Here is a 72,089-nt window from a genome sequence, read left to right on the forward strand (position 1 = left end):
TGTGAATTCTGTGGTTGACAGGCTGGAGCAGATTTGGGCTCATGTGGTGGACAATTTGGTGTTGTCTCAGGAGGAGGCTCAGCGTTTTGCTAACCGTCGTCGGTGTGTTGGTTCCCGGCTTCGGGTTGGGGATTTGGTCTGGTTGTCTTCCCATCATGTTCCTATGAAGGTTTCTTCCCCTAAGTTCAAGCCTCGGTTTATTGGTCCTTATAGGATTTCTGAGATTATCAAACCAGCCTTTTCGTTTGGCCCTTCCGGCCTCTTTTTCCATCCATAATGTGTTCCATAGATCTTTGTTGCGGAAGTATGTGGTGCCCGTTGTTCCCTCTGTTGATCCTCCGGCCCCGGTGTTGATTGATGGGGAGTTGGAGTATGTGATTGAGAAGATTTTGGATTCTCGTTTTTCGAGGCGGAAGCTTCAGTATCTGGTCAAATGGAAGGGTTATGGCCAGGAGGATAATTCTTGGGTTGTTGCCTCCGATGTTCATGCTGACGATTTGGTTTGTGCCTTTCATTTGGCTCATCCTGATCAGCCTGGGGGCTCTGGTGAGGGTTCAGTGACCCCTCCTCAACGGGGGGGGTACTGTTGTGAATTCTGCTCTTGGGCTCCCTCCGCTGGTTATGAGTGGTAGTGCTGCTGTCTTTGGATCGCAGCATTTATCAGGTGAATCCACTTTTTGCAATTTGGGCTGGGCTATTTAGTCCTGCTTTATCCTTTAGTCAGTGCCAGTTGTCCATTGTTTTTGGAGGATTCACATCCATACCTGGTCTCTCCTGTTTTGCTGTTCATTTCAACAAAGATAAGTTCTGGCTTTGTTTTTGCTGTCCACCTGCTGTGGACCTTATAGTTCTGTGCATTTTCATGTTTTGTCTTGTCCAGCTTTGTCTGTGAAGGATTTTTTGCAGCCAAGCTGTGTCTCTGGAGATGCAGATATACCCTCCATGTCTTTAGTCAGATGTGGAGATTTGTATTTTCTGTGGTGGATATTTTTTAGTGTTTTAATACTGACCGCATAGTACTCTGTCCTATTCTTTCTTTTTAGCTACAATGGCATCCTATGCTAAATCCTGATTTCAAGTCTGCATATGTTATTTCCCTCTCCTCTCACAGTCAATATTTGTGGGGGGCTGTCTATCCTTTGGGGATTTTCTCTGAGGCAAGATAGTTTTCCCGTTTCTGTCTTTAGGGGAAGTTAGTTCTTAGGCTGTGTCGAGGGGTCTAGGGAGTGTTAGGTACTCCCCACGGCTACTTCTAGTTGCGGTGCTAAGTTCAGGGCTTGCGGTCAGTACAGGTACCACCTTCTCCAGAGTACGTCTCATGCTGCTCCTAGGCCACCAGATCATATCAGCCCTGTCAAGTTTAATAAGTGGGATTTCTTGCCTTATAATTGGGGTTGGGATTATTAGTTGTGTTGTGCAGAAGTCTGGTGGATACACAGCTGATAGTCCTACTGAATAGACTGTTAGAATTTGTATCATGGCAAGAAAAAAGCAGCTAAGAAAAGCGAGTGGCCATCATTACTTTAAGAAATGAAGGTCAGTCAGTCCAAAAAATGGGGAATGTGTCCCCAAGTGCAGTGGCAAAAACCATCAAGCGCTACAAAGAAACTGGCTCACATGAGGACTGCCCCAGGAAAGGAAGACCAAAAGTCACCTCTGCTTCTGAGGATAAGTTTATCTGAGTCACCAGCCTCCGAAATCGCAGGTTAACTGCAGCTCTGATTAGAGACTAGGTCAATGCCTCACAGAGTTCTAGCAGCAGACACATCTCTACAACAGCTGTTAAGAGGAGACTTTGTGTGGTAGGCCTTCATGGTAAAATAGCTGCTACCAAACCACTGCTAAGGACAGGCAACAAGCGGAAGAGACTTGTTTTGGCTAAAGAACATAAGGAATGGATATTAGACCAGTGGAAATATGTGCTTTGGTCTGATGAGTCCAAATTTGAGATCTTTGGTTCCAACCACCGTGTCTTTGTGCGACACAGAAAAGGTGAACAGATGGACTCTACATGCCTGGTTCCCACCGTGAAGCATGGAGGAGGAGGTGTGATGGTGTGGGGGTGCTTTGCTGGTGACACTGTTGGGGATTTATTCAAAATTGAAGGCATACTGAACCAGCATGGCTACCACAGCATCTTGCAGCAGCATGCTATTCTATCCGGTTTGCGTTTAGTTGGACCATCATTTATTTTTCAACAGGACAATGACCCCAAACACACCTCCAGGCTGTGTAACGGCTATTTGACCAAGAAGGAGAGTGATGGGATGCTACGCCAGATGACCTGGCCTCTATAGTCACCAGACCTGAATGGTTTGGGGTGAGCTAGACCGCAGAGTGAAGGCAAAAGGGCCAACAAGTGCTAAGCATCTCTGGGAACTCCCTCAAGATTGTTGGAAGACCATTCCCAGTGACTACCTCTTGAAGCTCATCAAGGGAATGCCAAGAGTGTGCAAAGCAGTCATCAAAGCAAAAGGTGACTACTTTGAAGAATCTAGAATATAATACATAATTTCAGTTGTTTCACACTTTTTTGTTAAAGGGACACTGTTACCTGAATTTGGAGGGAACAATCTTCAGCCATGGAGGCGGGGTTTTCGGGTGTTTGATTCACCCTTTCCTTACCCCCTGGCTGCATGCTGGCTGCAATATTGGATTGAAGTTCATTCTCTGTCCTCCATAGTACACGCCTGTGCAAGGCAAGATTACCTTGTGCAGGCATGTACTACGGAGGACAGAGAATGAACTTCAATCCAATATTGCAGCCAGTATGCAGCCAGCGGGTAAGGAAAGGGTGAATCAAAAACCCCAAAACCCCGCCTCCATGGCTGAAGATTGTTCCCTCCAAATTCAGGTGACAGTGTCCCTTTAAGTACCGTATATAATTCCACATGTGTTAATTCATAGTTTTGATGCCTTCAGTGTGAATGTCCAATTTTCATAGTCATGAAAATACAGAAAAATCTTTAAATGAGAAGGTGTGTCCAAACTTTAGGTCTGTACTGTATATTAAAAAAAAAAACTAAAATATTTTAAAAAATCAAACGTTATTGTATCCATAACTAAATATTTGTATGAAAAAATATATGAAAACAATAAAAGTACACATATTTGGTATCGCCAAGTCCGCAACGACCCGACTTATAAGACTGTCTCACTAGTTAACCACTTTAGTGAATACAATAAAAATAAATAGAAAACAAGGCAAAGCACAATGCTTTATCATCATACAGCCAAACAAAGTAGAATAAAACATGATCAAAAAGATGAATATAGGTAGACATCAAACTGCTGAAAATGTCATCTTGTCCTGCAAAAAACAAGCTGCCATACAGCTCCATCAGCGGAAAAATAAAAAATTTATAGCTCTCAGATTAAAGCGATGCAAAAATAATCTTTTCTATAAAATAGCTTTTATTGCTTACAAGCGCCAAAACATTAAAAAATGATATAAATGAGGTATCGCTGTAATTGTCCTGACCCCCAAAATAAGACTGCCTTATCAATTTTACCACACACAGAATGGCATAACCCCCCCCCAAAAAAAAAAAATCCTGAATTGCTGCTTATTGTTTATTCTGCCTCCCAAAAATCAAAATAGAAAGCAATCAAAAAATGTCATGTGCCCGAAAATGGTACCAATGAAAACATCAACTCGTCCCACAAAAAACAAGCGCCACATGACTCTGTAGGCCAAAAATAGGAAAAAATTATAGCTCTCAAAATATGGTGATGCAAAAACTATTTTTTGTTTTGGTGTGAGTGCGGTGTGGCGGCCATTGTTAGGGCCACTACGAGGTTTGCCGTGATGTGGCAGAGGGCTTCATACAGTCTGATCAGAATGTTAACCCCTTAATCCCACTTGACGTACTATCCCGTCAAGGTGACCTGGGACTTAATTCCCAGGGATAGGATAGTACGTCATAGCGATCGGCCGCGCTCACGGGGGGAGCACGGTCGATCGCAGCCGGGTGTCAGCTATCGCAGCCGACATCTGGCACCATGTACCAGGAGCGGTCACGTACCTCCCCCGGCACATTAACCCCCAGCACACTGCGATCAAACATGATCGCAGCGTCCTGGGGGCATAGGGAAGCATCGCACAGGGAGGGGCTCCCTGCGACCCTCGGTACAAGGCAATGTGTTCACCTTGTACCGAGCTTCTCTTCCCTGCAGGCCCAAGATCCAAAATGGCCGTGGGGCTGCATCCAGGTCCTGCAGGGAGGTGGCTTACCAAGCGCTTGCTCAGAGCAGGCGCTGGAAAGCCTGCAGCCCTGCATGTCAGATCAGCGATCAGCTCTGCGAAGTGCCAGTTCAGCGATCTGACCTTATAACATGATGCCTCCTCCCCCTGGGCAATGTTATAGAGTAAAAAAATATATATATTTAGTTGTGTAAAAAAAAAAAAATTCCTAAATAAAAAAAAAAAATATTGTTCCCATAAATGCATTTCTTTATCTAAATGAAAAAAGTACACATATTTAGTATCATCACATCCGTAACGACCCGACCAATAAAACTGTCCCACTCGTTAACCCCTTCAGTGAACACTGTAAAAAAAAAAAAAAAAAAAAAAAAACACGAGGCAAAAAACGCTTTATTATCATACCGCCAAACATAAAGTGGAATAACGCGCGATCAAAAAGGATATAAATAACCATGGTACTGCTGAAAACGTCATCTTGTCCCATAAAAAACGAGCTGCCTTACAGCGTCATCAGTGGAAAAAAAAAGTTATAGTCCTCAGAATAAAGCGATGCAAAAATTATTTTTTATTTAAAATAGTTTTTATCGTATAGAAGCGCCAAAACATAAAAAAATGATATAAATGAGGTATCGCTGTAATCGTACTGACCCGAAGAAAAAAACTGCTCTATCCATTTTACCCAATGCGGAACAGTATAAATGCTCACTTATGGGGGTTTCAATGTTTAAAGGGAAGGTGCCATAAAAAAAAAAATTTTTTCAGAAATTGTAAAAATGTAAAGAATTAATGATTACATTTTCTTAAAAAATATTATCATTTGTTTATAATTTAGTAAAATATGAAAAATAATTTGAAAAGTTTTGGAATTTCCACTTTTCAACACTAGGGGGAGCAGCTGCTGAAATTTCAGAAAAACCTAGTGTACAAATAGCTCACATTACTGCACTGCAGTAATTCTGGGCGGAGTCTGCTGACGTGTGTGATGTCTCCTCTCCTCCCCTTCTGGGTGTTTGCTAAGGGATTAGAGAGGATGATATTCAGGAACCCAGTGAGCAGCCATTTTGTTGGTGACTGCAGAGTATGGCTGCCGTCACACTATCAGTATTTGGTCAGTATTTTACCTCAGTATTTGTAAGCCAAAACCAGGAGTGGAACAAATAGAGGAAAAGTATAATAGAAACATATGCACCACTTCTGCATTTATCACCCACTCCTGGATTTGGCTTACAAATACTGAGGTAAAATACTGACCAAATACTGAGCGTGGACGGCAGCCTTAGGCTACTTTCACACTAGCGATTTTGGCTGTACGGTGCAATGCGTCATTCAGGAGAAAAAACGCATCCTGCAAAGTTGTCTGCAGGATGCGTTTTTCCCCATAGACGAACATTACCGACGCATGTAACGTTTGTGCGTCGAGTCCACCATTTTCGACCGCGCATGCACGGCCGAAACTCCGCCCCCTCATGCCCAGACCTTACAATGGGGCAACGGAAGCGTCGCAAGACTGCTTCAGCTGCCCACGTCGGGCATTTCTTTCACAGCATGCGTCAGTACGACGCACTGTGAAAGGCCCGTACCGACGCTAGTGTGAAAGCAGCCTTATACTGACAAGTAGACAGTCACCATGGCAGGCAGCAAGGATTCTGGGAGATATGTGGTGGAGGGAGCAGGGTGACAGCAGCACAGAGTATTTCAGGAGAGCAGTGTGCTGGTCTATAGGGGCCCCCTGTTTGGTGCGCGGAGCAGCCAGGGATTATACATAGAGCGCTGTCTTATACACACCTGGATGGACCGTCTGCTCCACAGAAATCCAGGAAACATTTCTGAGGATTGATGGCCTGTTCTGATCCAGACTTTGCATGCAGACCCCATTCCCCTCCTCAGATCCTGTCCTGGCGATGTGTGAAAGCGAGGCGACAGGCACAGTCGGGGTGACGCTGGGAAGGAAATGTAGCCATATAGTAACAATAAAAATGAGACCCCTCTCTTCAGCTGCCTCACCAGCCTTCCCCTGACTACACCTAACTGGAGGTCATGCTGCCCCCTCTATTACCCCAGACCCGCGTGCAGGTGCTCAGCCAGAACCACCCTAGAATGGGTCCGCTTTCTGAATATAATACTGACATACAGACCACACATAATACCGCCATGTAGATCACACATAAAACCACCATATAATTCTCACATAATACTGCCAGATAGATAGATCACACATAATCCCACAATACAGTTCTCATATAATCCCGTCATATAGTTCTTATATTATTGCACCATACTGATCAAACATAATACAACCATACATATTACATATAATACTGTCATATAGATCACACATAATGCCATCATACAGGTCACACATAATAATTAGCGGCATCAAGTGTGGTCTATATGGCAGCATTATGTAAAAAATATACATTATATGGTGGCATCATGTTTGATCTATATGGCAGCAGTATGCAAAAAATATATATATGGCAACATTACGTTCCGTCCATATTACAGTATTATGTAATAGATATATCTGGCGGCATTATGTATGACCTATATGGCAGTATTATGTAATAAATATATATGGCGGTATATTTATTATGTAAAGGCAGGAAAGTTGTGAGCTATGCCCTTCTGTGACCCCCACAATTTTTTTTTTTTTTTTTTTTTGGGGGGGGCAATTAGACCTTATGCTATGTCGCCCTATGATTTGTATGTACGCCCCTGGTGACGATCCTCACAGCTTGTCCTGAAAGACAGCAGGCTTGGGGTGTCGGTGAGATTGAGGTGGGTTTCAGGGAGCAGGGGATGGGTGTCAGGGGGCATGGGGTGGGTCAGTGAGCTTAGGGTGGGTGTCAGGGCTCAGTCTCAGTCTTTCCTCTTCTGCTCCCTGGATCACTAGTCTCAGACCACCTGCCCTCTGCTCTGCACTGTATAGTAGGACGATCAGGCAGGAGACCTGAGGAGCTGCAGGACTACAACACTTAGGAGCTCAGTCCTGGCATGCTGGGACTTGTAGTGACACAGCAGCTAGAGCTTGCTGAGTGTCATCACCCCCTGGGTCTGCTTCCTTGTGCCAACCATAGCCCAAATGTTAGAACACTATTACTGTGCCAACCATAGCCCGCCTCTTTACACTGTGCAGACCTCCCACCTGATCCATAGGTGAAGCCCCCAGGCTGCTGCCTGCCTGCACACTGATCCCCCTGCACCATGCACAGCTGCAGGCAGGGAAGGGTTAACCATTACAGGCCAGCCTCGTGCCGCCCCTTGTAACCAGGAGGGATCCCCTGCTGCAGAGAATCATGGGGCTTCAGACTCCAGGCTGCAATCTACAGGGACAGTCACTGTGTGGGGTGATGAAGTGTTGCCACAGATCAGTGCTGCACACATAACGCTCCATGTACAGGGAGACACACTGCTGCTGCTGGATTTCCTGCCCCTGGACTGAGGGAGGAAGCTTTCAGCAACACAGGGCAGGTCGGCAGTGTAATAAGTACAGGCTGTGATCACTGCTAATGCTGCAGATACTTACCCCAAACCCTCGCTCCCAGCAGCTTCTCCTCAACATCTTCTGTCCTCGCAGCCCACAGCAAACAAAATGGCCACGATCTCCTCTCACAGCTGTGACGTAGCAGCCCAGTGGGCGTGTCCAGGTCACAGCTGAGAGGCAGGAGGAGCGGCCTCAATGTAAGAGATGCGGTCGGGGTCCGACTGTTGGCTCCTATGTCCATGTGTGCCGTACGTGAGGAGTGCAAGTGTCCTTCCCAGACACACACACCCCCACTAGTCAAAATGGCAGCCCCCAGTGGCACACACAAATGTCAATAAATAAAAAACTATTAAAGTAGTTAATTTAATTTTGTATTAAAAATAATTGATTGTATAATCAATAATTATTAATACAAAAATTAAAATCACGGCACCTTCCCTTTAAGCACATTAGTGGCTCTCCAAACGCAACAAGGCGTCCCATTTCTCCTGTTACCCTTGGTAAAATCAAACAAATTGGAGCTGAAGTAATTTTTTTGTGAAAAAAAATTAAATGTTCATTTTTTTTTAAACATTCCAAAAATTCATGTGAAGCACCAGAAGGGTTAATAAACTTCTTGTATGTGGTTTTGAGCACCTTGAGGGGTGCAGTTTTTAGAATGGTGTCACACTTAGTTATTTTCCATCATATAGACCCCTCAAAATGATTTCAAATGTGATGTGGTCCCTAAAAAAAAATGGTGTTGTAAAAATGAGAAATTGCTGGTCAACTTTTAACCCTTATAACTCCGTAAAAAAAAAAAAAATTGAATTCCAAAATTGTGCTGATGTAAAGTAGACATGTGGGAAGTGTTACTTATTAAGTATTTTGTGTGATATATCTCTGATTTAAGGGCATAAAAATTTAAAGTTGGAAAATTGTGAAATTTTTGCCAAATTTCCGTTTTTTTCACAAAAACGCAGTTAATATCAAATAAATTTTACCACTATCATGAAGTACAATATGTCTCGAGAATACAATGTCAGAATCACCGGGATTCGTTGAAGCGTTCCAGAGTTATAACCTCATAAAGGGACAGTGGTCAGAATTGTAAAAATTGGCCCAGTCATTAACATGCAAACCACCCTAGGGCTTAAGGGGGTTAAACTAAGAACCTCATGTTCAGTTATATATATTTTTGCCGAGAGTCATTAGATCATTGTATGATTTTTGGAGGTGCTGTCCTTTCTCTATTTTTGATCAAAAAACTATTTTTTGCAATAAAAAGTATCTTTTAGCGTGTGACAGCAGCCAAGCATAAAAACCAAACCCAATATAAATCTTATATCGCTGTAATCGCAACGACTCAAAGAAAAAAGTTGCCTAGTTGTAATTGGACCTGCTGTAATTAAAACACCTGTGGCTAGAAGGCGGAGTGCACGATCAGAAGGCTAGAGAATACATTTCAAAAACCTGACCTGCACATCCAAACATAGACTAAAGGCCCCTTCACATTTAGCGACGCTGCAGCGATACCGACAACGATCCGGATCGCTGCAGCGTCGCTGTTTGGTCGCTGGAGAGCTGTCACACAGACCGCTCTCCAGCGACCAACGATGCCGGTAACCAGGGTAAACATCGGGTAACTAAGCGCAGGGCCGCGCTTAGTTACCCGATGTTTACCCTGGTTACCATCCTAAAAGTAAAAAAAAACAAACACTAGATACTTACCTACCGCTGTCTGTCCTCCAGCGCTGCGATCTGCTTCTCTGCTCTCCTCCTGTACTGTCTGGGAGCCGGAAAGCAGAGCGGTGACGTCACCGCTCTGCTTTCCGGCTCACAGCCAGTACAGGAGGAGTGCAGAGCACAGCGCTGGAGGACAGACGGCTGTAGGTAAGTATCTAGTGTTTGTTTTTTTTTTACTTTTAGCATGGTAACCAGGGTAAACATCGGGTTACTAAGCGCGGCCCTGCGCTTAGTTACCCGATGTTTACCCTGGTTACCAGTGAAGACATCGCTGGATCGGTGTCACACACGCCGATCCAGCGATGTCTCCAGGGAGTCCAGCGACGAAATAAAGTTCTGGACTTTATTCAGCGACCAACGATCTCCCAGCAGGGGCCTGATCGTTGGTCGCTGTCACACATAACGATTTCATTAACGATATCGTTGCTACGTCACAAATAGCAACGATATCGTTAACAATATCGTTATGTGTGAAGGTACCTTAAGTGTGAACAGGTGCTGAACCTAGAGTCGCCAACTCGTATATAGTTAAATAGGCTACCAGGTACACATAAAATTGGCCATTTTTATGCGCTAAACGCTCTCATTTTTCATATTTCTAGTGCAGTAATGCAGTTCAAATTTCGTATTTCAAGTTTGTATGTTCTAGCGCTGCAGTGTGCTGCCTTATTTATTTAACTATATACGAGTTGGCGACTCTAGGTTCAGCACCTGTTCACACTTAGTCTATGTTTGGATGTGCAGGTCAGGTTTTTGAAATGTATTCTCTAGCCTTCTGATCGTGCACTCCGCCTTCTAGCCACAGGTGTTTTAATTACAGCAGGTCCAATACCCCTCCATAGAGAGAGAGAATTTTAGTCTAGGAAGAGGTTTCACATGTACCCATTCAGATGGAGACGTTTATTCTCAGCGAGGTAAGGCAAGCGTAGGACCTGGTATAAGAGAGATGCCGTAAAGTGGCTACCAGGTACACATAAAATTGGCCATTTTTATGCGCTAAATGCTCTCATTTTTCATATTTCTAGTGCAGTAATGCAGTTCAAATTTCGTATTTCAAGTTTGTATGTTCTAGCGCTGCAGTGTGCTGCCTTATTTATTTAACTGGTAGAACAAAGGCTCTGGAAAAGCAAAATGGCTTTTCACCCAATGTTAGGTGTCGAATTCCCGCCTCTGCACAGGGGGAATCTCGAACCATCTCCGCTGCGGTCTCCCATTCTTCTCCAGCTGCAGTGGAGTCTGCTCAGCGGAGACATCGGTCCCAGCATCCTGCTCAGTCTCACTCTGTGCATAGGGTTACTGCTGCTTTTCCAGCTTCTGCCGTTGAAGCCAGTGCTGGGCAGCGGCGAGCAGACGCTTTTGGGACAAAGTCCTGCTTTTCCCCTTCTGAGCATGCCCAGGGCAAGATCTCCCGTTGGAGATCGAGGGTCACATGCTCAGATACTGCAGCAGATCCCATTGGTCCTCCAGGAAGGTCCTGACGGTGCTCAACTTCTGTGGCAACCTCCCATGGCAACCTCCCATTGGTCCTTCTGGGAAGGTCCTGAACATGCAGCTATCAAAGGTTCGCATGACCGCATGGCCATGCGATAGTGTAAACTTGTAAACATGTGTGAAAGTCGTTCATTAATTATCCCCTCCCTTGTGTACGACTGCTCGCGTAAGGTGGATTGCTATCTAGCGCCCGACTTAGCCATCAGCACGTAACACACAAAACAGCGTCTAATTGCTGTAACCGCCAGTGCGGCGCCGTGTGCTTTCACAGCGCTTTCCTGACCCAAGCCTGGGTAGTTAGTAGCATCCGCCAGTGTGGCACCGCACGCACTCTCGTGCATCTTATTATTTCTGTCACTCTGACACCCCAGTTGAGGTGTTGAGCGCAAGAGGTCTATATGAACTCAAATCCTGTGTCTTGGGATTGAGTTCTAAGACTCCTTGCTTGCGCTCTTGGTGCGGTACCACGGCCCTGTGATGCAACAGGGTTCGCTTCCTTCACACAGGGTGACGTTAACCCGTGTGTGTATCCACATTGTACTGCCATATAGTCCGTAATTACTTGGCAGCAGGTTCCATCTCTGCACGGTGGACTATGGGCTGCGAACGCACCTTACTCTATCTTTATTATTTGGTGCGTTCTGCTAGCCCTAACATTACACTAGCGCCAGGGTCTGGCTAGTAATGACACTTATGGGGGAGCTCCAATGTTTAGGCACACAGGGCCTCTCCAAACGCGACATGGTGTCCGCTAACGATTGGAGCTAATTTTTCATTCAAGTCAAATGGCGCACCTTCCCTTCCAAGCCCTGCCGTGTGCCCAAACAGTGGTTTACCCCCACATGTGAGGTATCGTTGTACTCAGGAGAAATTGCCCAATACATTTTAGGATCCATTTTATCCTGTTCCCATGTGGAAATGAACAAATTGAGGCTAAAAGAAATTTTTAGTGAAAAAAAAAAAGGACTTTTTCATTTTTACGGATCAATTTGTGAAGCACCTGGGGGTTCAAAGTGCTCACTATGCATCTAGATAAGCTCCTTGGGGGGTCTAGTTTCCAAAATGGGGTCACTTGTGGGGGAGCTCCAATGTTTAGGCACACAGGGGCTCTCCAAACACGACATGACGTCCGCTAAAGATTGGAGCCAATTTTTAATTGAAAAAGTCAAATGGCGCTCCTTTCCTTCCGAGCTCTGTCGTGCGCTCAAACAGTGGTACCCCCCCCCCCACATATGGGGTATCGGCGTACTCAGGACAAATTTTACAATAACTTTTGGGGTCCAGTTTTTTTTTTACCTTTGGGAAAATAAAAAAAATTGTTGCTAAAAGATCATTTTTGTGACTAAAAAGTAAAATGTTAATTTTTTCCTTCCACGTTGCTTCTGCTGCTGTGAAGCACCTGAAGGGTTAATACATTTTTTGAATGTGGTTTTGAGCACCTGGAGGAGTACAGTTTTCAGAATGGTGTCACTTTTGGGTTTTTTTCAGCCATATAGACCCCTCAAACTGACTTCAAATGTGAGGTGCTCCCTAAAAAAAATGGTTTTGTAAATTTCGTTGTAAAAATGAGAAATCGCTTGTCAAATTTTAACCCTTATAACTTCCTAGCAAAAAAAAATTTTCTTTCTTTCCAAAATTGTGCTGATGTAAAGTAGACATGTGAGTAATGTTATTTATTAATTATTTTGTGTCACATAACTCTCTCGTTTTACAGAATAAAAATTCAAAATTTGAAAATTGCAAAATTTTAGCCAAATTTCCATTTTTTTCACAAGTAAACGCAAAAACTATCGACCTAAATTTACCACTAACATGAAGCCCAATATGTCACGAAAAAACAATCTCAGAACCGCTAGGATCCGTTGAAGCGTTCCTGAGTTATTACCTCATAAAGGGACACTGGTCTGAATTGCAAAAAACGGCCAGGTCATTAAGGTCAAAATAGGCTGGGTCATGAAGGGATTAATAGCCTGGGATGTTACATGTTTTAATCCCCTTCCCAAACTATAAACATCAGCCCCTAGCTGTCTGTTTTCCTTTAGCTGGTTAAGGAAAATTAGGGGGACCCCACATAATTTTTGCTTTTATTAGCTAATACATGTACAGTAAGCTACACACTCATTGCACTGATTCGATAACTCAGTTACATCTATCCATCCCATATCTAAGATTGTTTTATTAGTGAGTAATCTAGCCTGAAATGACAATTACTGTATGTAAAGGCTGGATGTTAAAAAACACATTGCATACGCATGTCATATGGATGCTAGGTGAGAAAATTGCATTGTACTAGCATGACACTCATTCTACTTTTCAGGACCAACATCGGACCGATTTTATTTATGCAGATGAGCGCGAGCCCCAATGGTGCAAATCTTAAAGGAATTTTCTTTTTCCAAGTCACTTTTAATCCTTTCAGTAACCTATAGAAAATGTATCTATGGTATTTTTTATTCCACTTGCTTTTATAGGTCACCACAGAAGAATACAACAGATATAAAAAGAAAGAATGACCGAAGAGTAAAGGCCCCTTCACATTAAGCGACGCTGCAGCGATACCGACAACGATCCGGATCGCTGCAGCGTCGCTGTTTGGTCGCTGGAGAGCTGTCACACAGACCGCTCTCCAGCGACCAACGATGCCGGTAACCAGGGTAAACATCGGGTAACTAAGCGCAGGGCCGCGCTTAGTAACCCAATGTTTACCCTGGTTACCATGCTAAAAGTAAAAAAAAACAAACACTAGATACTTACCTACCGCTGTCTGTCCTCCAGCGCTGCGCTCTGCTTCTCTGCTCTCCTCCTGTACTGTCTGTGAGCCGGAAAGCAGAGCGGTGACGTCACCGCTCTGCTTTCCGGCTCACAGACAGTACAGGAGGAGTGCAGAGCACAGCGCTGGAGGACAGACAGCGGTAGGTAAGTATCTAGTGTTTGTTTTTTTTTACTTTTAGCATGGTAACCAGGGTAAACATCGGGTTACTAAGCGCGGCCCTGCGCTTAGTTACCCGATGTTTACCCTGGTTACCAGTGAAGACATCGCTGGATCGGTGTCACACACGCCGATCCAGCGATGTCAGCAGGAGTCCAGCGACGAAATAAAGTTCTGGACTTTATTCAGCGACCAACGATCTCCCAGCAGGGGCCTGATCGTTGGTCGCTGTCACACATAACGATTTCATTAACGATATCGTTGCTACGTCACAAATAGCAATGATATCGTTAACAATATCGTTATGTGTGAAGGTACCTTAAGGTTGTAACACACCCAGTCTTCAGGAGAAAAGCCTTGGACTATTACGAAGTGATTAGCGAGAATACTCGGTACTCCAGTTTTCCAAGCATGCTCGGGTGTTCGAGTATCTTGGGCATGCTCGTAAATTATGTTTGTTGACCCCACAGCTGCATGATTTGCTGAATTACATGTGGGGATTCCCTAACAAAACAGGCAATCCCTGCATGTGTTCAGGTCGTCTAACAGCCACAAATCATGCAGCTGCAGGGACACAAGCTACGAGCACGCCCAAGATACTCGGAAATCTCGAGTAACGAGCACATTCGCTCATCACTAAATATGAACACTTGAACAACCAGAGTGCAGGTGTACAGCAAAGGGTCAAGAGAAATAGTTGTCAGATGAACAAGTGTTTGGCAGAGAACTGGCTGATGTGTATGGTCAGCATTATGGTGTTTCCTCTTGCAAACTATGGAAACCACAAAGTCAATTTTTTTTACGGATTTCCAATGTATTTTATTAACAGAATAAATACCCATCCCTTCCAGGCTTGAAAGGTTTTAAATTACCAGCTTAATTAATTTGTAACTTGCAAGTGAAAAAAAAAATTCCTCAAATGTACAAAACTCCAATAAAATACATGAGATTTAAAGAAAAAAAAATAGATTCTTGTCTCTATGAAAAATCATTTTGTTGTACAAACAAGTACGAGTCCTCATCTTAGACTTTGTCCATCTGCACAGACTGTCAATCCTGTCGTTTGGTTTATATCTTTCTAATGCACTTTTTTTTCCTGATGAACATCAGGGCTGCTCCAACATATGTTCACATGTTCTACAAAGATCAGCCAGCTTCACCCGAGCATAGTCAATTCTATTGAGAGCCATGGTCCCATCCTTGCGTGCACTGTAACTGGAGCCTTCATGGGGCTGTCCTGTCGCTACCTGAGATAGAATATCAAAGAGTCAGAATCACAGAATTCAAGACATAAATTACTTGTTGGTGTTTATAACACTTAATAAAGGATCTCAATTGATGAAGCAATAAGGAATTTTAAATAAGCCCTACATGTTAGAAAGACAATATATGTGCCACTGGCATAGGATAGAAGTTGGTAAAGTGCAGTCCATGGGCACATCCAGCCCTTTGGATTCCCTGTCCAACGACTGGAGAGGGAAATCAAATGCTGCAGTGCTGGTGTATAGGGCTGGGCTTCTGTGACAGGGTACACCTGACCAGTCCGATTGAGGATCAGGTGCACACAGCGCATCACGGCTGCTGAGACGCTCCTCGGTGTGTGCACGCTGTTGCTGGTTAAATGTAACCTACCTGAAACCCATATCGCCACTGCAGCACAGAGGTTTCACCGCTGCAAATAGTGAAGTCCCTGCTGTGCTATCTGAGGTCCATGGTAAGACTACAGTTAAACATACTCAGTGTTCCAATTATCTTTTCTTGGCGACCAAAGTGTAATTCTTAAACTGAATGAGGCTTCCTCTGTTCCAGAGTAAAGGTACCTTCCCACTGAACAACTTAACGATAACGATCCGTGACGTTGCAGCATCCTGGATAGCGATATCGTTGTGTTTGACACGCAGCAGCGATCAGGATCCTGCTGTGACATCGCTGATCGGAGCTAGAAGGCCAGCACCTTATTTCGTCGCTGGATCACCCGTTGACATCGCTGAATCGGCGTGTGTGACGCCGATCCAGCGATGTCTTCACTTGTAACCAGGGTAAACATCGGGTTGCTGAGCGCAGGGCCGCGCTTAGTAACCCGATGTTTACCATGGTTACCATTGTAAATGTAAAAAAAAAAACAAAAAAAAACACATACTCACATTCCGGTGCCTGTCACATCCCCGGCGTCCGCTTCCCTGCACTCCTCCTGCATCCTGTGTCAGCGCCGGCCGGTGTAAAGCAGAGCACAGTGGTGACGTCACCGCTCTGCTTTACGGCCGGCGCTTACACAGAATGCAAATTAATTATGTAAAAGTCATACAATGCTATTTCCAAAATAAACAGTATATCAAATATGTATTTTTATCACTGTAGCCACTGTAGCCTCCACAGTGTAAGCCCCCACAGAGCACACTACAGGGTGGGCCATGTATATGGATACACCAAAATAAAATGGGAATGGTTGATGATATCAACTTCCCGTTTGTGGCACATTAGTATATGGGAGAGGGAAAACTTTTCAAGATGGGTGGTGACCATGGCGGCGATTTGGAAGTCGGCCATTTTGGATCCAACTTTATTTTTTCCAATGGGAAGGTGGTCATGAGACACATCAAACTTACTGAGAATTTCACAAGAAAAACAATGGTGTGCTTGGTTTTAACGCAACTTCATTCTTTCATGAGTTATTTACAAGTTTCTCTTTGTTTACAGTCATTGACATGTCACAGAGGTTAAGACGTGAGGAGCAGATAGAAATTGTGTTGATGTCTGGTGAACACAGTACCCGGGTCATTGCAGCAGATTTCAATCCAAGACACCCTACCCAAGAAAACTGTCACCATTCCCATTGGATTTAGGTGTACCCCTATAAATGTCCCACCCAAAAAAAGTTTGCCTCATCACTGAACATAATGTTCTGTGTAAACTGAGGGTCATGTTCCAATTTTTGCCCATTCTGCAAATTCAGCGCGCTGATCTGGGTCCTCCTCGTTGAGATGCTGCAGCAGCTGGATTTTGTAAGGGTGCCAGTTGTGAGTAGCTAATATCCACCAAAGTGATGTTCGACTGATGCCAGATCGGAGATAGCGGAGAGCTGCTACTGGGCAGGAAGCGCCATCTTGGAGGAGGAATTTTTTTCTTCTCCAGTTAGATGGCGCTGTCGGCGCATGCACAGTAGCAGCTATTGGATCACAGCAGCAGACACCGATAGCAGCTACTGCGCAGCTGCAGGGGGCGCCATTTTCAAATAGATTTTTTTTTCCTCTAGATGAATAACCTGGGAAAAAAAATTATTATTGACACACAAAACATGAGATTTTGCTGCAGAGCCACAGCTGGCACCTGCCTGCAGAAGGTTTTTTTTAATTATATACCTATATTCACTATGCAGACAGAGAATTGTGTTCACATGATGGGGGCAGCCTGAGAAGCTGATGTGATCCAATCTACCTTCTTCCTTCCCTCAGGGAGCAGAAAGCAACTACCAGTTAGATAATTTCTGTAAGTTTTCTCCTGTTTATTTTGACATTGTTTGCATAAGTTGTATGTCTTTTTATTATCGTATTTTTATACCTTTTTATTATTGTAAGCATTGAACTTTTTGCTATTAAAGTATAAAACTTTAACAAGTTGAATCTTGAATGTTCTAAAGAATCCATAGCCAAAAGGTGTGTGAGCCTAATGAGCGATAGACATATTTTTATTAGTAAAGTTCTGGCCTTCTAGCTCCGACCAACGACGGCACAGCAGGATCCTGATCGCTGCTGCGTGTCAAACACAACGATATCGCTATCCAGGACGCTGCAACGTCACGGATCGCTATCGTTATCGTTGTTAAGTTGTTCAGTGTGAAGGTACCTTAACCTTATTCCATGGCTAGAGAAAAAGTAGGTTTCTTCCCACCACAGAGTGAGATTATCTACTGTGAGACTATGGGTTCTTAACTGTAAGAGCCCTGGACACAGTTTCATTTATCTTAGGAGCCGTAACTAGTGTAAGAGCCGCGAGCATGGGATCCTCTGCCACATGACAGTGCTGCTGCTTCACCACAAGGTACAAAGGCAGTGATGATGTCCCTGGTAAACGAAACGCAACAGACTTATGGGACAAGAATCTGCCTATTGGATGTTGATCAAGGCAACTAGTCTGATTGCCGAACGTGGAGTTGGGAAGGATCAATAATAGCAATAATCTTTATTTATATAGCGCCAATATATTTTGCAGCGCTTTACAGTTATACAATTTCAAACACAACAGTCATAAGTAACAGCATTAACAATAATGATTAAAGCAAAATAACACAACCCTGCTTGTGAGAGCTTACAATCTACAATGAGCTGGGGGAGATACAAGGTAGAGGTGTGTATTTACAATGATGGTCCAGCCATCTTCAGGGGGTGGGGGATAGGTGGAGACAGTGAATGAGCTACACACACAAAATGATTAGTTAACGTGATAGGCTGCTCTGAACAAATGTATTTTGGGGGAGCGCCTAAAACTATGCAAATTGTGGCTGGTCCTAATATCTTGGGGCAGAGCATTCCGAGGCGGAAGGATTCCTTCCTTCCACCTCGTGGGATTTTCCGCTCCTAGGACAGTAGTATGTCCTTTTATAGGATGTACCAAAACGACATATGTCATCTTTTAAAGCTAAGTATGAAACAGACTTGCCTTTAGCACTCAAGATAGCAACACACTTGAGAGATCTGTTCCAAACAGAAGAAATGCTAATTTACTAAGCTAAATCAAGCATAGCTATTTGCTTGGCTAAGCCCTGTTGTAAAGAATGAAGTAACAGAAGCTGGATCTGGGTCCAAAAACACAAGGACTCTATATCCAGAGTTGAGGCCCAAGACAAAAATGTGAAGTGGTAGGCCGACGATAGAATGTGCTGCCACACAACAAAGCACCAGTCAGAGGGTCTAACCCAATGGCCCACAGCCAGAAACGAAAAAGGCACCAAGCCGGACACTAATGACACCCCCTGAGGCACAGGGCACTGAAGCAATATGATGCATAAAGGCACTATTAGGCCTGTTTCACACGTCAGTGTTTCCAGTACGTAAGGTGACAGTTTCCTCATGTACCGGAGACACTGACACATGTAGACACATAAAAATCAATGCATCTGTGCAGATGTAATTGATTTTTTGCGGACCGTGTCTCTGTGTGCCAAACACGGAGACATGTCAGTGTTCGTGGGAGCGCACGTATTACACGGACCCATTAAAGTCAATGGGTCCGTGTAAAACACGTACCGCACACGGACGTTGTCCGTGTGCCGTGCAGGAGACAGCGCTACATTAAGCGCTGTCCCCCCCACTGGTGCTGAAGCCGCGATTCATATCTTCCCTGCAACAGCGTTTGCTGCAGAGAAGATATGAATAATAGTGTTTAAAATAAAGATCTATGTGCCCCCCGCCCTCCCACCTCCTGTGCGCCCCCCCCCCGCTGTTCTGAAAATACTCACCCAGCTCCCTCGTTGGCTGTCGCTGCTTCCTGTTCTGGCCGCATCTTCTGTATGCGGTCACGTGGGGCCGCTCAATTACAGTAATGAATATGCGGCTCCACCTCCCATAGGGGTGGAGCCACATATTCATTACTGTAATCGGCGGCCCCACGTGACCGCATACAGGAGATGCGGCCAGAACAGGAAGCAGCGACAGCCAACGAGGGAGCTGGGTGAGTATTTTCAGAACAGTGGGGGGACGCACAGGGGGTGGGAGGGCGGGGGGCACATAGATCTTTATTTTAAACACTATTATTCATATCTTCTCTGCAGCAAACGCTGCTGCAGGGAAGATATGAATCGCGGCTTCAGCACCAGATGCTGGTACGTGTGGTACCCAGCACGGTGCGTGTGGTACCCAGTGGGCACACGTGTGCCACACTGATGGGCCACAGAAACGTAGGGGCACACGGACACGGATAATTCCGGTACCGATTTTTTCCAGTACTGGAATTATCTGGACGTGTGAAACCGGCCTTAAGCAATATGATACAATACCATGCAATATGATGCACAAAGTCACTATGAAGCCTTGCGGCCTCGACCAATCAGAGAGCCGGGATTTCCAGGACAGACAGACGGAAAAACCCTTAGACAATTATATATATAGATGAAGAAATATGATGCACAAAGGCAATATGAAGCACTATGATGCATATAGGAACAATGAAGCAATATGATGTATATAGGAATAATGAAGCAATATGATGCATGAAGTAACTATGAAGCGCTATGATGCATACAGGTCCTTTTCAAAAAAATTAGCATATAGTGTTAAATTTCATTATTTACCATAATGTAATGATTACAATTAAACTTTCATATATTATAGATTCATTATCCACCAACTGAAATTTGTCAGGTCTTTTATTGTTTTAATACTGATGATTTTGGCATACAACTCCTGATAACCCAAAAAACCTGTCTCAATAAATTAGCATATTTCACCCATCCAATCAAATAAAAGTGTTTTTTAATAACAAACAAAAAAACCAACAAATAATAATGTTCAGTTATGCACTCAATACTTGGTCGGGAATCCTTTGGCAGAAATGACTGCTTCAATGCGGCGTGGCATGGAGGCAATCAGCCTGTGACACTGCTGAGATGTTATGGAGGCCCAGGATGCTTCAATAGCGGCCTTAAGCTCATCCAGAGTGTTGGGTCTTGCGTCTCTCAACTTTCTCTTCACAATATCCCACAGATTCTCTATGGGGTTCAGGTCAGGAGAGTTGGCAGGCCAATTGAGCACAGTAATACCATGGTCAGTAAACCATTTACCAGTGGTTTTGGCACTGTGAGCAGGTGCCAGGTCGTGCTGAAAAATGAAATCTTCATCTCCATAAAGCATTTCAGCCGATGGAAGCATGAAGTGCTCCAAAATCTCCTGATAGCTAGCTGCATTGACCCTGCCCTTGATGAAACACAGTGGACCAACACCAGCAGCTGACATGGCACCCCACACCATCACTGACTGTGGGTACTTGACACTGGACTTCAGGCATTTTGGCATTTCCTTCTCCCCAGTCTTCCTCCAGACTCTGGCACCTTGATTTCCGAATGACATGCAAAATTTGCTTTCATCAGAAAAAAGTACTTGGGACCACTTAGCAACAGTCCAGTGCTGCTTCTCTGTAGCCCAGGTCAGGCGCCTCTGCCGCTGTTTATGGTTCAAAAGTGGCTTTACCTGGGGAATGCGGCACCTGTAGCCCATTTCCTGCACACGCCTGTGCACGGTGGCTCTGGATGTTTCCACACCAGACTCAGTCCACTGCTTCCTCAGGTTCACCAAGGTCTGGAATCGGTCCTTCTCCACAATCTTCCTCAGGGTCCGGTCTCCTCTTCTTGTTGTACAGCGTTTTCTGCCACATTGTTTCCTTCCAACAGACTTACCATTGAGGTGCCTTGATACAGCACTCTGGGAACAGCCTATTTGTTGAGAAATTTCTTTCTGGGTCTTACCCTCTTGCTTGAGGGTGTCAATGATGGCCTTCTTGACATCTGTCAGGTCGCTAGTCTTACCCATGATGGGGGTTTTGAGTAATGAACCAGGCAGGGAGTTTATAAAAGCCTCAGGTATCTTTTGCATGTGTTTAGAGTTAATTAGTCGATTCAGAAGATTAGGGTAATAGGTCGTTTAGAGAACCTTTTCTTGATATGCTAATTTATTGAGACAGGTTTTTTGGGTTATCAGGAGTTGTATGCCAAAATCATCAGTATTAAAACAATAAAAGACCTGACAAATTTCAGTTGGTGGATAATGAATCTATAATATATGAAAGTTTAATTGTAATCATTACATTATGGTAAACAATGAAATTTAACACTATATGCTAATTTTTGGAGAAGGACCTGTATAAGAACAATGAAGCAATATGATGCATATAGGAATAATGATGCAATATGATGCATAGAGGCACTATGATGCAGTATGATGCACAGAGGCACTCAATATGATGCATAGAAGCACTGATGCAAAGAGATGCACAGAGTGACTAGGCCATGCTTGAAGGTGCCAAACAAGAGAACAGACTTTCACTTTCAAGAAAAAGAGCAATCTATCAGAGTTCCAGAGAAATCTCCACTCTGAACAGTACATCTCATTTGTCAGACTGACTCCACCCGAAGGAGCTAATTAATGATTCAATTAATGAGTCCCAGCTGGAGGGCAGTCTTCATGGAGACAATGTGCTGAATTAACACCTTGTGTCCTCCTATGGATGGAGTAGTTAAGTTGCAAAGAAAAGTGAAACACTTGTTTATTGGACCAAAAAAATGGAAAACATGCTTCCAAAAAGTCACTCTGAAGCCCAACCATAAGGCTCTGTGCAGACAAGACATGCAACTAACTGATGTCCAGTCATGAGATGTAGCCTGGACATATGGCCCTACCATAGCCTAAAGGTCCAAGGCCTAGCTGCATATATGTGGAAACATACCCTGCACATGGGTTCCAGGTACAGCTTTGGCTCAAAGGCCTGAGACTAGAGTCAGCCCAGAGGCCCAGGCCATCAATGCAACATTCCACCATGCACTCACCTGTGCTAGCTCCATACCTGCTAGAAGACAGGGGGAGCTGGTAACAGAGAGCCTACCGTGGAAGGAAGCGGCATCCCGTCAGGAATGCTGCATTACTGCCAATGATTTCCTCTCCTGTTCCCCCTTCCACGTTCCACCGTGGAATGCACGCCAACCTTATGTCCCAGCGCCCCGCCGTCACCGGAAGCTCAACGGCCTTCTCCACCACATGACCTCCGGAAGTAGAAGTGTTTTGCCGGCCTGCGTCCGTGCCGAGAGCCCCCCACCAGGAGGAAGCGGTTTTACCCAGGAGCCCGTCCACTTGACTGGTCTTTGGGGTTGAGGGACTCCCCACCTAGGAGTTTCCACCCTGGGCTGCTTGACAGGGGAAAGGATTGGACATGCCGCACGAGCCCCCTGAGCCCATTGCACAGGCTGGCTGAGGAACCTCTCAAAGAGGAGTCGGCCATGGTCTGTCTGACTGGGGGAAGGGAAGGTGGAGACCTCTGAACCTTGAGTCCATCTGGTACAGCACTGATAGCTGAGGGACCTCTACCCAGTGAGGTGTCGGCCACGGACCGCTTGACAGGGGGAAGAGAAGGCTGTAGACATCCACAGGCTATCTTCGCTCTAGGAGCAACCTCTCATACAACCGTCCCTGTAGGGACAGGAAAAACACTGGAGGGTGGAGGGTCCTTTTAACCTCTCTATGATCCTGTCCCGCTATAGGTCAAGGAAGGACTTCCTCCATGGTGCTGTCCAAAGTGACGTAATGGAAAATATAAACGCTTAAGTCACCCCCCTTTCGCTCCATTCAAAAATAAATAAATAATCAAACCTACACATATTTGGCATCGCCGCGTTCAGAATCGCTTAATGCATCAAAAAAAAAAAGGATTAACCCGACTGCTAAATGGCGTAGCCATTTAAACGCCAGAATTACTGTTCTTGGTCGTCACGACGGGCGATCAAAAGATCGTATCTGCACCAAAATGGTATCATTAAAAACGTCAGCTCGGCACGCAAAAAATAATCTCTCACCCAACACCAGATCACGAAAAATGGAGACACTACGGGTATCAGAAAATTGCGCGATTTATTTCTTTTAAGCCAAGTTTGGAATTTTTTTTACCATTTAGATAAAAACATAGACATGTTTGGTGTCTATGATCTCGTAATGACCTAGAGAATCATAATATCAAGTCAGTTTTAATATTTAGGCTATGTGCACACGTCTGGAATTGCCGTGGAAATTTCAGTGGCAATTACGGAACTCCCTGCCGCGGGAATATCGCATGCGGAATTGGCAGGCGGTTTCCCGCTTAACACTTAATTAGCTTGCAGAATGATGGCGTTTTCCAAGAGATCTGTAGCATCGCTTGAAAAACTGATTGACAGGTTAGTCACACTTGTCAAACATAGTGTTTGACAAGTGTGACCAACTTTTTACTATTGATGCTGCCTATGCAGCATCAATAATAAAAAGACAATGTTAAAAATAATACAAAATTGTGATATTCTCACCTACCGGCATCCCCCGCAGTGCGAGACCACTAGGTCATCACAAGTAATTGCCGCAAGGCATTATTGGGAACGGGAGCATCGCGAGGAACGGTAGGACTGCTGGGGCCGCCTCTCCTCCACCCTGGGTACCAACCGCATATGATCTGCTTACTTCCCGCATGGTGGGCATAGCCACATGCAGAAAGTAAGCAGATCACTGCATTCCTATGTGTGCGGAATCGCAGTGATTCCGCACAAAGAATGAACATGCTGCATTTTTTTCCGGAATGCGATTCCGCCGCGGAAAAAAATTGCAACATGTGCAAAAAAATTGCGGATTGCATTCTAATAATAGGATGCTTAATGTATGCGGGTTTTTTTCGCGGTTTTATTGCGTTTTTATAGCGAAAAATCCTGAACGTGTGCATACAGCCTTAGTGAACATAGCAAAAAAAGCCAAACAAAAAACAAGTGTGGGATTGCACTTTTTTTTTTGCAATTTCACCGCACTTGGAATTTTTTTTCCCATTTTCCAGTACACAACATGCTAAAATCAATGATGTTGTTCAAAAGTACAAATCGCCCCGCAAAAAATAAGCCCTCACTTGGCCATATTGATGGAAAAATAAAAAAGTTATGGCTCTGGGAAGGAGGGGAGCAAAAAACGAAAACACAAAACCGAAAAAAGCTAGGGTCATGAAGGGGTTAACATCTAAAGCATCTAGGAGAATGTAATTATGGATAGCTTACCAAGCTCTAGTTCAGGTCTGTGGCGCACATGTCATGGACATCTTAAAATTGCTTTGTTCTAACATACAGTACCTGTGTGAGATAACGGATTTGTCCTGAGAGCTCAGATTCAACCTTTTGCATGGAGGTGGTGAATTGGGAGGCATGTCTGTCTAAGAGGCGTTCATTTGGTTTCTCTTTGGACAGCTCCAGTATAACATTCCCTGAAACAAATTAGAGAACAGTATTATCTGAATTCACAAAGCTAAAATGCCTTTAGATGTATGTGTCTCCAGACTTTTCTACCAAATATCAATTTCTCCTCTCAAACACGCTTTCATGAAAATACAAAGACGACGACACTCTGAACAAAACAATGGTGTGTTGATACTGGTATGTCCCGGCATGAAATCACAGAGACGGGGTAGATTTATATCCTGAAAAAGAGTTCCTGAGGAACAGCCTGGAGGCAATTCATCCCACAGAGGTTTGGGCCAAGCAAGAGACATTCAACACAGCAATCATCAACAAAATGAAATTGTAAAGACGAAAGCATGCTCTTGAATTTAAAGGGAGTCTGTCATTAGGATCAACCCTCCGAAGCAATCTATATGGGAATGTAGGTCACAGGAAACCTTGATATTTGAAATGGGATTAAGGATTCCTAAGGGTACCGTCACACTATACGATTTACCTACGATCACGACCTGCGATATGACCTGGCCGTGATCGTAGGTAAATCGTAGTGTGGTCGCTGGGGAGCTGTCACACAGACAGCTCTCCAGCGACCAACGATGCCGAGGTCCCTGGGTAACCAGGGTAAACATCGGGTAACTAAGCGCAGGACCGCGCTTAGTAACCCGATGTTTACCCTGGTTACAAGCGTAAAACTAAAAAAAAACAGCACATACTTACATTCTGGTGTCCGTCAGGTCCCTTGCAGTCTCTGCTTCCCGCACTGTGACTGCCGGCCGTAAAGTGAAAGTGAAAGCACAGCCGCTGTGCTCTGCTTTCACTTTACGGCCGGCAGTCACAGTGCTGGAAGCAGACGGCAAGGGACCTGACGGACACCAGAATGTAAGTATGTGCTGTTTGTTTTTTTTTAGTTTTACGCTTGTAACCAGGGTAAACATCGGGTTACTAAGCGCGGTCCTGCGCTTAGTTACCCGATGTTTACCCTGGTTACAAGCGAACGCATCGCTGGATCGCATCGCTAGATCGCTAGATCGGTGTCACACACACCGATCTAGCGATGACAGCGGGAGATCCAGCGATGAAAGAAAGTTCTAAACGATCTGCTACGACGTACGATTCTCAGCAGGATCCCTGATCGCTGCTGCGTGTCAGACACAGCGATATCGTAACGATATCGCTGGAACATCACGAATCGTACCGTCGTAGCGATCGAAATGGTATAGTGTGACGGTACCCTAAGAAATGTTTTTCTTACATGCAAACGAGACGAATAGATTCCGGTTTCAGAGAAGGATCTTCACTAGAGTCAATAGCCACGCCCTGTATGCAAATTGCTCCCCTCTCCGTATGTGACTAGAATCTATGGGAGCCTGGGGGGGTAGATACTAGAACGTATGGGTTGTCCCTGTGTATTGAAAAGGAATATTGCACATGGAGCTCATACTAAGCATAGATCAGAATTGAGAACCGACACATGTTCGGTAGACCATGGACTAGCCTTGCCCCTGAAAGGGAAGTCATTGATGACGCTTTGTTCCAAGGTGGGGAGAGCAGCTGCAGCACTGATCGCAGCGCCGTCTCCCTGAAGACATCCCATTGTGCATCCCTAGATTCACTGAGAATTCTCAAAGGAAACATTAAAAAAAAACATTAATATGTAAATAAAGCAATTACCATATATAAGCCGACCCGAGTATAAGCCGAAGCACCTAATTTTGCCTTGAAAAACTTTGAAAACTTATTGACTCGAGTATAAGTCGGGTATGCATTGTCCCCTAATCCTTATACAGTGGGGCAAAAAAGTATTTAGTCAGTCAGCAATAGTGCAAGTTCCACCATTTAAAAAGATGAGAGGCGTCTGTAATTTACATCATAGGTAGACCTCAACTATGGGAGACAAACTGAGAAAAAAAATCCAGAAAATCACATTGTCTGTTTTTTTAACAATTTATTTGCATATTATGGTGGAAAATAAGTATTTGGTCAGAAACAAAATTTCATCTCAATACTTTGTAATATATCCTTTGTTGGCAATGACAGAGGTCAAACGTTTTCTGTAAGTCTTCACAAGGTTGCCACACACTGTTGTTGGCCCATTCCTCCATGCAGATCTCCTCTAGAGCAGTGATGTTTTTGGCTTTTCGCTTGGCAACACAGACTTTCAACTCCCTCCAAAGGTTTTCTATAGGGTTGAGATCTGGAGACTGGCTAGGCCACTCCAGGACCTTGAAATGCTTCTTACGAAGCCACTCCTTCGTTGCCCTGGCGGTGTGCTTTGGATCATTGTCATGTTGAAAGACCCAGCCACGTTCCATCTTCAATGCCCTTGCTGATGGAAGGAAGTTTGCACTCAAAATCTCACGATACATGGCCCCATTCATTCTTTCATGTACCCGGATCAGTCGTCCTGGCCCCTTTGCAGAGAAACAGCCCCAAAGCATGATGTTTCCACCATCATGCTTTACAGTAGGTATGGTGTTTGATGGATGCAACTCAGTATTCTTTTTCCTCCAAACACGTCAAGTTGTGTTTCTACCAAACAGTTCCAGTTTGGTTTCATCAGACCATAGGACATTCTCCCAAAACTCCTCTGGATCATCCAAATGCTCTCTAGCAAACTTCAGACGGGCCCGGACATGTACTGGCTTAAGCAGTGGGACACGTCTGGCACTGCAGGATCTGAGTCCATGGTGGCGTAGTGTGTTACTTATGGTAGGCCTTGTTACATTGGTCCCAGCTCTCTGCAGTTCATTCACTAGGTCCCCCCGCGTGGTTCTGGGATTTTTGCTCACCGTTCTTGTGATCATTCTGACCCCACGGGGTGGGATTTTGCGTGGAGCCCCAGATCGAGGGAGATTATCAGTGGTCTTGTATGTCTTCCATTTTCTAATTATTGCTCCCACTGTTGATTTCTTCACTCCAAGCTGGTTGGCTATTGCAGATTCAGTCTTCCCAGGCTGGTGCAGGGCTACAATTTTGTTTCTGGTGTCCTTTGACAGCTCTTTGGTCTTTACCATAGTGGAGTTTGGAGTCAGACTGTTTGAGGGTGTGCACAGGTGTCTTTTTATACTGATAACAAGTTTAAACAGGTGCCATTACTACAGGTAATGAGTGGAGGAAAGAGGAGACTCTTAAAGAAGAAGTTACAGGTCTGTGAGAGCCAGAAATCTTGATTGTTTGTTTCTGACCAAATACTTATTTTCCACCATAATATGCAAATAAATTGTTAAAAAAACAGACAATGTGATTTTCATGATTTTTTTTTCTCAGTTTGTCTCCCATAGTTGAGGTCTACCTATGATGTAAATTACAGACGCCTCTCATCTTTTTAAGTGGTGGAACTTGCACTATTGCTGACTGACTAAATACTTTTTTGCCCCACTGTATGTATGACTCCACATCCCTGTATGTATGGCTCCTTATACCCTATCCTTGTATGCGTTTTCAGCGGATAAAAAAAAAAATGTGCTGAAAAACTCAGGTAAGGCTAGTTTCACATTTGCGTTAAAAAACGCAGCGTTTTTAACGCAAACGCATGTGGTGCAAAAAACGCATGTAACAGCAATACGTTTTTTTGCCGCAAAAATAACTACAGGTTGCATTTCCGCAACAAAACGCAAGCATAGAAACGACGCATGCGTCATCAAAACGCGGCAAAACGCATGCAAAAAAACGCATGCGTTTTTAATGTTCAGTATAGAAAAAAAAAAACGCATGCTTTTTTTGCGCTAAAACGCAGTGGCAAAAAACGCAAGTGTGAAACCAGCCTTATACACAAGTATATACGGTAGATTAAAGATAACATTAGGGACTTTTTAATTAAAGAATATTAGAAAAGCGATTAGATTAAATAGACATTTAGGACAATCCTTTTAACAACACTATGGAAGATGGGGGGGTGGACGTAAGCTCAGTAATTGGAGCTGTGGCCATGAAAATGTATGTGTTGCCTCAATGGAGGCAAAGTCGCATTCAGGGTACACTGGAATAAATGTCTAACGTCTAATAGTAGTTGGTTACCGTACTAACAGAATTATTAAATGTAAATGTCATACAATTTACTTTTCACAGGATTACCTGCATTCAATAAGATGGTTGCGATTTCTCGCTCAATATCCTCTAGGATACGGAGTCTTTCATTTGCCAGGCTATAAGTAGCCATAAGGACCAGAGTTCTTTGCTCTGCGTAGAATATCCAGGCTCCAGAAAAGCACCTCCTGTGGCACACAAAACATTATAATATAAAAGATAAATACACTAAAATACGACATCCTAGATATCACTGAATTAAGTATATTCCAGTTGCAAATCTTTATTCATTATATTGTTCTCAATGCATTACACTATTAAACATAAAAATGATAGATGTAAATCAAAATTAATATCCCACAGAGGTCTGGATTTTTTTTTTTTTTTTAAATTCGTTTATTTATTAAACAGAGAATAAAATTACAGCATACATATTTGTCCTTGTCATTAATCTGCGTGGTTACATTACAGGGATTGGAAAGGACAGAACATACATATGTCAATCATTTCACTTTTAGAAAAACAGTCAGAACATAGGGTTCTTAAACTACAACCCAACTAAACCTCCAAAGCTTCTAAACCGCCACTTGACCAAAGCCAAATACATTATTTATCTTGTTCTTTTCCCATTGCGCAATATTTGCAGATCAAAGGACCAGGTAAACCACATTTCTCCCATTTAATCAGGTCACAGAGTGAGATGAGAGGCATTCCATCTATCCCAAATTTTACTGAACTTATACGGGCAGCCCCTATTTTGGTAAAGAGTACGCTCATAGGGGACGACTGCATTCACCAGTTCAATCCAGGACCTAACGGAGGGGGGTGAATTCCCCATCCACCGCATAGCTAGCAACTTCCTTGCCAAGAAAAGTGTTTCTCGTAGAAAAATCCCCGTATAGTGTTCCCAGGCCTCCTCGTCCCACACTCCAAACAGGCAAATTAAGGGTTCAAGAGGAATTGGAATTGATAGTATTGAAGCTAATAATGACGTCACCTCCTTCCAATAATGAGAGACTATGGGGCACTGCCATATCATGTGTGCAAAATCAGCGTCAGGTGAGTGGCAACGCAAACATTCCGACGTCGAGTATCGACCCATCCGACAAAGTCTTAATGGAGTCAAATATGACTGGTGAATTATATATAATTGGGTCATCTTATTATTGGCTGATGGGGAGACTCTGAGGGGTGATTCCAAAATATCCTCCCATTCCTCACTTTGCATATCAGGAAAAAGCCCCTCCCATTTGCCTCTCACCGAATCCACAACAGAGCTCGTTCCCGCTGATAGCAGATATGTATATAGGGACGAGATAAGACCCTGAGGTCCCTGGGACTTAAGAATACCTATCAAAGGCAAAGAGGAGATGTTACGGTTCATCCCCTCATTCCTGACAAATGACTGAACGGCAGATCTGAGTTGCAGGTATCGAAAAAATTGAGATCTTGGAAGGTCATATTTATCTTGTAGTTGTTCAAAGGACATAAAAACCCCCTGGTCATATAAATCTCCCATCAAAAGAACCCCGTAGGAAACCCAAAATTTTGTAGATGGGTGATTCACTAACATCGGAAAATAACTGTTATTCCACAGAGGCATCTCGGCTACAATGTCCCCAAATCCAGTAACTTTCCTAATTTTCTTCCAAGTGGATCTCGCCAATCGAATCATGGGCAGCAAGCCAGGAGCACTTATTTTCCCCGATTCCAAAAGACCCAGCGGACACTTAGCACCAACAGAACTAACTAAGTGATTTTCAGAATTAGGGAGATAGTTATGAGGCATCCATTTACATAATGCTTTAGCCTGTCCCGCCAAATAATATAAAAAAAAATCTGGCAGTGCAGCTCCTCCCTCCTGTTTAGGTCTTTGCAGAGTAGTCAGTTTGAGCTTGGGCCTGCCTTTCCCCCACACAAATGAAGTAACGTGAGAATTTAAACTGGTAAAGAAGAATTTTGGTATGGTTACTGCACTATGTTGAAGACAATAGTTGAATTTAGGGAGCAAAATCATTTTTATAAGATTAATGCGGCCTGCTACGGACAATGGAAGCTTACTCCAAGATGCAAATTTCAGTTTAGTGTATTCCAACAGGGGGAGAACATTGAGCTGTAGGTCCAACCCACTGCATTGGGACATGTAGATGCCCAGGTACCTAAACCTGGACACTATGGGCAGTAAAGAAAGAGTACTAAGACTGGGTGCTGGGTGTTGAGATAAAGGTAATAGGGCAGATTTATCCCAATTAATATATAGGCCCGAGAACCCACTAAATTTATCTATGGTAGCAATTATTTTTGGCAACGTTTCTTCTGCCCTGTCCATAAATATTATCATATCATCAGCATACAAACCAATGATGTCAGTGCGGTCCGCTATCTTAATACCATCAATACCAGGAGTTGAACGCAAGCGCACAGCTAATGCCTCTATTGCTAAAGCAAATAGGGCCGGAGAGAGGGGGCACCCTTGACGAGTTCCCCTATATAGTGAAAAAGGTTCAGACATAGAGCAGTTAATAACTATACGGGCTTTGGGTTTCAGATATAACACACCAACCCATTTCAAAAATTTCTCCCCAAAGCCATAATTCTGCAGACAAGCGGACAAAAAGGGCCATTCAAGTGAGTCGAACGCCTTGGCTGCGTCCAGTGATGCCAATGCCCAGGCATTGTCTGGTAACAAAGAACTGTACTGAATCACCGACTGGACCCATCTAATGTTTATAGAGGTGTTCTTACCGGGCATAAAGCCCGTTTGATCTGGATGTATAATATCTAATATAATGGAGTTCAGCCTGGTAGCCAGTATCTTGGTTAGGATCTTATAATCCACATTTACCAAGGATATAGGACGATAGGATCCGCATTCCAAAGGATCTTTCCCCTCCTTCTTAAGTACAATGATATGTGCCTTGTAAAAAGTATCTGGTAGACACCCTCCCTTCCATATCTCTTTAAATACTTTCAGTAGAAGCGGAGCCAGTATCCCCCGGTATTTCCTATACTACTCTACAGGGAAACCATCTGGCCCAGGAGCCTTTCCAGAGGCCATGTCTGTTATAGCTTGCTCCACTTCCTCCAGGGTAAATTCAGCGTCCATAAAGGTCTGTTGGGCGGAACTCAGCACAGGGAGTGTTATATCGGACAAATATCCCAGACAATCGGAAACATCAAAACCGCTCTTAGATTCATACAGCCTCTTATAATAGTTATAAAAACATTGTAGTATTCCCTCAGTAGTGGAATTCAATGAGCCGTCCGGTGAGCGAATTTGCAATATCATGTTAGATGTATTATGTTGACGCACCAAGTAGGCCAGAAATTTCCCCGCTTGATTCCCCATTTCAAAGTACGATTGTCGCGTAAAAAATAACTTACGTTTAGACTTGGTGTCTATGTGTTGGGTGTATAATCTTTGCATAGTCAACCACTCAACCCTATTATCATTAGTCTGGTCAGCTGTATATGTTGCCTCAGCATCTCTCAAACGTTGTTCAATCTCATCGTCCTCCCTCGATGTTACCCTTTTAATGTATGAGATCGTAGAAGACAGACAACCTCTCAGATATGCCTTAAGTGTATCCCAAAATAAGTTAATATTCTGAAGTTCTGAGTGGGACTGAATGAAGCAGTTCAGCTGGTCAACTGTCCTATCGTCCGAATCTATTAGTTTAAGCCAAAAGGGATTCAATTTCCATACTCTACCATTATTTAACGTCCCAAACACAAGTTTAAGAATAATCGGACTATGATCCGAGGCCCCTCTATTATCGTGTTCCACACTATCCACCCACCGCACCAGGTCACCGGATCCGAAGATATAATCTATGCGAGAAAGGGAACTTCTAGTGGATGAGTGGCAGGTATATCCCCTCTCCCCGGGGTGATGCATCCTCCATAGATCTATCCAGCCGCTACCTTCCATGAACAATGTTAACTGAGTCGGGGTCGAAGAAGAGGACAAAGATTCCCCAGGCGACCCATCTCCCAATCGCATTCTATCTAAATTACTGTCCATAACCAAGTTGAAGTCACCCATACAAATAACATGTGCGTCCGGGTAGCTTAACGCAAAGCTCATTGCCATCTTAAGTACTGAAGTATTAGCCGGGGGGGGGGGGGGTTATATATGCATAGTATGACGTATTCGCGGGAATTAATTAATGCATGGACAAAAACAAAACGTCCCTCTAGATCTCGTCGAGTCGTCTGGGCCTCCCATTGGACGTCTTTGTGTATTAATAGTGACACCCCTCTCGAGTAACTAGTGTGAAACGCGTGAGCATACCACTGTACCCATGGTTTCTGTACACCTCTGGCTGTATCTCTAGTTAGATGTGTCTCTACCAGGGCCACAATATGAGGATGATATCGTCTAATTTGGGAGAACACCTTGATTTTCTTCCGGGGTGATTTAATACCCCGAATGTTCCATGTCATACATATCAACTCAGACCCCATATCTAGCCATTAAAAACATGGTATGCATTGATGGTGAGAAAAGTCCGCTGATTACGCATGGGAAGTCATAATGGCTTTGGAGGCGGTTCTTACCCAAATACCTACTAAAACTAATTAAATCTAACAGAAGAAAAAAACAACAATTTAACAAAAACTGAACAGTAGAGGAGTAAGATCCTGTACTCCTACAGTCAAATATAAAAGGGGATACCCTCACTGAATCCAGCGTCCGGTATTGTTAACAACCTTAGCACCCACTTAGAGAGCTTCGTTTATGTTACCATTGGACAAGGAGCATAAATTAGGAGTCTTTCACATTAGACACCCTGTGAGACCGCAACCATTCGGCCGCCTCCGCTGGATCCGTGAAGAATAAGGTGGAACCATCATGAACAATGCGCAGTCGAGCCGGATAAAGCATGGAGTAAATGATACTCTTATCTCTAAGTTGTTTCTTGATGTCCATGAACCGCGCTCGCTGTTTTTGGAGTTCCATGGAAAAATCCGGAAAAATCGATATGGTAGCATTGTTGAATTTAATAGGGCCCTTCTGTCGCGCCAGACGAAGAATAGCATCTCTGTCTCTACAGTTGAGAAGACGCGCCAGGAAGGGTCGGGGTGGAGTTCCAGGGGGAAGAGGTCTTGTTGGGACCCTATGGGCCCTCTCCACTGCAAAAGTTGAAGAAAATCCTTCCCCCAGGGAGGCCTTAAGCCAGTCCTCCAGAAATTGTTCGGGTTGCTGACCCTCCGAACGCTCCGGCAGACCGATAATTCGGATATTATTACGACGCAGTCTGTTTTCCAAGTCATCTGCCTTTTGTTTCCAGGCGTTTACTGAGCCAGCGGCTTTTGTCAACTTAGCCTCCATAGGGGTGATGGTATCCTCTATATGAGACACTCTTGTTTCAACCTCCGAAATACGCCCTCTCATAGCTTGCATATCATGCCGCAGGCGACCCACCTCAGTATGCACGTCCTCAATTTTTTCTGTGAGAGACGATCTAGTGAGGGATATAGCTTGCATTAGCTGCTCTGACGCCTGTTTAAGAGTCAGTTCATCTTGTTCTCCCTCCTCATTACTATCAGAAAAACGATTTTTACGTTGGGTCTGTGCAGGGTAATTTCTGAGAGTGTGTATACTATCAGAAGGATCCTCCCTGGCGTACTTCCTTAGTTTATCAGCAGCCCCTGTTCCCTTAGAGTGATGCATGGCAGGCAGCTAGAGGGGCTCCACTGGTTAATTACAGTTATATGTGTATACAGTGCACTCTCCAGATCCAGTCACAGCAGAGTTAAATGTAGGATTGTATTCCAGAGAGACCACTAGATGGGCAGCTGGGATATTGAGAGTGTTATATGCAGCAGTTTTAATATGCACCCAGGCTCTGTATGTTAGAGCAGATCCACAGGGGGAACAGCAGAGCGGGGGGGGGGGGGGGGGGGGTGGTCGAGGGTTAACCCCTCTGAAGTTATGGCGCTGGCAGGAGGAGTGCTTGTATGGCAGGGGGCCCAATCTCTCAGGGCACACACACCGTGCCACCTCCTTGCTGTGTCAGGCTAATCTCTCACCTCCTGAGTTGCGCCGCAGATGTGGCTGAGAGCGCCGCTTCCCCCACTGTCAGGGCGCGCACTGTAGTGATGTGCCCCCCCGCGGACACCGCCGTCCACCTCCGGTCCTTCTGCCCCCGCTCACCGGTACTCTCCAGCGATCACCGCTGTGTTCGGGGATCGCCGCTTCCAAAAGGGAGGACGCCCGGCACCAGGAAAAGCCGGCGCTGTGTCTGGTCTCCTCAGTGCGTGCACTCACAAGATGGCCGCCGCTGCACGTGGAGTCTGCCGCCCGTCCAGGCCACCGCCGCTCCTTCGTCTCAGATCTTCACCGCAGCCGTCCGGAGGGCACACTGGGTTCCTGAGACTGTGCGGTATCAGTACCAGCCGGCACAGTGCGTTAATTAAGGGTCCAAGTGGCAGGATAGGTTCAGGATTGCTGGAGCTCACATAAGGTGCGTCTTTCCTCCTCAGTTACATAGCCACGCCCCCCCCAGAGGTCTGGATTTTGAATGATGCTCAAAATCAAAGTGGAAAATGAAGTTACGGGCTGATCCAACTTCAGTGGAAATGCCTCAAGACAAGGAAATGATGCTCAGTAGTGTGTGTGGCCTCCATGTGCCTGTATGACCTCCCTGCAATGCCTGGGCACGGTCCTGATGAGTCAGCGGATGTTCTACTGAGGAATCTCCTCCCAGACCTGGAATAAAGTATCAGTCAATTCCTGGACAGTCTGAGGAGAAACGTGGCGTTGGTGGATGGTGCGAGACATGATGTCCCAGATGTGTGGATTCAGCCTCCGTATGTGTTTCTGGAGTTGTAAGTTTAGGTCAGGATACCCACAGTCAGTATAGGCATTACAGACTGTACACAGACAGCAAAAAAATAAAAATAAAAATGCCTGTGTGAACACTGCCTAAAAATGATTTATTTTTTCAAATATTGACATGTTACTGTTAAACTTCCAAGGCTTTATTATACTACAACAATCAAAAATGATATTTTAGTGGCTTCCAATAGCTAGGCCTCATTCAGATATCCATTTTTTCCCCATGCATCAAAAAACAGACCAATCTACATCAGTGTGTCAGTTTTTATCATCAATGATTTTCTTGTTTGCCAAAATAAATAAATAAATAAAATGAAAAGCTTCTCAAACCCATTAGGCTAAGTACACACAACCACAAGTGTAAAAAAAAAATAAATACAAAAATAGAAAAAAAAAAATGGACGTTTTTGTCATCCGTATGATATCTGTATTGTCCGTTTTTATACTTTTGCAGTGAGTGACATCTAGAAGACCAAATTTAATTTCCTATGTTAAAGGGCACCTGTCACCATCAGAGCGATGACTGAACCCGTGCCGGCACTGCTCCGGTGTCTCAAACTGGAACAGTGTCGGGGAGAATAAAGCTAATTTTCTCACCACAGTGTTCAGCAAGGCAACCTAGTAACACTAGTAACCTGCAGATTAAGCCTATATCTGCAGTTTAATACCATTTTTTTGTTTGACAGGTTCCTCTTAAAAATTGCAATGTATTGATAAAAATCAGATGCGGCTGGGATGATTTGTATACGATCCGATTTTTCATTGCCTACCCATAGACTTGAATAGGCAGGTTTCCTTTGAAGTACAGAAGAGAAAAGAGCATGCTTTTCCATGTGGACATCCAGTCAGTCTCTAAAAAACCTGTCAATTAAACAGTTCAGTTGAATAATATTGGTCTAAGTGCTGCCCGTGTGAGGTCCGTTTTTTCACGGTACAGCACTCAGATCAAATATACAGTTGGTAATTAAGTCACTAAGGCCTTTTTCAGACGTCTGTCTTTCTCATAGTTTAGGTCATGGATTAAAGTGACCAAAACAAGTCTTTGGGTCCGTGAAAATCATGGACAGCACTCAGATGCCAAACATGTCCAATCAATGTGCTGTCTATGAGTGCTGTCCATGATTTTCACAGACCCATAGACTTGTTTTGGTCACTTTATCCATGACCTGCAAGTATGAGAAAGACAGACATCTGAAAAAGGCCTTAGTGACCCCAACTAGTTCCCTTTGAAGATGCTTTATCAACATTGAGAAGGTAGAGAATGGAGATCTAATGAGCACACCTCCACTCTATTCATTTTTTATGAGCTCGACAAAGAAAGAGTACATCCCTTTTCAATTACCGGCAGTCCCTTGAAAAAATTAATGGAGTGGAGGCGTGCATGCTCCACTCACCTCCCCTCCATCCATTTTCTATGGGACCAAGGAAGAAAGAATAAAGCACTCATTACAAAAAAACTTTCCCGTGAATATTTTTTAAATAAATTTGTGTATACAGTAAAGACCAAAAGTTTGGACACACCTTCTCAAAGATTTTTCTATATTTTCATGACTATGAAAATTGTACATTCACACTGAAGGCATCAAAACTATGAATTAACACATGTGGAATTATATACTTAATTTCAGTTGTTTCACACTTTGTTAGGTCTTATATTCTAGGTTCTTCAAAGTATCCACCTTTTGCTTTGATGACTGCTTTGCACACTCTTGGCATTCTCTTGAGCTTCAAGAGGTAGTCACCGGGAATGGTTTTCACTTCACAGGTGTGCCCTATCAGGTTTAATAAGTGGGATTTCTTGCCTTATAAATGGGGTTGGGACCATCAGTTGTGTTGTGCAGAAGTCTGGTGGATACACAGCCAATAGTCCTACTGAATAGACTGTTAGAATTTGTATTATGGCAAGAAAAAAAGCAGCTAAGTAAAGAAAAACGAGTGGCCATCATTACTTTAAGAAATGAAGGTCAGTCAGTCCGAAAAATTGGGCAAACTTTGAAAGTGTCTCCAAGTGCAGTGGCAAAAACCATCATGAGCTACAAAGAAACTGGCTCACATGAGGACCGCCCCAGGAAAGGAAGACCAAGAGTCACCTCTGCTTCTGAGGATGTTTATCCGAGTCACCAGCCTCAGAAATCGCAGGCTAACAGCAGCTCAGATTAGAGACCAGGTCAATACCACACAGAGTTCTAGCAGCAGACACATCTCTACAACAACTGTTAAGAGGAGACTTTGTGCAGCAGGCCTTCATGGTAAAATAGCTGCTAGGAAACCACTGCTAAGGACAGGCAACAAGCAGAAGAGGCTTGTTTGGGCTAAAGAACACAAGGAATGGACATTAGACCAGTGGAAATCTGTGCTTTGGTCTGATGAGTCCAAATTTGAGATCTTTGGTTCCAACCACCGTGTCTTTGTGCGACGCAGAAAAGGTGAACAGATGGACTCTACATGCCTGGTTCCCACCGTGAAGCATGGAGGAGGTGGTGTGGTGGTGCTTTGCTGGTGACACTGTTGGGGATTTATTCAAAATTGAAGGCATACTGAACCCGCATGGCTACCACAGCATCTTGCAGCGGCATGCTATTCCATCCGGTTTGCGTTTAGTTGGACCATCATTTATTTTTCAACAGGACAATGACCCCAAACACACCTCCAGGCTGTGTAAGCGCTACTTGACCAAGAAGGAGAGTGATGGGTGCTACGCCAGATGACCTGGCCTCCACAGTCACCAGACCTGAACCCAATCGAGATGGTTTGGGGTGAGCTGGACCGCAGAGTGAAGGCAAAAGGGCCAACATGTGCTAAGCATCTCTGGGAACTCCAAGATTGTTGGAAGACCATTCCCGGTGACTACCTCTTGAAGCTCATCAAGAGAATGCCAAGAATGTGCAAAGCAGTCATCAAAGCAAAAGGTGGCTACTTTGAAGAACCTAGAATATAAGACATTATTATTATTTATTTATATAGCGCCATGGTGCTGTACATGAGAAAGGGGTTACATACAGGGTTATAGATATCATTTACAGTAAACAGGTTTACATTGACAGACTGGTACAGAGGAGAGAGGACCCTGTCCTTGCGGACTTACATTCTATGGGATAGTGGGGAAGAGAAAGAAGGTAGGGGTGAGGCGGCGGCTCTGGCGGCGGCTCTGGCATTGTAGGCTTTCCTGAAGAGATGGGTTTCCAGGTTCAGTCTGAAGGATCCGAGGGTGGTGGATAATCGGACGTGTTGAGGCATGGAATTCCAGAGGATGGGGGATATTCGGGAGAAATCTTGGAGGCGGTTGTGTTAGGAACGAATAAGTTTGGAGGAGAGTAGGTGGTCTTGGGAGGATCGAAGATTATGTGAGGGAAGATATTGGGAGATTAGTTCAGAGATATAGGGAGGGGACAGGTTGTGGATTGCTTTGTAGATCAGTGTTAGTAGTTTGAACTGGATTCGTTGGGTAATTGGGAGCCAGTGGGGGGATTTACAGAGGGGAGAAGCAGGGGAGTAGGGAGGAGAGAGGTGGATTAGCTGGGCAGCAGAGTTGAGGATAGACTGGAATGGCGCAAGAGAGTTAGCTGGGAGGCCACAGAGGAGGGTGTTGCAGTAATCGAGGCGGGAGATGATGAGAGCATGCACAAGAGTTTTGGTAGATTGTGGGCTGAGGAAGGATCGGATTCTGGCAATATTTGAGTTGGAGGCGACAGGAGGTGGCAAGAGCTTGGACGTGAGGTTTGAAGGACAGGGCAGAGTCAAGAGTTACCCCGAGGCAGCTGCGGGAGAGAGCGTGATGCTGTTTACCATAATAGATAGATCAGGTAGGGGGGATACATGAGGTGGGGGAAAGATGATGAATTCGGTTTTGTCTACATTGAGTTTAAGGAAGCGAGAGGTGAAGAAGGAGGATATGGCTGACAGATACTCCGGGATTCTGGACAGCAGGGAGGTTACATCTGGGCCAGAGAGGTAGATCTGAGCAGGGGCGGACATACCGCATTTTCAGCCGGTGCGGCTGTACAGGGGCCCAGAGGTGGAGGGGGGCCCCTGCAGGACGGCTAATAATGAGGGCAATCTGGCCCCCAGGCTCCAAGGGGCTCCTGGCCAGATTGCCCTCTTGTGAGGTAAGCTCCGCTGCCTGCAAAAGAAAATGGCAACGGACTGAGATGCAGCGATCCCTTCTGCTCCCTTCCCGCGTTTCCTATCTCTCACACAGCGTTGCTGTGCCAGAGAGAGGAAGCTGCCAGCGACGGTGATCCCCAGAGAGGCAGGTGTGTGTGCAGTCTTCTTCCCCCTGTGAGCTCTTCTTCCCCTCGCACTGCCCTGCAGCACACTAAACACCCGTGATTGCTGACTTCAGACTCGATCTGCAACTTCACTTCAACTCCGAAAAAGCTCCAGCTCTGCATGTGCTGAATCGGAGGACAGTGAAGTCAGATTAGTAGCAGGAGAATGTGCTGGGGGGAGGTAAGGAGAAAAGGGGGGCTCCTCCCTCTGGATTCACTTTACTGCGCGTGCCATAACAAAGAACGGACAAATTGCTGTCGGATAAACTTTACAGCCAAAGCTTTGTAGCAGTCCTATGCAGCACGGCCAGGCTCCTTCTAGGAGACCCAGCAGCTGTGGAGGAGGCTCGCAGCAGGTCCTCAAGGAGAGCTGTGTGCAGGGGGTCGTCCACTGCAGACCATCCCCTTTGCCACCTGCTGCACTCCTATGACAGCAAAGGAACCAGAGAATAAGGCTAGGTTCCCATTGCTTTAGGGCAATCCGTTAAGCGCATAGCGCTAGCGGATTGCGCTAACGCAATGTTTCTTTTTGGTCCGCGTTCGCCGTCCCCGCTAGCGCAGATCCCCGATCTGCGGTACCGAGGGACGGACCTCGGACGCTGCAAGCAGCGTCCGAGGTCCGTCACAAGAGAACGGCACATCGCTAGCACGTGCCGAAAATGGCACGCGCTAGCGATGCGCTACAGGCAGAAATAACATTGCTGTCAATGGGTGCGCTAACGGACCCGTTGCGTGGCGTTAATTGCGACATTTTCGCCGTGCAACGCTGTCCGTTAGCGTTAACCCATTAACGCAATGGGAACCTAGCCTAAAGGTACCGTCACACATAACAATATCGTTAACGATATCGTTACTTTTGTGTCGTAGCAACAATATCGTTAACAAAATCGTTATGCGTGACAGCGACCAACGATCAGGCCCCTGCTGGGAGATCGTTGGTCGCTGAGGAAAGTCCAGGACTTTATTTCGTCGCTGGATCACCTGCTGACATCGCTGAATCGGCATGTGTGACACCGATTCAGCGATGTCTTCACTGGTAACCAGGGTAAACATCGGGTTACTAAGCACAGGGCCACGTTTAGTAACCCGATGTTTACCCTGGTTACCATTGTAAATGTAAAAACAAACACTACATACTTACATTCCCGGTGTCTGGTCACGTCCCTCGCCTTCAGCTTCCTGCACTGACTGTGAGTGCCGGCCGTAAAGCAGAGCACAGCAGTGACGTCACCGCTGTGCTTTACGGCCGGCGCTCAGTCAGTGCGGGAAGCTGAAGGCGAGGGACCTGACCAGACACCGGGAATGTAAGTATGTAGTGTTTGTTTTTACATTTACAATGGTAACCAGGGTAAACATCGGGTTACTAAGCGCGGCCCTGCGCTTAGTAACCCGATGTTTACCCTGGTTACCCGGGGACTTCGGCATCGTTGGTCGCTGGAGAGCTGTCTGTGTGACAGCTCTCCAACGACCAAACAGCGACGCTGCAGCGATCGACATCGTTGTCTATATCGCTGCAGCGTCGCTTAATGTGACGGTACCTTAAGATGCAAAATATATGGGATTTTACTATCTCTTTATCTGTATCTATCCATCCCATATCTATAATCTATCTATTATCTATCTTCTATCTATCTACTATCTATTATCTATCTATGTATTATCTATGTATCTCCTATCTCCTATCTATGTATCTCCTATCTGTTACCTATCCATCTATCTATTATCTGTATCTCCTATCTATCTCATATCTATTATCTATCTGTCTATCTATCCCATATCTATCTTCTATCTATCTATCATCTATCTATCTCTCTATTATCTATCTATCATCTATCTACTAGCTATTATCTATCATCTGTCTATATCTATTATCTATCATCTGTCTATCTATATCTATCTGTCCATCTATCTCATGTCTATCTACCCCCAACAATGGCAGCTCCTGGTGTATTTGGGAACTTGGGCAATGGAGACTCAATGGACCAGCTATGCGACGAACACTAAAGGCCTCTGTGCACATTAAAGAGCTCAACACAATTTGATCATTCTTGCAGGTCCAAGAGAGCAATTAATGTATAATCGGACCCCCCGAATCTCCCCAAAGGTGGAGAAAAGGATCAGGCTCTTTGAACGTTAACTACTGATCCTCTTCCTCCTGTGAGATAATCCACCATCAGTGTCTGGTAATGGCTTACTCCCCACTCCTGTTGGAAGCACCTACATCTTGCCTTGCGCAGGCGTGTACTATGGAGGACAGAGAATGAACTTCAATCCAATATTGCAGCCAGCATGCAGCCGGCGGGTAAGGAAAGGGTGAATCAAACACCCGATAACCCCACCTCTATGGCTGAAAATTGTTCCCTCCAAATTCAGGTGACAGAGTCCCTTTAACAGAATGTCCTTTCTGCATATACTTCACCAGTTGTGAGGAAAAGGCAATGATGGTGGTGGTGGAAAGGACAATAATGGGGGTGGTGGAGGAGAAAGCAATGATGGAGGTGGTGAAGATGGCAATGATGGGAGTGGTGGGGAAGGCAATGATGGAGCTGGTGAAAAGGGCAATGAGTGGGGTGGGGGAGAGGACAATAATGGGATGCGGGGGGAAGAGGACAAGATGGGTGTGGGGGATTGGGATGGGAAGAAGGGGGATTTATAATGAATTTAGGAACAGGGAAGGTGGAGGAAGTATATAGCACAGTCCCTTAGTATATAGCGTACTCGCTTATTTTATGATGCCGTCCCATATTATATAGCTTCCTCTGCTGTTATGTACAGTGCTGTCTCTTACATAGTGTATTCTTGTTATTTTTGTTATTCACAGCGCCCTCTTTTATTACATAGTCCCCTCTCTTGTTAGATGTAAAATGACTGCTGATGGAGGAGCCAGTGACCAGACGACCAGTCCATCAACTCCTCCATTAGAAAAGAAGCATTCCCATGCTCCATCAGCCATAATTGCATTATACAGCTAACAAGACAGGACAGTATGTAATAAAAAATCAGGGCTCTATATAATCCAATATGTAAGGGACGGTACTGTACATGACAAGAGAGGGCACTGTATAATAAGGGACGGCAATATACATAACAAAGGAGACTATGTAATATATATATACACACATGTATGTGTGTGGCTATATATATATCTTTGGAGAGGGGCCCACAGACACATTTCTTGCACAGGGGCCCCAAGCTGTCAGTGTCCACCCCTGGATCTGAGTGTCGTCTGCATACAGGTGGTACTGGAAGCCATGGGACTTTATGAGTTGTCCTAGGCCAAGGGTATAGATGGAAAAAAGTAGTGGCCCTAGGACAGAGCCATGAGGGACTCCAACAGAGAGAGGGCGGGATGAGGAGGTAGTGTGGGAGTGGGAAACGCTAAATGTGCGATTGGATAGGTATGAGGCAATCCAGGACAGGGCAAGGTCTTTGATGCCAAGGGAAGAGAGAATCTGTAGCAGTAGGCAGTGATCGACTGTGTCGAAAGCAGAGGACAGGTCAAGGAGGAGGATGGAGAACCGTCTGTTAACTTTGGCTGTGACTAAGTCATTAGTAATCTTTGTCAGGGCAGTTTTGGTGGAGTGGTGGGGGCGGAAGCCAGATTGGAGGTTATCAAGAAGAGAGTTAGATGAGAGGTGGGAGGAAAGTTGAGCATGGACATGCTGCTCAAGAAGTTTTGAAGCAAACGGGAGCAGTGATATTGGGTGATAGCTGGGCATAGCAGTTGGGTCAAGGTTAGTTTTTTTGAGGATGGGTGTGATCGTGGCATGTTTGAAGGCAGAGGGGAAGGTACTGGAAGAGAGCGATAGGTTGAAGAGATGGGTTAGAGCTGGAATGAGCGTGTTAGTGAGGTTGGGCAGCAGGTGGGAAGGGATGGGGTCAAGTGCACAGGTGGTGAGGTGTGATTTGGAAAAGAGGTGAGTAAGCTCTCCTTCAGTGATGTTGGAGAGGGAGGTTATTAGTGAAGGGCAGAGGTCTGGTATATGGAGTGGTTGGGGTGGTGGACAAGTAAAGGTTTGCCTTGTTTGCTTAATCTTGTTTTTGAAGTAGGTGGCAAAGTCCTCGGAAGAGATGAAGGGATTTGGAGGTGGCAGTGGTGGGTGGAGGAGAGAGTTAGATGTGCTGAACAGTTGTTTTGGGTTGTAGGATAGTGAAGATACAAGGTTAGTGAAATAGGTCTGTTTAGCAGAGGTGAGGGCTGATTTGAAGTCAAGACATATTTTCAGTTGTTTCACACTTTTTTGTTAAGTATATAATTCCACATGTGTTAATTCAATGCCTTCAGTGTGAATTAATGAAAATACAGAAAAATCTTTATATGAGAAGGTGTGTCCAAACTTTTGGTCTGTACTGTATGTATGGAAACAGCCTACTCAGAAAAACGCAGTCATAAGTCCAGATAAATGCAAATTACAAAAACCTTTATTTATCACAACAGATATAAAACAGGAGATAGGGAAATTCTCCGTGCCACCCTCAGCACATACAAACAGGACAGGAGCAGGTGTAGGTATGTATATCAATACCAAAAATACAAAAAGTGACCGTATAAGGTGCACATCAATAACTAGGTACCACCATTTGCATTTCGGTAATAGTAATCATTCTCGACAAAAGGAATAAATGTATAAGATACACATACCAGTCAACGTAAAGACAAAAGTATACAGACGGATGTGTGGTATCTGTACACTTTTGTCTTTACGTTGACTGGTATGTATATCTTATACATTTATTCCTTTTGTCGAGAATGATTACTATTACTGAAATGCAAATGGTGGTTCCTAGTTATTGATGTGCACCTTATACGGTCACTTTTTGTATTTTTGGTATTGATATACATACACCCGCTCCTGTCCTGTTTGTATGTGCTGAGGGTGGCACGGAGAATTTCCCTATCTGCTGTTTTACATCTCTTGTGATAAATAAAGGTTTTTGTAATTTGCATTTATCTGGACTTGACAGCATTTTTCTGAGTAGGCTGTTCTCTATGGCTATGCAGTTTTGTCCATTATGGTCCTATTCAGTCCCATTTTTATATTGATAATTAAGTCCCTATTGGGAATATTACTACATTGGTGACTGGCATGTATTCCATGAAGTATTTCTGGCTAACTGTATGTATGGGGTATAGTGTGAGTGTTAATATATTCACCTACCCAAGTTTTCTCCGGGATCCAGTATCATTCTGGTCTGCTTCTCGGTGACATCACCGCTAAGCATCAAATTGCGATCTGCGTGCCCTGGAAGTGGCTTTTACAATGTAAGCCAATGGAGCCTCAGAACGAGGTCTTATAGGCTTAAATACAAGAAAATTCTGGCTCACACAGAGAGCGATTCGGATAGTCTGAAGAGCAGTGACAACATTACTAGAAATGTTGCTGGCTGTTTAAGTCATGCTTTCCCCCATTGATTATTATTTTTTTTTTTATTGGGTCATGTTCTGATGGTCCTGTTTTGATCTTTAAGATCATGACTAAAGGCGTCATGGGCATCTATAAAGCTTAGATGTTTCTAGCATGAAAGTTTTTATTTACGGTATGTTATCCATTTTGAATTGATCTAAATAAAAGATAATACAATTTGAGAGTTGATACCTTTTAATGGCTACCTGGAAAGATGGTAACAAATAGAAGATTTCAAGGCTACTCAGGTCTCGTCATCAGGCATAGAATAACAAAATCTGAAGAATCACATATTTATACACAACAGGCCCAGGAATAATGCAGTAATAAGACAAATGGTGTAAAGCAGAACTATCATTATGCGTTGGGGAGAAGCAGTTGTGGCTGTAAATATTGGAATAGTTCATAGATAAAGAGTGTGAATGTTTTATTGGCCTGTGATTGAGGTCTGGTCCAGGGTTGTGATGCCCCCACAAGGTCTGAATAGCACGTTCCTTGATTGATTTAACAAGACATAAATCCATGAGACATTTATTCCTGCTCTGAATGTGTTAGGGTATGTTCACACGTTCAGGATTTCCATCCTTTTTTTCAGGACAGTTTTTTTAACCCCTCTGTGACCTTAGACGTACTATCCCGTCGAGGTGCCCTGGGCTTATCTGACCCTGGACGGGATAGTACGTCATAGCCGATCGGCCGCGCTCACGGGGGGAGCGCGGCCGATCGCGGCCGGGTGTCAGCTGCTTATCGCAGCTGACATCCGGCACTATGTGCCAGGAGCGGTCACGGACCGCCCCCGGCACATTAACCCCTGGCACACCGCGATCAAAGATGATCGCGATGTGCCGGCGGTGCAGGGAAGCACCGCGCAGGGAGGGGGCTCCCTGCGGGCTTCCCTGAGCCCCCCGCAGCAACGCGATATGATCGCGTTGCTGCGAGGGTCTCCTCACCTCCCTCCCTGCTCGAGCCCCGGATCCAAGATGGCCGCGGATCCGGGTCCTGCAGGGAGGGAGGTGGCTTCACAGAGCCTGCTCAGAGCAGGCACTGTGAAGGCTGCAGCGCTGCATATCAGATCAGTGATCTGACAGAGTGCTGTGCAAACTGTCAGATCACTGATCTGTGATGTCCCCCCCTGGGACAAAGTAAAAAAGTAAAAAAAAATTTTTCCAAATGTGTAAAAAAAATAAAAAAAAATATTCCAAAATAATGAAAAAAAAAAAAAAAAATATTATTCCCATAAATACATTTCTTCATCTAAATAAAAAAAAAAAAACAATAAAAGTACACATATTTAGTATCGCCGCGTCCATAACGACCCGACCTATAAAACTGTCCCACTAGTTAACCCCTTCAGTAAACACCGTAAGAAAAAAAAAAAAAAAACGAGGCAAAAAACAACGCTTTATTATCATACCGCCGAACAAAAAGTGGAATAACACGCGATCAAAAGGACAGATATAAATAACCATGGTACCGCTGAAAGCGTCATATTGTCCCGCAAAAAAAGAGCCGCCATACAGCATCATCAGCAAAAAAATAAAAAAGTTATAGTCCTGAGAATAAAGCGATGCAAAAATAATTATTTTTTCTGTAAAATAGTTTTTATCGTATAAAAGCACCAAACCATAAAAAAATGATATAAATGAGGTATCGCTGTAATCGTACTGACCCGAAGAATAAAACTGATTTATCAATTTTACCAAACGCGGAACGGTATAAACGCCTCCCCCAATAGAAATTCATGAATAGCTGGCTTTTGGTCATTCTTCCTCACAAAAATCGGAATAAAATGCGATAAAAAAATGTCACGTGCCCAAAAATGTTTTCAATAAAAACGTCAACTCGTCCCGCAAAAAACAAGACCTCACATGACTCTGTGGACCAAAATATGGAAAAATTATAGCTCTCAAAATGTGGTATTGCAAAAAATATTTTTTGCAATAAAAAGGGTCTTTCAGTGTGTGACGGCTGCCAATCATAAAAATCCGCTAAAAAACTCGCTATAAAAGTAAATCAAACCCCCCTTCATCACCCCCTTAGTTAGGGAAAAATAAAAAAAAATGTATTTATTTCCATTTTCCCATTACGGCTAGGGTTAGGGCTAGGGTTAGGGTTAGGGCTAGGGTTAGGGCTAGGGTTAGGGCTAGGGTTAGGGCTAGGGTTAGGGCTAGGGTTAGGGCTAGGGTTAGGGCTAGGGTTAGGGCTAGGGTTAGGGCTAGGGTTAGGGCTAGGGTTAGGGCTAGGGTTAGGGCTAGGGTTAGGGCTAGGGTTAGGGCTAGGGTTAGGGCTAGGGTTAGGGCTAGGGCTAGGGTTAGGGTTAGGGTTATGGTTAGGGCTAGGGTTAGGGCTAGGGTTAGGGCTAGGGTTAGGGTTGGGGCTACAGTTAGGGTTGGGGCTAAAGTTAGGGTTAGGGTTTAGATTACATTTACAGTTGGGAATAGGGTTGGGATTAGGGTTAGGGGTGTGTCAGGGTTAGAGGTGTGGTTAGGGTTACCGTTGGAATTAGGGTTAGGGGTGTGTTTAGATTAGGGTTTCAGTTATAATTGGGGGGTTTCCACTGTTTCGGCACATCAGGGGCTCTCCAAACACGACATGGCGTCCGATCTCAATTCCAGCCAATTCTGCGTTGAAAAAGTAAAATTGTGCTCCTTCCCTTCCGAGCTCTCCTGTGTGCCCAAACAGGGGTTTACCCCAACATATGGGGTATCAGCGTACTCAGGACAAATTGGACAACAACTTTTGTGGACCAATTTCTCCTGTTACCCTTGGGAAAATACAAAACTGGGGGCTAAAAAATAATTTTTGTGGGAAAACAAAAAGATTTTTTATTTTCACGGCTCTGCGTTATAAACTGTAGTGAAACACTTGGGGGTTCAAAGTTCTCACAACACATCTAGATAAGTTCATTGAGGGGTCTAGTTTCCAATATGGGGTCACTTGTGGGGGGTTTCTACTGTTTAGGTACATTAGGGGCTCTGCAAACGCAATGTGACGCCTGCAGACCAATCCATCTAAGTCTGCATTCCAAATGATGCTCCTTCCCTTCCGAGCCCTCCCATGCGCCCAAACGGTGGTTCCCCCCCACATATCGGGTATCAGCGTACTCAGGACAAATTGGACAACAACATTTAGGGTCCAATTTCTCCTGCTAACCTTGGAAAAATACAAAACTGGGGGCTAAAAAATAATTTTTGTGGGAAAAAAAATTTTGTTTTATTTTTATGGCTCTGCATTATAAACTTCTGTGAAGCCCTTGGTGGGTCAAAGTGCTCACCACACCTCTAGATAAGTTCCTTAGGGGGTCTACTTTCCAAAATGGTGTCACTTGTGGGGGGTTTCAATGTTTAGGCACATCAGTGGCTCTCCAAACGCAACATGGCGTCCCATCTCAATTCCTGTCAATTTTGCATTGAAAAGTCAAACGGCGCTCCTTCCCTTCCGAGCTCTCCCATGCGCCCAAACAGTGGTTTACTGCCACATATGGGGTATCAGCGTACTCGGGACAAATTGGACAACAACTTTTGAGGTCCAATTTCTTCTCTTACCCTTGGAAAAATAAAAAATTGGGGGCAAAAATATAATTTTTGTGAAAAAATATGATTTTTTATTTTTACGGTTCTGCATTATAAACTTCTGTGAAGCACTTGGTGGGTCAAAGTGCTCACCACACCTCTAGATAAGTTCCTTAGGGGGTCTACTTTCCAAAATGGTGTCACTTGTGGGGGGTTTCAATGTTTAGGCACATCAGTGGCTCTCCAAACGCAACATGGCGTCCCATCTCAATTTCTGTCAATTTTGCCATGAAAAGTCAAACTGCGCTCCTTCCCTTCCGAGCTCTCCCATGCGCCCAAACAGTGGTTTACTGCCACATATGGGGTATCAGCGTACTCAGGACAAATTGGACAACAACTTTTGAGGTCCAATTTCTTCTCTTACCCTTGGAAAAATAAAAAATTGGGGGCAAAAATATAATTTTTGTGAAAAAATATGATTTTTTATTTTTACGGTTCTGCATTATAAACTTCTGTGAAGCACTTGGTGGGTCAAAGTGCTCACCACACATCCAGATAAGTTCCTTAGGGGGTCTACTTTCCAAAATGGTGTCACTTGTGGGGGGTTTCAATGTTTAGGCACATCAGTGGCTCTCCAAACGCAACATGGCGTCCCATCTCAATTCCTGTCAATTTTGCATTGAAAAGTCAAATAGCGCTCCTTCCCTTCCGAGCTCTCCCATGCGCCCAAACAGTGGTTTACTGCCACATATGGGGTATCAGCGTACTCAGGACAAATTGGACAACAACTTTTTGGGTCCAATTTCTCCTGTTACCCTTGGTAAAATAAAACAAATTGGAGCTGAAGTAAATTTTTTGTGTAAAAAAGTTAAATGTTCATTTTTATTTAAACATTCCAAAAATTCCTATTAAACACCTGAAGGGTTAATAAACTTCTTGAATGTGGTTTTGAGCACCTTGAGGGGTGCAGTTTTTAGAATGGTGTCACACTTGGGCATTTTCTATCATATAGACCCCTCAAAATGACTTCAAATGAGACGTGGTCCCTAAAAAAAAATGGTGTTGTAAAAATGAGAAATTGCTGGTCAACTTTTAACCCTTATAACTCCCTAACAAAAAAAAAAATTGTTTCCAAAATTATGCTGATGTAAAGGAGACATGTGGGAAATGTTACTTATTAAGTATTTTGTGTGACATATCTCTGTGATTTAATTGCATAAAAATTCAAAGTTTGAAAATTGCGAAATTTTCAAAATTTTCGCCAAATTTCCGTTTTTTTCACAAATAAACGCAGGTACTATCAAAGAAATTTTACCACTATCATGAAGTACAATATGTCACGAGAAAACAATGTCAGAATCACCAGGATCCGTTGAAGCGTTTCGGAGTTATAACCTCATAAAGGGACAGTGGTCAGAATTGTAAAAATTGGCCTGGTCATTAACGTGCAAACCACCCTTGGGGGTAAAGGGGTTAAAAAACTGCAGCTCTTGGCAGAAAACGCAGGTCCTTTTTTTGTCCTTTTTTGATGCGTTTTTTTATCCTTTTTTTATGCAGTTTTCTATGCAGAGACTGTGTGTTTCCTAGGAAGCTTTTTAGGGCTAAAATGGCTGAAAATACCCTAACCCTACCCCTAACCCTACCCCTATTCTAACCTTAGTGAAAAAAAAAAAAAAAAATTCTTAATTTTTTTATTGTCCCTACCAATGGGGGTGACAAAGTGGGGGGGGTGTCATTTACTATTTTTTTATTTTGATCACTGAGATATAACCTATCTCAGTGATCAAAATGCACTTTGGAGCGAATCTGCCGGCCGGCAGATTCGGCGGGCGCACTGCGCATGCGCCCGCCATTTTGCAAGATGGCGGCGCCCAGGGAGAAGACGGCCGGACGGACACCGGGACGCCGGGTAAGTATAAGGGGGGGAGATTAGGGCACGGGGGGGGCATCGGAGCACTGGGGGGGGGCATCGGAGCACGGGGGGGCAGCCACACTCCGCCCACGCACTTCCGCCCGCTCCCCCGCACTTCCTGCTGCAGCGGTTCTGCACATCAAATCGCAGTAAAACCCGCAGATATATTTTTGATCTGCGGGTTTTACTGCGATTTTGACCTCACAATGGAGGTCTATGGGTGCAGAACCGCTGCGGTTCAGGAAAAAGAAGTGACATGCTCCTTTTTTGCCGCAGCTATTCTGCGCGGCTTTTTAAACGAAATTACGGACCATGTGCACAGCAGTGACTGTTTTCCATAGGGTTACATTGTTATGTACCCTGCATGGAAAACTGCTGCGGAACCGCAGCGGCAATACCGCTGCGGTTCCGCAGTAAAAAACGCACTGTGTGAACATGGCCTTAAAGGTCATCATAAAGTTTGTACTCCCACAATCTTCTGCCTCTATGGGACGTGAAGTCACTAGTGATGAGCGAACGTGCTCCGATAACGTGTGTTATCCGAGTATTTTGCATGTGCTCGAATAATATATTTGGTAGACAGTAGCAACACACTTGGGTATTACCTGTTTGTTTGGCAATCCTCGCATGTGTTGAGACTATCTACCATCGCAAAACATGCAGCCGCAGGGACTAGAACATATTATCCGAGCTCGTTCGCTCATCACTAGAACGTACCTTTCTATACCAGAAGTTTCATGTGCAAGATGCTGTGATCAGGGTAACAAAAATGTTTGGCCACACGTAGCTCTATTCTTTTTCTTTTATTAGTTGATGACGAGAATTCATCCTTGTTCTCAGTTTTTGTCCTGTCTGCCACATACAGACACCCAGTAGGACATTCGGCACCACTAATTGCTGGCAGTTCCTTCAACAATGAACGGAGGAGAGGTGCGCAGGTCTCATTCTTTTGGGCTCCATCTATTTTCAATGGGACTGATGTAGGAGGAGTACAGCACTCAATTGCTGGCAGGACACCGAACAAGGAGTGGAGTGGTGGCGCACATGCTCCATTCCCTGACACTTCATCTATTTTCTATGGGGCTAATATAGAAACAGTAATGCACTCACTAATTGTTGGCAGTCCATTCACACTAGCAGTATTTGGTCAGTATTTTACCTCAGTATGTGTAAGCCAAAACCAGGAGTGGAACAATTAGAGGAAAAGTATAATAGAAACATCTGCACCACTTCTGTATTTATCACCCACTCCTGGTTTTGGCTTACAGATACTGAGGTAAAATACTGACCTAATACTGCTAGTGTGAATGTAGGCGCGCATTCTCCATTCAGACAGGACTCTGCAGAACCCCATTCTCGGGAATTTGGGGGGCCCTATGATTAGGGGATTACTTTTGGGAAAACCCGCTTTATGTTTGGATTAGATAGAAGTAAATTCATTATTTTGGGGATCCGGACAGGTCGGCAGACGCCTCCATGAAATAAAATGGAAAATTGCAGTTGTTAGAGTATGTGCACACCTTGCGGAATTGCCTGTGGAATTTTCTGTGCGAATTTTGCATCTCTTGGCAGAAAACGCAGGTCAAAATCTGCGCTTTTTTTATGCGGCTTTTGTTGCAGATTTAATGCGTTTTTCCCCCCTGCAGATTTCCATTATGGAATGGGTGCAGAAACGCAGCAGATCTGCAAAAAGAAGTGACATGCTCCTTCTTTTATCTGCAGCATTTCTGTGCAGATTTTTCCGCACCATTAGCACAGCATTTTTTTCTTGTTATTGATTTACATTGTACTGTAAATTACTTGCAGATCTCCAGCGTTTCTGCGCGGAAAAAAAAAAAAAAAAAAGGTGCAGATCTGCAGGAAATCTGCAACGTGTGCACATAGCCTTAGGATGGTTTCACACAGGCACCCGTTCAGTGGTCCCGTCATGACGCCCAAACCCCCCGCAAAACGGGATTCGGTTATGCGCTGAAGCGGCCATAGACTGTAATGGTGCATCATATTCGGGCACGTCTATTTGAGGCGAACACCCTGGCGCAGTGTACCACGTCTGAGCATCGCCTACATTAGGCGCACATTCGCTGTCGCCATTATACTCTATGGCCCCGTCACCGCATAAGGCTGAATCCAGTTTTGCGAGGGGTTTGGAACTAAAGGTACCGTCACACTCAGCGACGCTGCAGCGATATAGACAACGAGCCGATCGCTGGAGCGTCGCTGTTTAGGTCGCTGTAGAGACGTCAAACACAGCAACACCAGAACGATGCAGGAGCGATCCAGTGACATAACGGCGACTCACTTATCGTTCTCGCTGGTTGTTAGCTCCATTGGAAACCATTGCTGGCATCGTTGCTTTTGCTGTCAAACATGACGATACACGCCGACCTGACGACCAAATAAAGTTCTGGACTTCTAGCTCAGACCAGCGATGACACAGCGGGATCCAGATCGCTGCTGCGTGTCAAACTCAACGAGATCGCTATCCAGGACGCTGCAACGTCACGGATCGTTGTCGTTCTCGTTGTAAAGTTGTTCAGTGTGACGGTACCTTAAGTCCTGACTGGGAACGCAGTGTGAAAGGGCCCTATGGGCAGAACACACACCCTGGGAGGAGGGCAGCACACTGCGATCATTGCTATGCGGGGTTATGGTGGACACCTTGCACCAGCTGTCGATTCTATACAGCAACATACAGTGTTTCCCGCATCGACCGGCTCTCCACTATATCTGTAACATGACTGACACATACAGCGACATAAAGCACTCACCCACTGAAGCCCTTTCCTAAAGGAAACCGACCGCCGCTTCCTGCAGATTTGCGAGTACCAAGATGGCGGAAGGCGGCATAAATAAGAGCACCAAGATGACGCGCCTGCGCACTTGTTCTGTAAGTCCACGCCTCACGTCACGTGATACATGGGGCTGTTGTGGGTACAGCAAATCCGACGTGAGCTGAGGAGGCGGGAGAATGCGCAGCTCGGAAACTACGGCAAGCCGCTGGAGTCATGTGATCACCCACTGTGCACTGCAGCCATACACACACACAGTGCCATTTACTTCCGTCATATCCGCATACTCATAGTGTGAGGGAAATCACGGGATATCGGTGTGTTACAGGGGCGCTCCGATGAGATTACTGAGCGGCAGGTGTTAGATTTGTTATATTACTTTAATATTTTTACCTGTACAGCCAGACCGCCCACCATTGGTAAACGACAGGCACACAGTCCTTTATCTGCGCCCCACACAGTGGAATGGCGAGGGTCCCATGGGCCTCCACCAGCATGGAGGTCGGCTCTATTGGCCCCTGTAGCAATGTCCTGGGACCATCCTGGAATATGGCCCCCTTCTGTAAGAATGGCCTGTAGCGCCCTACTGTAATAACGCCCCCCATTCTAGCTCCTTACTGCAGTAATGTCCCATTATTTAATAACGCCCCCCATTCTAGCTCCTTACTGCAGTAATGTCCCATTATTTAATAACGCCCCCCATTCTAGCTCCTTACTGCAGTAATGTCCCATTATTTAATAACGCCCCCCATTCTAGCTCCTTACTGCAGTAATGTCCCATTTAATAACGCCCCCATTCTAGCTCCTTACTGCAGTAATGTCCCATTATTTAATAACGCCCCCCATTCTAGCTCCTTACTGCAGTAATGTCCCATTTAATAACGTCCCCCATTCTAGCTCCTTACTGCAGTAATGTCCCATTATTTAATAACGTCCCCCATTCTAGCTCCTTACTGCAGTAATGCCCCATTATTTAATAACGTCCCCCATTCTAGCTCCTTACTGCAGTAATGTCCCATTATTTAATAACGCCCCCCATTCTAGCTCCTTACTGCAGTAATGTCCCATTATTTAATAACGCCCCCCATTCTAGCTCCTTACTGCAGTAATGTCCCATTATTTAATAACGCCCCCCATTCTAGCTCCTTACTGCACTAATGCCCCATTATTTAATAACGCCCCCCATTCTAGCTCCTTACTGCAGTAATGTCCCATTATTTAATAACGCCCCCCATTCTAGCTCCTTACTGCAGTAATGTCCCATTATTTAATAACGCCCCCCATTCTAGCTCCTTACTGCAGTAATGTCCCATTATTTAATAACGCCCCCCATTCTAGCTCCTTACTGCAGTAATGTTCCATTATTTAATAACGCCCCCCATTCTAGCTCCTTACTGCAGTAATGTCCCATTATTTAATAACGCCCCCCATTCTAGCTCCTTACTGCAGTAATGTCCCATTATTTAATAACGTCCCCCATTCTAGCTCCTTACTGCAGTAATGTCCCATTATTTAATAACGCCCCCCCATTCTAGCTCCTTACTGCAGTAATGCCCCATTATTTAATAACGCCCCCCATTCTAGCTCCTTACTGCAGTAATGTCCCATTATTTAATAACGCCCCCCATTCTAGCTCCTTACTGCAGTAATGTCCCATTATTTAATAACGCCCCCCATTCTAGCTCCTTACTGCAGTAATGTCCCATTATTTAATAACGCCCCCCATTCTAGCTCCTTATTGCACTAATGTCCCATTATTTAATAACGCCCCCCATTCTAGCTCCTTACTGCAGTAATGTCCCATTATTTAATAACGCCCCCCATTCTAGCTCCTTACTGCAGTAATGTCCCATTATTTAATAACGCCCCCCATTCTAGCTCCTTACTGCAGTAATGCCCCATTATTTAATAACGCCCCCCATTCTAGCTCCTTACTGCAGTAATGCCCCATTATTTAATAACGCCCCCCATTCTAGCTCCTTACTCTAGTAATGTCCCATTATTTAATAACGCCCCCCATTCTAGCTCCTTACTCTAGTAATGTCCCATTATTTAATAACGTCCCCCATTCTAGCTCCTTACTGCACTAATGTCCCATTATTTAATAACGCCCCCATTCTAGCTCCTTACTGCAGTAATGCCCCATTATTTAATAACGCCCCCCATTCTAGCTCCTTACTGCAGTAATGTCCCATTATTTAATAACGCCCCCCATTCTAGCTCCTTATTGCACTAATGTCCCATTATTTAATAACGCCCCCCATTCTAGCTCCTTACTGCAGTAATGTCCCATTATTTAATAACGCCCCCCATTCTAGCTCCTTACTGCAGTAATGTCCCATTATTTAATAACGCCCCCCATTCTAGCTCCTTACTGCAGTAATGCCCCATTATTTAATAACGCCCCCCATTCTAGCTCCTTACTGCAGTAATGCCCCATTATTTAATAACGCCCCCCATTCTAGCTCCTTACTCTAGTAATGTCCCATTATTTAATAACGCCCCCCATTCTAGCTCCTTACTCTAGTAATGTCCCATTATTTAATAACGTCCCCCATTCTAGCTCCTTACTGCACTAATGTCCCATTATTTAATAACGCCCCCCATTCTAGCTCCTTACTCTAGTAATGCCCCATTATTTAATAACGCCCCCCATTCTAGCTCCTTACTGCACTAATGTCCCATTATTTAATAACGCCCCCCATTCTAGCTCCTTACTCTAGTAATGTCCCATTATTTAATAACGCCCCCCATTCTAGCTCCTTACTCTAGTAATGCCCCATTATTTAATAACGCCCCCCATTCTAGCTCCTTACTGCACTAATGTCCCATTATTTAATAACGCCCCCCATTCTAGCTCCTTACTCTAGTAATGTCCCATTATTTAATAACGCCCCCCATTCTAGCTCCTTACTGCACTAATGTCCCATTATTTAATAACGCCCCCCATTCTAGCTCCTTACTGCAGTAATGCCCCATTATTTAATAACGCCCCCCATTCTAGCTCCTTACTGCAGTAATGTCCCATTATTTAATAACGCCCCCCATTCTAGCTCCTTACTGCAGTAATGTCCCATTATTTAATAACGCCCCCCATTCTAGCTCCTTACTGCAGTAATGTCCCATTATTTAATAACGCCCCCCATTCTAGCTCCTTACTGCAGTAATGCCCCATTATTTAATAACGCCCCCCATTCTAGCTCCTTACTGCAGTAATGTCCCATTATTTAATAACGCCCCCCATTCTAGCTCCTTACTGCAGTAATGTCCCATTATTTAATAACGCCCCCCATTCTAGCTCCTTACTGCAGTAATGTCCCATTATTTAATAACGCCCCCCATTCTAGCTCCTTATTGCACTAATGTCCCATTATTTAATAACGCCCCCCATTCTAGCTCCTTACTGCAGTAATGTCCCATTATTTAATAACGCCCCCCATTCTAGCTCCTTACTGCAGTAATGTCCCATTATTTAATAACGCCCCCCATTCTAGCTCCTTACTGCAGTAATGCCCCATTATTTAATAACGCCCCCCATTCTAGCTCCTTACTGCAGTAATGCCCCATTATTTAATAACGCCCCCCATTCTAGCTCCTTACTCTAGTAATGTCCCATTATTTAATAACGCCCCCCATTCTAGCTCCTTACTCTAGTAATGTCCCATTATTTAATAACGTCCCCCATTCTAGCTCCTTACTGCACTAATGTCCCATTATTTAATAACGCCCCCCATTCTAGCTCCTTACTCTAGTAATGCCCCATTATTTAATAACGCCCCCCATTCTAGCTCCTTACTGCACTAATGTCCCATTATTTAATAACGCCCCCCATTCTAGCTCCTTACTCTAGTAATGTCCCATTATTTAATAACGCCCCCCATTCTAGCTCCTTACTGCACTAATGTCCCATTATTTAATAACGCCCCCCATTCTAGCTCCTTACTCTAGTAATGTCCCATTATTTAATAACGCCCCCCATTCTAGCTCCTTACTGCACTAATGTCCCATTATTTAATAACGCCCCCCATTCTAGCTCCTTACTGCAGTAATGCCCCATTATTTAATAACGCCCCCCATTCTAGCTCCTTACTGCAGTAATGTCCCATTATTTAATAACGCCCCCCATTCTAGCTCCTTACTGCAGTAATGTCCCATTATTTAATAACGCCCCCCATTCTAGCTCCTTACTGCACTAATGTCCCATTATTTAATAACGCCCCCCATTCTAGCTCCTTACTGCAGTAATGCCCCATTATTTAATAACGCCCCCCATTCTAGCTCCTTACTGCAGTAATGTCCCATTATTTAATAACGCCCCCCATTCTAGCTCCTTACTGCAGTAATGTCCCATTATTTAATAACGCCCCCCATTCTAGCTCCTTACTGCAGTAATGTCCCATTATTTAATAACGCCCCCCATTCTAGCTCCTTATTGCACTAATGTCCCATTATTTAATAACGCCCCCCATTCTAGCTCCTTACTGCAGTAATGTCCCATTATTTAATAACGCCCCCCATTCTAGCTCCTTACTGCAGTAATGTCCCATTATTTAATAACGCCCCCCATTCTAGCTCCTTACTGCAGTAATGCCCCATTATTTAATAACGCCCCCCATTCTAGCTCCTTACTGCAGTAATGCCCCATTATTTAATAACGCCCCCCATTCTAGCTCCTTACTCTAGTAATGTCCCATTATTTAATAACGCCCCCCATTCTAGCTCCTTACTCTAGTAATGTCCCATTATTTAATAACGTCCCCCATTCTAGCTCCTTACTGCACTAATGTCCCATTATTTAATAACGCCCCCCATTCTAGCTCCTTACTCTAGTAATGCCCCATTATTTAATAACGCCCCCCATTCTAGCTCCTTACTGCACTAATGTCCCATTATTTAATAACGCCCCCCATTCTAGCTCCTTACTCTAGTAATGTCCCATTATTTAATAACGCCCCCCATTCTAGCTCCTTACTCTAGTAATGCCCCATTATTTAATAACGCCCCCCATTCTAGCTCCTTACTGCACTAATGTCCCATTATTTAATAACGCCCCCCATTCTAGCTCCTTACTCTAGTAATGTCCCATTATTTAATAACGCCCCCCATTCTACCTCCTTACTGCACTAATGTCCCATTATTTAATAACGCCCCCCATTCTAGCTCCTTACTCTAGTAATGCCCCATTATTTAATAACGCCCCCCATTCTAGCTCCTTACTGCACTAATGTCCCATTATTTAATAACGCCCCCCATTCTAGCTCCTTACTCTAGTAATGTCCCATTATTTAATAACGCCCCCCATTCTAGCTCCTTACTCTAGTAATGCCCCATTATTTAATAACGCCCCCCATTCTAGCTCCTTACTGCACTAATGTCCCATTATTTAATAACGCCCCCCATTCTAGCTCCTTACTCTAGTAATGTCCCATTATTTAATAACGCCCCCCATTCTAGCTCCTTACTGCACTAATGTCCCATTATTTAATAACGCCCCCCATTCTAGCTCCTTACTCTAGTAATGTCCCATTATTTAATAACGCCCCCCATTCTAGCTCCTTACTGCACTAATGTCCCATTATTTAATAACGCCCCCCATTCTAGCTCCTTACTGCAGTAATGTCCCATTATTTAATAACGCCCCCCATTCTAGCTCCTTACTGCAGTAATGTCCCATTATTTAATAACGCCCCCCATTCTAGCTCCTTACTCTAGTAATGCCCCATTATTTAATAACGCCCCCCATTCTAGCTCCTTACTCTAGTAATGTCCCATTATTTAATAACGCCCCCCATTCTAGCTCCTTACTGCACTAATGTCCCATTATTTAATAACGTCCCCCATTCTAGCTCCTTACTGCAGTAATGTCCCATTATTTAATAACGCCCCCCATTCTAGCTCCTTACTGCAGTAATGTCCCATTATTTAATAACGCCCCCATTCTAGCTCCTTACTCTAGTAATGCCCCATTATTTAATAACGCCCCCCATTCTAGCTACTTACTGCAGTAATGTCCCATTATTTAATAACACCCCCCATTCTAGCTCCTTACTCTAGTAATGTCCCATTATTTAATAACACCCCCCATTCTAGCTCCTTACTCTAGTAATGCCCCATTATTTAATAACGCCCCCCATTCTAGCTCCTTACTGCACTAATGTCCCATTATTTAATAACGCCCCCATTCTAGCTCCTTACTGCAGTAATGCCCCATTATTTAATAACGCCCCCCATTCTAGCTCCTTACTGCAGTAATGTCCCATTATTTAATAACGCCCCCCATTCTAGCTCCTTACTCTAGTAATGCCCCATTATTTAATAACGCCCCCCATTCTAGCTACTTACTGCAGTAATGTCCCATTATTTAATAACACCCCCCATTCTAGCTCCTTACTCTAGTAATGCCCCATTATTTAATAACGCCCCCCATTCTAGCTCCTTACTGCACTAATGTCCCATTATTTAATAACGCCCCCCATTCTAGCTCCTTACTCTAGTAATGCCCCATTATTTAATAACGCCCCCCATTCTAGCTCCTTACTCTAGTAATGTCCCATTATTTAATAACGCCCCCCATTCTAGCTCCTTACTGCACTAATGTCCCATTATTTAATAACGCCCCCCATTCTAGCTCCTTACTGCAGTAATGCCCCATTATTTAATAACGCCCCCCATTCTAGCTCCTTACTGCAGTAATGTCCCATTATTTAATAACGCCCCCCATTCTAGCTCCTTACTCTAGTAATGCCCCATTATTTAATAACGCCCCCCATTCTAGCTACTTACTGCAGTAATGTCCCATTATTTAATAACACCCCCCATTCTAGCTCCTTACTCTAGTAATGTCCCATTATTTAATAACACCCCCCATTCTAGCTCCTTACTCTAGTAATGCCCCATTATTTAATAACGCCCCCCATTCTAGCTCCTTACTGCACTAATGTCCCATTATTTAATAACGCCCCCATTCTAGCTCCTTACTGCAGTAATGCCCCATTATTTAATAACGCCCCCCATTCTAGCTCCTTACTGCAGTAATGTCCCATTATTTAATAACGCCCCCCATTCTAGCTCCTTACTCTAGTAATGCCCCATTATTTAATAACGCCCCCCATTCTAGCTACTTACTGCAGTAATGTCCCATTATTTAATAACACCCCCCATTCTAGCTCCTTACTCTAGTAATGCCCCATTATTTAATAACGCCCCCCATTCTAGCTCCTTACTGCAGTAATGCCCCATTATTTAATAACGCCCCCCATTCTAGCTCCTTACTGCAGTAATGCCCCATTATTTAATAACGCCCCCCATTCTAGCTCCTTACTGCAGTAATGTCCCATTATTTAATAACGCCCCCCATTCTAGCTCCTTACTGCAGTAATGTCCCATTATTTAATAACGTCCCCCATTCTAGCTCCTTACTGCAGTAATGTCCCATTATTTAATAACGCCCCCCATTCTAGCTCCTTGCTGCAGTAATGTCCCATTATTTAATAACGTCCCCCATTCTAGCTCCTTACTGCAGTAATGCCCCATTATTTAATAACGCCCCCCATTCTAGCTCCTTACTGCAGTAATGTCCCATTATTTAATAACGCCCCCCATTCTAGCTCCTTACTGCAGTAATGTCCCATTATTTAATAACGCCCCCCATTCTAGCTCCTTACTCTAGTAATGCCCCATTATTTAATAACGCCCCCCATTCTAGCTACTTACTGCAGTAATGTCCCATTATTTAATAACACCCCCCATTCTAGCTCCTTACTCTAGTAATGTCCCATTATTTAATAACACCCCCCATTCTAGCTCCTTACTCTAGTAATGCCCCATTATTTAATAACGCCCCCCATTCTAGCTCCTTACTGCACTAATGTCCCATTATTTAATAACGCCCCCATTCTAGCTCCTTACTGCAGTAATGCCCCATTATTTAATAACGCCCCCCATTCTAGCTCCTTACTGCAGTAATGTCCCATTATTTAATAACGCCCCCCATTCTAGCTCCTTACTCTAGTAATGCCCCATTATTTAATAACGCCCCCCATTCTAGCTACTTACTGCAGTAATGTCCCATTATTTAATAACACCCCCCATTCTAGCTCCTTACTCTAGTAATGCCCCATTATTTAATAACGCCCCCCATTCTAGCTCCTTACTGCAGTAATGCCCCATTATTTAATAACGCCCCCCATTCTAGCTCCTTACTGCAGTAATGTCCCATTATTTAATAACGCCCCCCATTCTAGCTCCTTACTGCACTAATGTCCCATTATTTAATAACGCCCCCCATTCTAGCTCCTTACTGCAGTAATGTCCCATTATTTAATAACGCCCCCCATTCTAGCTCCTTACTCTAGTAATGTCCCATTATTTAATAACGCCCCCCATTCTAGCTCCTTACTCTAGTAATGTCCCATTATTTAATAACGCCCCCCATTCTAGCTCCTTACTCTAGTAATGTCCCATTATTTAATAACGCCCCCCATTCTAGCTCCTTACTCTAGTAATGTCCCATTATTTAATAACGCCCCCCATTCTAGCTCCTTACTCTAGTAATGTCCCATTATTTAATAACGCCCCCCATTCTAGCTCCTTACTGCACTAATGTCCCATTATTTAATAACGCCCCCCATTCTAGCTCCTTACTGCAGTAATGTCCCATTATTTAATAACGCCCCCCATTCTAGCTCCTTACTGCACTAATGTCCCATTATTTAATAACGCCCCCCATTCTAGCTCCTTACTGCAGTAATGTCCCATTATTTAATAACGCCCCCCATTCTAGCTCCTTACTGCACTAATGTCCCATTATTTAATAACGCCCCCCATTCTAGCTCCTTACTGCAGTAATGTCCCATTATTTAATAACGCCCCCCATTCTAGCTCCTTACTGCAGTAATGCCCCATTATTTAATAACGCCCCCCATTCTAGCTCCTTACTGCAGTAATGCCCCATTATTTAATAACGCCCCCCATTCTAGCTCCTTACTGCAGTAATGCCCCATTATTTAATAACGCCCCCCATTCTAGCTCCTTACTGCAGTAATGTCCCATTATTTAATAACGCCCCCCATTCTAGCTCCTTACTGCACTAATGTCCCATTATTTAATAACGCCCCCCATTCTAGCTCCTTACTGCAGTAATGTCCCATTATTTAATAACGCCCCCCATTCTAGCTCCTTACTCTAGTAATGTCCCATTATTTAATAACGCCCCCCATTCTAGCTCCTTACTCTAGTAATGTCCCATTATTTAATAACGCCCCCCATTCTAGCTCCTTACTCTAGTAATGTCCCATTATTTAATAACGCCCCCCATTCTAGCTCCTTACTCTAGTAATGTCCCATTATTTAATAACGCCCCCCATTCTAGCTCCTTACTCTAGTAATGTCCCATTATTTAATAACGCCCCCCATTCTAGCTCCTTACTGCAGTAATGTCCCATTATTTAATAACGCCCCCCATTCTAGCTCCTTACTGCAGTAATGTCCCATTATTTAATAACGCCCCCCATTCTAGCTCCTTACTGCACTAATGTCCCATTATTTAATAACGCCCCCCATTCTAGCTCCTTACTGCAGTAATGTCCCATTATTTAATAACGCCCCCCATTCTAGCTCCTTACTGCAGTAATGTCCCATTATTTAATAACGCCCCCCATTCTAGCTCCTTACTGCAGTAATGTCCCATTATTTAATAACGCCCCCCATTCTAGCTCCTTACTCTAGTAATGTCCCATTATTTAATAACGCCCCCCATTCTAGCTCCTTACTCTAGTAATGTCCCATTATTTAATAACGCCCCCCATTCTAGCTCCTTACTCTAGTAATGTCCCATTATTTAATAACGCCCCCCATTCTAGCTCCTTACTCTAGTAATGTCCCATTATTTAATAACGTCCCCCATTCTAGCTCCTTACTGCAGTAATGTCCCATTATTTAATAACGTCCCCCATTCTAGCTCCTTACTGCAGTAATGCCCCATTATTTAATAACGCCCCCCATTCTAGCTCCTTACTCTAGTAATGTCCCATTATTTAATAACGTCCCCCATTCTAGCTCCTTACTGCAGTAATGTCCCATTATTTAATAACGCCCCCATTCTAGCTCCTTACTGCAGTAATGCCCCATTATTTAATAACGCCCCCCATTCTAGCTCCTTACTGCAGTAATGTCCCATTATTTAATAACGCCCCCATTCTAGCTCCTTACTGCAGTAATGTCCCATTATTTAATAACGTCCCCCATTCTAGCTCCTTACTGCAGTAATGTCCCATTATTTAATAACGCCCCCCATTCTAGCTCCTTACTGCAGTAATGCCCCATTATTTAATAACGCCCCCATTCTAGCTCCTTACTGCAGTAATGCCCCATTATTTAATAACGTCCCCCATTCTAGCTCCTTACTGCAGTAATGTCCCATTATTTAATAACGCCCCCATTCTAGCTCCTTACTGCAGTAATGTCCCATTATTTAATAACGTCCCCCATTCTAGCTCCTTACTGCAGTAATGCCCCATTATTTAATAACGTCCCCCATTCTAGCTCCTTACTGCAGTAATGTCCCATTAATGTCCCCATTCTAGCTCCTTACTGCAGTAATGTCCCATTATTTAATAACGCCCCCCATTCTAGCTCCTTACTCTAGTAATGCCCCATTATTTAATAACGCCCCCCATTCTAGCTACTTACTGCAGTAATGTCCCATTATTTAATAACACCCCCCATTCTAGCTCCTTACTCTAGTAATGCCCCATTATTTAATAACGCCCCCCATTCTAGCTCCTTACTGCACTAATGTCCCATTATTTAATAACGCCCCCCATTCTAGCTCCTTACTCTAGTAATGCCCCATTATTTAATAACGCCCCCCATTCTAGCTCCTTACTCTAGTAATGTCCCATTATTTAATAACGCCCCCCATTCTAGCTCCTTACTGCACTAATGTCCCATTATTTAATAACGCCCCCCATTCTAGCTCCTTACTGCAGTAATGCCCCATTATTTAATAACGCCCCCCATTCTAGCTCCTTACTGCAGTAATGTCCCATTATTTAATAACGCCCCCCATTCTAGCTCCTTACTCTAGTAATGCCCCATTATTTAATAACGCCCCCCATTCTAGCTACTTACTGCAGTAATGTCCCATTATTTAATAACACCCCCCATTCTAGCTCCTTACTCTAGTAATGTCCCATTATTTAATAACACCCCCCATTCTAGCTCCTTACTCTAGTAATGCCCCATTATTTAATAACGCCCCCCATTCTAGCTCCTTACTGCACTAATGTCCCATTATTTAATAACGCCCCCATTCTAGCTCCTTACTGCAGTAATGCCCCATTATTTAATAACGCCCCCCATTCTAGCTCCTTACTGCAGTAATGTCCCATTATTTAATAACGCCCCCCATTCTAGCTCCTTACTCTAGTAATGCCCCATTATTTAATAACGCCCCCCATTCTAGCTACTTACTGCAGTAATGTCCCATTATTTAATAACGCCCCCCATTCTAGCTCCTTACTCTAGTAATGCCCCATTATTTAATAACGCCCCCCATTCTAGCTCCTTACTGCAGTAATGCCCCATTATTTAATAACGCCCCCCATTCTAGCTCCTTACTGCAGTAATGCCCCATTATTTAATAACGCCCCCCATTCTAGCTCCTTACTGCAGTAATGTCCCATTATTTAATAACGCCCCCCATTCTAGCTCCTTGCTGCAGTAATGTCCCATTATTTAATAACGTCCCCCATTCTAGCTCCTTACTGCAGTAATGCCCCATTATTTAATAACGCCCCCCATTCTAGCTCCTTACTGCAGTAATGTCCCATTATTTAATAACGCCCCCCATTCTAGCTCCTTACTGCAGTAATGTCCCATTATTTAATAACGCCCCCCATTCTAGCTCCTTACTCTAGTAATGCCCCATTATTTAATAACGCCCCCCATTCTAGCTACTTACTGCAGTAATGTCCCATTATTTAATAACACCCCCCATTCTAGCTCCTTACTCTAGTAATGTCCCATTATTTAATAACACCCCCCATTCTAGCTCCTTACTCTAGTAATGCCCCATTATTTAATAACGCCCCCCATTCTAGCTCCTTACTGCACTAATGTCCCATTATTTAATAACGCCCCCATTCTAGCTCCTTACTGCAGTAATGCCCCATTATTTAATAACGCCCCCCATTCTAGCTCCTTACTGCAGTAATGTCCCATTATTTAATAACGCCCCCCATTCTAGCTCCTTACTCTAGTAATGCCCCATTATTTAATAACGCCCCCCATTCTAGCTACTTACTGCAGTAATGTCCCATTATTTAATAACACCCCCCATTCTAGCTCCTTACTCTAGTAATGCCCCATTATTTAATAACGCCCCCCATTCTAGCTCCTTACTGCAGTAATGCCCCATTATTTAATAACGCCCCCCATTCTAGCTCCTTACTGCAGTAATGCCCCATTATTTAATAACGCCCCCCATTCTAGCTCCTTACTGCAGTAATGTCCCATTATTTAATAACGCCCCCCATTCTAGCTCCTTACTGCACTAATGTCCCATTATTTAATAACGCCCCCCATTCTAGCTCCTTACTGCAGTAATGCCCCATTATTTAATAACGCCCCCCATTCTAGCTCCTTACTGCAGTAATGTCCCATTATTTAATAACGCCCCCATTCTAGCTCCTTACTGCACTAATGTCCCATTATTTAATAACGCCCCCCATTCTAGCTCCTTACTGCACTAATGTCCCATTATTTAATAACGCCCCCCATTCTAGCTCCTTACTGCAGTAATGTCCCATTATTTAATAACGCCCCCCATTCTAGCTCCTTACTGCAGTAATGCCCCATTATTTAATAACGCCCCCCATTCTAGCTCCTTACTGCAGTAATGCCCCATTATTTAATAACGCCCCCCATTCTAGCTCCTTACTGCAGTAATGCCCCATTATTTAATAACGCCCCCCATTCTAGCTCCTTACTGCAGTAATGTCCCATTATTTAATAACGCCCCCCATTCTAGCTCCTTACTGCACTAATGTCCCATTATTTAATAACGCCCCCCATTCTAGCTCCTTACTGCAGTAATGTCCCATTATTTAATAACGCCCCCCATTCTAGCTCCTTACTGCAGTAATGTCCCATTATTTAATAACGCCCCCCATTCTAGCTCCTTACTGCACTAATGTCCCATTATTTAATAACGCCCCCCATTCTAGCTCCTTACTGCAGTAATGTCCCATTATTTAATAACGCCCCCCATTCTAGCTCCTTACTGCAGTAATGCCCCATTATTTAATAACGCCCCCCATTCTAGCTCCTTACTGCAGTAATGCCCCATTATTTAATAACGCCCCCCATTCTAGCTCCTTACTGCAGTAATGCCCCATTATTTAATAACGCCCCCCATTCTAGCTCCTTACTGCAGTAATGTCCCATTATTTAATAACGCCCCCCATTCTAGCTCCTTACTGCACTAATGTCCCATTATTTAATAACGCCCCCCATTCTAGCTCCTTACTGCAGTAATGTCCCATTATTTAATAACGCCCCCCATTCTAGCTCCTTACTCTAGTAATGTCCCATTATTTAATAACGCCCCCCATTCTAGCTCCTTACTCTAGTAATGTCCCATTATTTTATAACGCCCCCCATTCTAGCTCCTTACTCTAGTAATGTCCCATTATTTAATAACGCCCCCCATTCTAGCTCCTTACTCTAGTAATGTCCCATTATTTAATAACGCCCCCCATTCTAGCTCCTTACTCTAGTAATGTCCCATTATTTAATAACGCCCCCCATTCTAGCTCCTTACTGCAGTAATGTCCCATTATTTAATAACGCCCCCCATTCTAGCTCCTTACTGCAGTAATGTCCCATTATTTAATAACGCCCCCCATTCTAGCTCCTTACTGCACTAATGTCCCATTATTTAATAACGCCCCCCATTCTAGCTCCTTACTGCAGTAATGTCCCATTATTTAATAACGCCCCCCATTCTAGCTCCTTACTGCAGTAATGTCCCATTATTTAATAACGCCCCCCATTCTAGCTCCTTACTGCAGTAATGTCCCATTATTTAATAACGCCCCCCATTCTAGCTCCTTACTCTAGTAATGTCCCATTATTTAATAACGCCCCCCATTCTAGCTCCTTACTCTAGTAATGTCCCATTATTTAATAACGCCCCCCATTCTAGCTCCTTACTCTAGTAATGTCCCATTATTTAATAACGCCCCCATTCTAGCTCCTTACTCTAGTAATGTCCCATTATTTAATAACGTCCCCCATTCTAGCTCCTTACTGCAGTAATGTCCCATTATTTAATAACGTCCCCCATTCTAGCTCCTTACTGCAGTAATGCCCCATTATTTAATAACGCCCCCCATTCTAGCTCCTTACTCTAGTAATGTCCCATTATTTAATAACGTCCCCCATTCTAGCTCCTTACTGCAGTAATGTCCCATTATTTAATAACGCCCCCATTCTAGCTCCTTACTGCAGTAATGCCCCATTATTTAATAACGCCCCCCATTCTAGCTCCTTACTGCAGTAATGTCCCATTATTTAATAACGCCCCCATTCTAGCTCCTTACTGCAGTAATGTCCCATTATTTAATAACGTCCCCCATTCTAGCTCCTTACTGCAGTAATGTCCCATTATTTAATAACGCCCCCCATTCTAGCTCCTTACTGCAGTAATGCCCCATTATTTAATAACGCCCCCATTCTAGCTCCTTACTGCAGTAATGCCCCATTATTTAATAACGTCCCCCATTCTAGCTCCTTACTGCAGTAATGTCCCATTATTTAATAACGCCCCCATTCTAGCTCCTTACTGCAGTAATGTCCCATTATTTAATAACGTCCCCCATTCTAGCTCCTTACTGCAGTAATGCCCCATTATTTAATAACGTCCCCCATTCTAGCTCCTTACTGCAGTAATGTCCCATTATTTAATAACGCCCCCATTCTAGCTCCTTACTGCAGTAATGTCCCATTATTTAATAACGCCCCCATTCTAGCTCCTTACTGCAGTAATGCCCCATTATTTAATAACGCCCCCATTCTAGCTCCTTACTGCAGTAATGCCCCATTATTTAATAACGTCCCCCATTCTAGCTCCTTACTGCAGTAATGTCCCATTATTTAATAACGCCCCCATTCTAGCTCCTTACTGCAGTAATGCCCCATTATTTAATAACGTCCCCCATTCTAGCTCCTTACTGCAGTAATGTCCCATTATTTAATAACGCCCCCATTCTAGCTCCTTACTGCAGTAATGCCCCATTATTTAATAACGTCCCCCATTCTAGCTCCTTACTGCAGTAATGTCCCATTAATGTCCCCATTCTAGCTCCTTACTGCAGTAATGTCCCATTATTTAATAACGTCCCCCATTCTAGCTCCTTACTGCAGTAATGTCCCATTATTTAATAACGTCCCCCATTCTAGCTCCTTACTGCAGTAATGCCCCATTATTTAATAACGTCCCCCATTCTAGCTCCTTACTGCAGTAATGCCCCATTATTTAATAACGCCCCCCATTCTAGCTCCTTACTGCAGTAATGTCCCATTAATGTCCCCATTCTAGCTCCTTACTGCAGTAATGTCCCATTATTTAATAACGTCCCCCATTCTAGCTCCTTACTGCAGTAATGTCCCATTATTTAATAAAGTCCCACATTCTAGCTCCTTACTGCAGTAATGCCCCATTATTTAATAACGTCCCCCATTCTAGCTCCTTACTGCAGTAATGCCCCATTATTTAATAACGCCCCCCATTCTAGCTCCTTACTGCAGTAATGTCCCATTAATGTCCCCATTCTAGCTCCTTACTGCAGTAATGTCCCATTATTTAATAACGTCCCCCATTCTAGCTCCTTACTGCAGTAATGTCCCATTATTTAATAACGTCCCCCATTCTAGCTCCTTACTGCAGTAATGTCCCATTATTTAATAACGTCCCCCATTCTAGCTCCTTACTGCAGTAATGCCCCATTATTTAATAACGTCCCCCATTCTAGCTCCTTACTGCAGTAATGTCCCATTAATGTCCCCATTCTAGCTCCTTACTGCAGTAATGTCCCATTATTTAATAACGTCCCCCATTCTAGCTCCTTACTGCAGTAATGCCCCATTATTTAATAACGTCCCCCATTCTAGCTCCTTACTGCAGTAATGCCCCATTATTTAATAACGCCCCCCATTCTAGCTCCTTACTGCAGTAATGTCCCATTATTTAATAACGCCCCCCATTCTAGCTCCTTACTGCACTAATGTCCCATTATTTAATAACGCCCCCCATTCTAGCTCCTTACTGCAGTAATGTCCCATTATTTAATAACGCCCCCCATTCTAGCTCCTTACTCTAGTAATGTCCCATTATTTAATAACGCCCCCCATTCTAGCTCCTTACTCTAGTAATGTCCCATTATTTAATAACGCCCCCCATTCTAGCTCCTTACTCTAGTAATGTCCCATTATTTAATAACGCCCCCCATTCTAGCTCCTTACTCTAGTAATGTCCCATTATTTAATAACGCCCCCCATTCTAGCTCCTTACTCTAGTAATGTCCCATTATTTAATAACGCCCCCCATTCTAGCTCCTTACTGCAGTAATGTCCCATTATTTAATAACGCCCCCCATTCTAGCTCCTTACTGCAGTAATGTCCCATTATTTAATAACGCCCCCCATTCTAGCTCCTTACTGCACTAATGTCCCATTATTTAATAACGCCCCCCATTCTAGCTCCTTACTGCAGTAATGTCCCATTATTTAATAACGCCCCCCATTCTAGCTCCTTACTGCAGTAATGTCCCATTATTTAATAACGCCCCCCATTCTAGCTCCTTACTGCAGTAATGTCCCATTATTTAATAACGCCCCCCATTCTAGCTCCTTACTCTAGTAATGTCCCATTATTTAATAACGCCCCCCATTCTAGCTCCTTACTCTAGTAATGTCCCATTATTTAATAACGCCCCCCATTCTAGCTCCTTACTCTAGTAATGTCCCATTATTTAATAACGCCCCCCATTCTAGCTCCTTACTCTAGTAATGTCCCATTATTTAATAACGTCCCCCATTCTAGCTCCTTACTGCAGTAATGTCCCATTATTTAATAACGTCCCCCATTCTAGCTCCTTACTGCAGTAATGCCCCATTATTTAATAACGCCCCCCATTCTAGCTCCTTACTCTAGTAATGTCCCATTATTTAATAACGTCCCCCATTCTAGCTCCTTACTGCAGTAATGTCCCATTATTTAATAACGCCCCCATTCTAGCTCCTTACTGCAGTAATGCCCCATTATTTAATAACGCCCCCCATTCTAGCTCCTTACTGCAGTAATGTCCCATTATTTAATAACGCCCCCATTCTAGCTCCTTACTGCAGTAATGTCCCATTATTTAATAACGTCCCCCATTCTAGCTCCTTACTGCAGTAATGTCCCATTATTTAATAACGCCCCCCATTCTAGCTCCTTACTGCAGTAATGCCCCATTATTTAATAACGCCCCCATTCTAGCTCCTTACTGCAGTAATGCCCCATTATTTAATAACGTCCCCCATTCTAGCTCCTTACTGCAGTAATGTCCCATTATTTAATAACGCCCCCATTCTAGCTCCTTACTGCAGTAATGTCCCATTATTTAATAACGTCCCCCATTCTAGCTCCTTACTGCAGTAATGCCCCATTATTTAATAACGTCCCCCATTCTAGCTCCTTACTGCAGTAATGTCCCATTAATGTCCCCATTCTAGCTCCTTACTGCAGTAATGTCCCATTATTTAATAACGTCCCCCATTCTAGCTCCTTACTGCAGTAATGTCCCATTATTTAATAACGTCCCCCATTCTAGCTCCTTACTGCAGTAATGCCCCATTATTTAATAACGTCCCCCATTCTAGCTCCTTACTGCAGTAATGCCCCATTATTTAATAACGCCCCCCATTCTAGCTCCTTACTGCAGTAATGTCCCATTAATGTCCCCATTCTAGCTCCTTACTGCAGTAATGTCCCATTATTTAATAACGTCCCCCATTCTAGCTCCTTACTGCAGTAATGTCCCATTATTTAATAAAGTCCCACATTCTAGCTCCTTACTGCAGTAATGCCCCATTATTTAATAACGTCCCCCATTCTAGCTCCTTACTGCAGTAATGCCCCATTATTTAATAACGCCCCCCATTCTAGCTCCTTACTGCAGTAATGTCCCATTAATGTCCCCATTCTAGCTCCTTACTGCAGTAATGTCCCATTATTTAATAACGTCCCCCATTCTAGCTCCTTACTGCAGTAATGTCCCATTATTTAATAACGTCCCCCATTCTAGCTCCTTACTGCAGTAATGTCCCATTATTTAATAACGTCCCCCATTCTAGCTCCTTACTGCAGTAATGCCCCATTATTTAATAACGTCCCCCATTCTAGCTCCTTACTGCAGAAATGTCCCATTAATGTCCCCATTCTAGCTCCTTACTGCAGTAATGTCCCATTATTTAATAACGTCCCCCATTCTAGCTCCTTACTGCAGTAAT

General features: G+C 44.1%; 1 protein-coding gene and 1 long non-coding RNA gene across 3 annotated transcripts in view; both read right to left on the minus strand.

Annotated features, from left to right (window-relative positions):
• Positions 1–7,814, minus strand: part of LOC138651341 (uncharacterized) — a 960,960-nt gene extending 953,146 nt beyond the window's left edge. For both annotated transcript variants that reach the window (XR_011315469.1, XR_011315470.1), the window contains exons 1-2: positions 7,734–7,814; positions 5,993–6,147 (exon numbers count right to left, since the gene is read on the minus strand). This is a non-coding gene — a long non-coding RNA (uncharacterized lncRNA). The remainder of the gene's footprint in view (positions 1–5,992; positions 6,148–7,733) is intronic.
• Positions 7,815–14,737: 6,923 nt separating this feature from the next.
• MED11 (mediator complex subunit 11) lies at positions 14,738–53,641 on the minus strand. Its single transcript, XM_069741465.1, has 4 exons — positions 53,514–53,641; positions 28,853–28,992; positions 24,674–24,804; positions 14,738–15,083 (listed from the first exon to the last, which is right to left on the minus strand). Exons 2-4 carry the CDS (start codon positions 28,935–28,937, stop codon positions 14,943–14,945), a joined length of 357 nt encoding a protein of 118 aa, XP_069597566.1. The 5' UTR covers positions 28,938–28,992; positions 53,514–53,641; the 3' UTR covers positions 14,738–14,942.
• Between the last annotated feature and the right edge of the window lie 18,448 nt (positions 53,642–72,089).

The sequence above is a fragment of the Ranitomeya imitator genome, chromosome 1 (genome assembly GCF_032444005.1).
Source record: "Ranitomeya imitator isolate aRanImi1 chromosome 1, aRanImi1.pri, whole genome shotgun sequence".
Taxonomy (NCBI): Eukaryota; Metazoa; Chordata; class Amphibia; order Anura; family Dendrobatidae; genus Ranitomeya; species Ranitomeya imitator.

What these genes read in the sequence shown, in the direction of transcription:
- MED11 (XM_069741465.1), bottom strand. Translation starts at nt 28,937, where the DNA reads ATGGCTACTTATAGCCTGGCAAATGAAAGACTCCGTATCCTAGAGGAT. An exon ending in AACCATCTTATTGAATGCAG is followed by an intron (nt 24,805 to 28,852) that starts GTAATCCTGTGA and finishes AATTTGTTTCAG; the next exon opens with GGAATGTTATACTGGAGCTG. An exon ending in AAATCCGTTATCTCACACAG is followed by an intron (nt 15,084 to 24,673) that starts GTACTGTATGTT and finishes ATTCTATCTCAG; the next exon opens with GTAGCGACAGGACAGCCCCA.